Source organism: Zalophus californianus, chromosome 5 (genome assembly GCF_009762305.2).
Source record: "Zalophus californianus isolate mZalCal1 chromosome 5, mZalCal1.pri.v2, whole genome shotgun sequence".
NCBI classification, from domain to species: Eukaryota; Metazoa; Chordata; class Mammalia; order Carnivora; family Otariidae; genus Zalophus; species Zalophus californianus.
The window spans coordinates 23069264-23130211 of record NC_045599.1 but is presented as its reverse complement, the minus strand read 5'-3'; the positions used below and the strand labels follow the sequence as shown (position 1 = coordinate 23130211).

At 39.3% G+C, this 60948-nt stretch overlaps 1 protein-coding gene and 1 pseudogene across 2 annotated transcripts in view; one reads left to right on the top strand and one right to left on the bottom strand.

The window, feature by feature from the left end:
• The first annotated feature begins 24423 nt into the window (after positions 1 to 24423).
• LOC113928609 lies at positions 24424 to 29414 on the top strand (annotated as a pseudogene).
• A 30071-nt stretch (positions 29415 to 59485) lies between these two features.
• The window catches only part of ISOC1 (isochorismatase domain containing 1), a 15982-nt gene continuing 14519 nt past the window's right edge, over positions 59486 to 60948 (bottom strand). For both annotated transcript variants that reach the window (XM_027606959.2, XM_027606960.2), the window contains one exon: positions 59486 to 60623. In XM_027606959.2, the coding sequence (XP_027462760.1) occupies positions 60477 to 60623 (147 nt within the window). In that variant the 3' untranslated portion in view covers positions 59486 to 60476. The remainder of the gene's footprint in view (positions 60624 to 60948) is intronic.

Genomic DNA, 60948 nt, shown 5'->3' with positions numbered 1-60948 from the left:
TTAAACCAATCATATTTAGTCAATAATTACAAATCTCCTAAAACATTATGGTAGATTTTAACCATATAAATGTTCCTAACATTTTTATTTGCAATAATAAAATATTCAAGGCAACCTAAATATCCAAGAGTAGGAGATCTGGGTGTTTTGTATAATGGAAACATTAAAATATATTTATTTTTATAGACCACCATGAGGAAATGCTTATTCCTACCAGGAATTCCTAAACAGGAATTTTTAAACAGCAAGAAGGTAAGGATATTTTATTTCTATATGTGCACCCTTACGTAATTTCTAATATAACCATCTCTATCTTTCATGAGGCAGGAACCGCAGGTGGAAAAGAATGAGTCAGCCATCTCAATGCACAGGGCATTACTGCCATTCATCTGTTCAAAGTCCCCTCTCCTTCATGTGATTACTGATTCTCTTTTATCCCCATTCCCATGCCCTAGTCGTGCCTCATAGACAGTCGTTCTTGTGACCTTATGGTGTGTCTTTTAGTTATGGTATGTTCTTGTACAAACTGTTGTTCTTTGTATGTCTGTATTCTTTTTTTTTTTTTTTGACAGAGAGAGAGAGAGACAGTGAGAGCGGGAACACAAGCAGGGGGAGTGGAAGAGGGAGAAGCCGGCTCCCGGCTGAGCAGGGAGCCCGACGTGGGGCTCGATCCCAGGGCCCTGGGATCACGTGTATGTCTGTATTTTAATAAATAATATTGGGTTACATATACTGTTCTTCCTTTTTCCCCTGAGCATTATGCTTCAAGGTGGACCCATATTGCCGTGTGCGTGTGTGTGTGTGCGTGTGTTCCCCAAACACATATCATATGCATTATGTACGCAATACCACACTCCACTCTAGCAGAGTATTAAGCTTTTGTATTTTACCACCACTTTTTCTGTTTTTTAATTACTTGGTTTTCTAACACGACCAGGTATTAGTGGATAATAAGAAACATCAGCTTTAAAATAAATGGATCATGATGCTGAGCATTTTGATGACTCAAGTTCATCCTGAGTTTAAACACTTCAGTAAAAATAAATCAAGAGACCATCACTGCATGAGGTCAAGGTTCTTATCTACTGTAATAACACTTCTAATGTGTAGCATATAAGTCCTTAATAAATATGAGTTTAGTATATGAATGGAGGGATGAAAATTAGTGAATGAAGAGTCTGGAATAAAGGATGGGAAGTGTCTGAAGGTCAAACAGCAACACGAAAAAGAAGATTGAGATTTACGAATGTATTAAGCAAGCTTTTCTTTAACCTCTGATAATCAAGAACAAGTACTCCCTTAGCACTTAGGACGTAACATTACACAACAGATAAAAGCATAGGTTTTAGAGCTATATAACCAATATTTAAAAAGCAAGGATATTGGACAGAGTTCTGTTGACAAACTCTATCAAAATACCCTGGGAAAATGTAAAATCACTGTTTTTTATTTTTACAGTATTTTATTTGATAAATATTTCTGACCATTTCATCTCATAAAATCCATCCTAAATACTGGAAGCATTCACTTTCTTAATGAATTTCACTGTTTTGTGTAAGTTAAAAATGCATGCATTATCAGTTTAATCATTACAAAAAAATAAAGATATTTTAGGCTATTTAAAACAAGTTAGTCTTTGTTATCATTTATGCCCTAAAAATTGTGAAGATACTTAACTACATCAAATATAATTTCTATTTATCATTGAGGACACAAAGAGCTATTAACACTCCCATTGAGGATTTCTCATTCAATCTACAACACAGAATAAAAGATCCTGTTACACATCCCTGCTTCAGTAACTAAGATACAACTAATTTAATCAGGGTAGAATTACCAGGAAACAAAACAAATACATCCAGTCTAATAGAGAAGCCAAAAGCGGAGGTGTTTATTGTCAAGATTTCCAAATGCAAAACAAATTGCATTTGTCATAATCACTTTCTGTCAAGTGACAGAAACCGGACTCAAAGTAGTTAAATAAAAAGTCTAGTATCTTCTTCAATATTGACCGCAATTTCCAAAATGGCTCCCGTCTCTCCTGAGGGTATGAATACTAGGAAGTCCCATCACTGTTGTGGCTTGATCACACTGGCTCATGCTCTCACCCCTCTAGCTGGGGAAGTGGAGCCACATGATTGGCAGTCCAACCCGAATCAAGCGAAATTAGAAAAGCTAAACTCACAAAGGGAGAGGGGATGTGGATCAGGCAAAAGTTTCAAATGCCACCTACACAAATTAATTTTCATTATTAAGGAGATAAATCCATGTGTTTGAAATTAAATAAGTATGACCACTGAAATTAGGAAGAAACTCAGAATTTTAATGCTGATTTTCAAAACACAAGTTTTGAAAGTTCTGGCATCCAGAAGTTTGCTTCCAATGACTGATGGCTTTTTAAGGTATGAGCAAGTATAAAAATAACGTGACTCCTGCTTCTAAGTAGCTTCCCTGCCAAGTAATGTATAAAATCTAAGTAACTTGAGCCTCCCACTACCCAGACTCCCTTCTCTTCTCAGATTTCCAACTCAGAGGATAAGCAATAGGGTCAATTTTAAGGATGGAATGAGACTTAAAATTTCATTCCTTTCTCGCAAAGAACGTCTACAAGTGAAATCATTTGACTGTCTCACCAAAAATCTCCCGCTGCTGGCTTTGACTAATCAAGAAGCTATTCCATTAACTCTCCTACAAAAAAAAAAAAAAAAAAAAGCCCTGGAGGATGAAACTTAGGGTGGCTCTGTCCAATACGCAGCAAGAAACAGAGGTTTCTGGTCCAAGAGTCTGCAAGGATCTGAGTCCTAGCAAGAAAGATGTTAACATCTTTGGTTTTTTTTTTTAAGATTTTATTTATCTGAGAGAGAGAGAGAACGAGCAGAGGGGAGGAGCAGAGGGAGAAGAAGACTCCCCACCAAGCAGGGAGCCCCATGGGGAGCTCGATCCCAGGACGCCGAGAGCATAACCTGAACTGAAGGCAGACGCTTAACCGACTGAGCCACCCAGGTGTCCCAGGCATTAATATCGTATGTAATGTCGTCATGGAGGTAACATCCTATAACATTTGCTGTGTTCTGCTGGTTAGATACAAGTCAAAGGTCACGTCCATACTCAAAAAGAAGAATACACAAGGTCAAGAGTTCCAGGAGGTGGAGAGAAGCGGGATCCACTTTAAAATCTGTCCGCCACAGGCAGGGGGAAAAATAGGTTACGTATAGGAACACCTCAGCTTTCATAATCATGATTACATTAATATTGTCAAATTTGAAATATGGACTTGGAAAACTAATAACCCCAACCCGATCACTCTGATAATTTTTATAACCTTAAAACACTTTAAAAAAATAGCTTTCATGGTAAAGAAACACTTAGCAAACCTCAATATTCGCTTCAGTTTCCATTGTCTAGTTCCTGTCTATCACATTTAAGTGAAGAGAAATTTAAAATCTTGATTGAAAAATCTCATGTGCAACATAATTCCACTGTTACATTTTTATCTTTCTATCCAAATATATTTAATAGAGCAACATTTCAAATAACTTGTTTTGCTCTTTTTCTTTCATTTTAAATTTTTAATGAACACGCATCATTTTTATTTATTTTTTAAAGATTTATTTGTCTATTTGCGAGAGAGAAAGAGAGCACAAGTGAGAGGGGCAGAGGGAAAAGGAGAAAGAGCATCTCACACAGACTCTGTGCTGAGCGCAGACGCCGACAAAGGCCTCGATCTCAGGACCCTGAGATCACAACCTGAGCTGAAACCAAGAGTTGGATGCTTAACCAACTGCACCACCCAGGTGCCCCAAGTTATGTATCATTTTTATAAAAAATTCCTAAGTTATGTCTGTATCATCACATTTAGCCTTCTCATTGTTACGCTATGAGCTAACAGTATTATAAACAAATGTGTATTTACACATTTTATAGAGCATTCGACAGTAACCAAGACTTCCAAAGTTGTTATTACCCAGTATTACCCAGAATGAATACTTAATAGCACTTTATTATGAAATTCCTTGGTAAGAAACCTAAGAAAAACACAATGAGAATAGGAACGTATATGACCGTCTTGGGTTCATTAAAAACAGTCACTTTTATGACAAGTTACATAAATCCTAATTAAGTATTAATTCAATTATCGGAATTCCTTGACAAACTTTGGAAAACTAGTAACATGAAAATTCAGCAGCACTGCAATGGTCAAGGTGAATCTACAGGGAGTAAAAGTTTAAGAAATAGTTTACACACTATGAAAATACATGAATTATTACTTTCGAGTCTTTTCCAAACTCTAAGTGTTTATGTGATGGTTGGTAAATTTTAATAGATGGCTCACTATGAAACTGAACAGGACGCCTGGTATAAGCCTTGAGACACAAGTGACAGCTCTTAGTGACAGTGTGTAGAAATGCGCCTTGTATGTTTTTATGTATTTTGCTGACTGGGAAGGATGCTGAAGCCGAGATAGGTAATACCATCTCAACACATCTTAAAATATTATTTTCCAACTTTTAAAATATCTTCAGAAAATTATAATCTTTGGCATATATGTTTACATATGTACACTCAGGTACATACATGTATGCCATCATATATAATATACGTATGTACATATATGGATACACATAATGTTACGTGACAGACAGCTTTTGTGCTATTGAAATAATTAACAAAAATATTCACACTAGAATTCTTTAGTAAGGAGTAGGATTGTAAAGTCTCCTTGTCTCTTTCCATTGGTTTTGTATTTGGGCTATGCAAAATTACCATAAACTTGGTGGCTTCAAACAATACTATTTTACATTTCTGGAAGTCTAAAGTCTGACAGAGGTCTCAATGAGCTACAGTCAAGATGTCTGACCATATTCTTTTCTAGAAGCTCTAGCGGACAGTCGATCTCCTTTATTTTCTAATTTCTGGAGTCCCCCTACATTCCTTAGCATTTCGCACCTTCCCCCATCTTCAAGTCAACAGAGTCTTGAAATTTCTCCGGAGACACGGAATCTCTGACCTTCTCCTTTCCCTTACAAGGACTCTTGTGATTACACTGGGTCCATCTGGATAACCCAGGATTATCCCCCCCGAATCAAGGTCCTTTATCACATGTGCAAAATCTCCTTTGCCATGTAAACTAACATCCTTACAAGTTCCAGGGATTAGGCTATGGACGTGTCTGTGGGGACTTGATTCTGCCCACCGTAGGCTGCATTCAGGTTCATTTTTTTTGCGTGCATTTTCATGCAAATCTTACATTAAGGGTTTTGTTTCTAAGGCTGTTTTTAAAGAAAGAAGATAGGAGACCAAAGGCTGATTGCCTTAGGATACCTTAAGAACTGTCCTATCAAGTGCCAAGTTTTATCCATAATAATTCCTTCTATAGCTCTATAGGAATGAAGCTTCTAATTTGGATAATCAAGGGAAGGTTGTTGGAAGGGCCCTTGTGATAAAGTATTCTTTAAGAGGCCAGTCTTCTTGGGAGCATGGAGACGTCGTTTTAAATGAGGGGTCGAGCTAGGGAGACATGTCAAAGTTAGAGAGGCAACAGACATGTATGGGGATGATGAACCCAGCATCCACATAGCTACTGAGAAAATCTTTTCTGAGATTAAAATTTTATTAACTTCCCCATGAGAGACTGGAAAACACGATCTCAGAGGAGAGGCAGGTTTGGATTGGCTATAAGGGGACAAGGAACTGAATTAGTTTTAAAATTTTGCTTTTAAGAGCATGATCTATTACACATCAACATGGGGCCTGGATAAGGCTTGCAAGTCTGGAACTAGACTTAATTTGCATGTGCAAAAAGAGAGCCTGCATGGGAGACTATGATGAAGCTGGTTGGTAAGAGGATCTACCTCCACTTTACACCACCACTGTGGAAGGGCAGAGTCCGAAAATCTACAATAATCTAGAACACAGTTTCAAAGTCAGAAACCATAAAGACGGCTCAAAGCCTGGAGATGAGTGATAGTTCTATCATCTTAAATGGACTAGCCAATTAGTCTGCTTTCTGACCCTGCAGTCTACCATCAAGAAGAGTGTGTATTTTGATTATGTTAATATTTTTACCTGGCCAAAATTGAAGGGCTCATAACATGCTTTTTGTTAAAAGAGGAGTGCTTAACACTTTAAGATCAGAAAGAAACTTATTAAGAAGCTTTTAAAATGAGGTTAAAAATTTAGGATACAGTATTGACTTACCAGTACATGAGAAAAAGCCATTGAGTAAATGGAAATTCATCTACACATCCAACTATACATTAAACAAAGGTACTATGTCTAAGTTAGACTTAGGGAAATGTGTTATCCAAGACTGGCACATTCCTAGAGACACCACTGACACATACAGCAAACTGCAAACTTGTTTTAGCCTCTATGAAGTGGCAGGGAGGAAAATCATGCATCAGAGGTAGAAGGAAGGGGTGGGGTGAATTGCCTGTGAAGTTTGGTCAGCTGCCCAAGGGTCCCAGCTAGGTCTGTGTAGGGTCATTCTTTGCTGAGCCTGATCAAGTATCCCCTAGAAGGAACAGAGAAGCTTTTTATCAGGAGGTGAGGAGAAAAGGAAACATAAATGTCAGTCTTTTCAAATTCAGGGCAATCCTGTTTGTAGGGCACCCAGGTAGCATTCCACAGGCCACCCTCAGCTCATGCTTTCTTTCTCCTTTCCGTTATAAATAATTTGGCTCGATAGCTACACAAAGTTCCAAGAACGGTGAAAATGTTGCTTGTAGCCAAATCTTGTTTTCTGGGAGAAGAGACGACAGGCAGGCTGCCTCCTAGTTTATGAAAGGCCTGTAGTTTAAATGCTCCTTGGAATATAAATAGTTTAGTACTTGGAATTTATTCTCATAGAAATCCTGCTATAAATAAGATTTATTTCCCTTGAAAGGGTTCAAGAATCTATTTAACTTATATTGTTCTGCAAGCATGGTTTCAATCACCCTATCTGAGTTACCTATCAGTTCATTTTTTTTTTTTAATTAACAAGCTATTCTTTTCTTTCACATGGTTGTAGGTGTGTTTTGTGATATAAAGTTTATCATATCTGAAACTAACTTTCCCATACTGCGGAGAGACTGACACCGCTAAAGATGATCCCAAGTACAAGAGGCAACTCTATCTAGGATTTATGCCTTTTCTTAGATCTAGTTATCTCGATACTCAGTCTCAAGACTGTAGGAACACAAATGTTCTCAAGTGCATGTCCCACCTTCCATGATTCCTCCCAGCGACTACAAGCTTTGTAGGGCACTGTAACTTTACAATCACGTGACAGGAAGTAATTTGATCAAGCATCTTCTTCAGAGGGCCCATCAAGCAGGAAGCCAGAAGATTAAGTCCAACATGGTATTTTATTTGACCTACATAGAATGTTTAAATCTGGAATTAATGGACTGACATTTAAAAATTGGATAGATCTCACAAAGCAGTCTAGATTTCCAACTTCTCTTAATAAATTGGAAGACGGGCAAGACCAGGCTTACATTTTCAATATTCGTTAGTAGCCAAATGGTCGTTTCACAATTACTGAATGCCTGTTGTGGTTTATGCGGGGCAGTGCCCCTCCCTATGTTGTCACCTTCCCCACTGTGCCGCCTCATCAGACAGTAGGTGGTGCTCCCCGCATTTATATTAACAGACTTCTGTGGAAGCATTTGAATTCCGTTCTCAAAGGGTAAACAAGTGCTATTTCCTCTCTTACAGGTACTGGGAGAATGGCCTCAGAATTCTGTCCTTCTATACACAGGCATGGGCCTTTTTTTTTTTTTCTTTTTTTTTTTTAAGAAAGGGAGCGAGAGTGAGGGCTCACAGGAAAGGGAGAAAGAGAATCCCAAGCAGTTTCGTGCTGACTGCGGAGCCCAAGGAGAGTTAGATCTCATGATCCTGAGATCATGACCTAAGCCAAAATCAAGAGCTGGTTGCCTAACCAAGTGAGCTACCCAGGAGCCCCTGCATGGGCCAGTTTTGAAACCAGGAGTGTATGGATTTGGACTATCTTCTACTGCTTAACAGAAGATCAGTAGTAAAAAGTCACAACTTGCTCATTTATTAGCCTTCTAAGAAAATGGAAAAATGCCTTAGAAACTAACACACTGTATTAGTGTTTATTCCAGAAATAAGGACAGAGATCATTAAAAAACATTTTTCTTCGGTATCCAACATTCTGATTTGCGTACTTTGATATACTTCATATTTTCCTCTAAGCTTTAAAAAACTTACCTTCAAAAATGAAAGAAAAGATAAAAATGGTTATATCCAACCCAAAAAGTGGTTTCAAGTGGCCTTAGGCTCCCCATGGTGTAGATCACACTTTCTATGCCAACCCTCTGAACAAGTGTGTTGGCCATGCAAACACGTACTCAAAAGCAGCTTTCTGCGTGCCAATCTCCTTATCGGACCAGCACTGTAAAACTCTAGCACACACAAATTCTGGAGCCTCCCGTTAAATGTTATTCAAACAATCTAAAAAGTAAATTCTCCATTCAGTTAAATCCCCAGTCGTCCTCCCCTAAGGCAAACACTACCCATCTATAGCCGATATCTATCTATAGCTGACATAATACTCCCTGTATGTTTTCACCAGAGAAGTATTAGAAAAGAACACTTTTTTTTAAGATGTTTTGTTGTTGTTGTTTATTCATTTGAGACACACAGATACAGAGAGAAAGAGAGAGAGAGAGAATGAGCAGGGGGAGAGGCAGAGGGAGAGGGAGAAGCAGACTCCCTGCTGAGCCAGGAGCCTGATGCAGGGCTCGATCCCAGGACCCTGAGATCATGACCTGAGCCAAAGGCAGACGCTAAACCACCTGAGCCATCCCGGCGCCCCAGGAAAACAAACACTTTAATCCCAACAGGATTTTAGGTTAAATTCCCTAATTTGAACAGTCTTCCCAAATCTCAGACTACTGAATAAAATCTCGATTTTTCCACTGTCATGCCTTATGCCCTTGGCTTCCCCAAAATGCTTCCCAAGTGTTCTCGTGAATGTGAGGTAAAGCTGTCTTCCATGTGTATTCTCAAACTGCAGACATTGATACATGACCAGCTCTAGACCCAGGTGACTATTGCCATCTGCTGCTATGTGATTCTTCTCCCAGGATCTCATTTATCCCTTGTATATTCATTAGGAGCATCCAACACCCCAGACACTGTCACAGAGGTTGGGGATGAAGTGGTACACAACACTGAAAATTCTAACTTGCAAGGAGTGTACATTCTAATAAGCAGTGTCTAACAATAAATGAATAAAATATATAGTTCCTTTAATTAGAAGTTCAAGAGGGGAACAAAAAGAAGAGAAGGAGGCGGGGGAGGGTGCTGTTATTAAAAGGAAATCAACGAAGGCCTCTACTGAGAAGGTGACATTATCATAAAGATAGAAGGTAGTGAGTCGACAATTATTTAGAGAAGGGGTATCAAGAAAGGTACATAGGCCGATTATGGCCCATCGCCTATTTTTTCACATTCCTTGGGCTAAGAATAGTTTCCACATGTTTTAATGAAAGAGGGCCATTTTGTGCCACATCGAAGTTATATAAAATTCCAATTTCAGTGTCCATAAATACACTTTTCTTCAAATACAGACTATTTGTTTGTGTATTGTTGATGGCTGCTTTTACAACACAATGGCAAAGTTGAGTAGTTGCAACAAGACATCTGATCTACAAAGTTGAAAATATTTACTATTTATTGTTTGACTCTACAAAAATACGTCCTGCGTTATTTTAGGAGTGGAGCAAGATGGCGAAGGAGTAGGAGACCTGGACTTTGTCTGCTCTCAGGAATTCAGCTGGATAAGGACCAAACCATTCTGAACACCTACGAACTCAACAGGAGATCGAACAGGAGAGTAGCAACAACTCTCTGAACAGAAAAGCGACCACTTTCTGGAAGGTACGACGTGCGGAGAAGTGAATCCGAGGCGATATTCGGGAGGATAGACGGCGGGAGAGGGGGCCTCCGTCGGCCGCTTCTGGCAAGTGCTAGAGCCGCGGAGCAGAATATCAGAAATTTTAGAAGTCGGCTCCGCTGAGGGACGTCGCTCCAGTGGCTAAGCGGGGGTGGGTGGGGGGGGGGAACCCTCTCAGGACAGTGTGGTCTCAGGACCCTCGGGGTCACAAAAAGACCGGGGGTGCCTGAGTGCGGCAGAGCTCCCAGGTATCGGAGCGGGGAAGCCGGCTGCAGAGACGGAGCCGAGGTGCGGGCTCTCAGCTCGAGGTGGCCATACACCGTGATCCGCGGCCCAGTCGGGCCACTGCTCCTCCAGCAGGGACCCAACAAGCAGCAGATCCAGGGAGACTCACCTTCCTTCCTCGGGAGGAGCAGCACGGGAGCGCACCGCAGGGATCTGCTGGGTTTGGAGACTCCACATGGGGTCGTGTGCCAGAGATACAAACGCTCGGTCACAGGCCGGGTGAGCACAGAGTGTGGCCAGAGACCGGGGAGATGGGAGTAACTGACTGTTTTTGTCTGGGGGTACACTGAGGAGTGGGGCCCTGAGTTCTTGGCTCCTTCACAGACATATTCAGAACATTCCATCCCAAAGCAACAGAATACACATTCTTCTCTAGTGCCCATGGCACATTCTCCAGAATAGATCACATCCTAGGTCACAAATCAGGTCTCAACCGGTACCAAAACATTGGGATCATTCCCTGCATATTTTCAGACCACAGTGCTTTGAAACTAGAACTCAATCACAAGAGGAAAGTCGGAAGGAACTCAAATACATGGAGGCTAGAGAGCATCCTATTAAGAATGGATGGGTCAACCAGGAAATTAAAGAAGAATTAAAAAAATTCGTGGAAACCAATGAAAATGAAAACACAACTGTACAAAATCTTTGGGATGCAGCAAAGGCAGTCCTAAGAGGAAAGTATATAGCAATACAAGCCTTTCTCAAGAAACAAGAAAGGTCTCAAATACACAACCTAACCCTACACCTAAAGGAGCTGGAGAAAAAACAGCAAATAAAGCCTAAACCCAGCAGGAGAAGAGAAATAATAAAGATCAGAGCAGAAATCAATGAAATAGAAACCCAAAGAATAGTAGAACAGATCAACGAAACGAGGAGCTGGTTCTTTCAAAGAATTAACAAGATTGATAAACCCCTGGCCAGACTTATCAAAAAGAAAAGAGAAATGACCCAAATCAACAAAATCATGAATGAAAGAGGAGCGATCACAACCAACACCAAAGAAATACAAACAATTATGAGAACATACTATGAGCAACTCTATGCCAGCAAATTAGATAACCTGGAAGAAATGGGTGCACTCCTAGAGATGTATCACCTACCAAAATTGAACCAGGAAGAAATAGAAAACCTGAACAGACCTATAGCCACTAAGGAAATTGAAGCAGTCATCAAAAATCTCTGAAAAACAAAAGCCCAGGGCCAGATGGCTTCCCAGGGGGAGTTCTACCAAACATTTAAAGCAGAATTAATACCTATTCTTCTGAAACTTTTCCAAAAAATAGAAATGGAAGGAAATCTTTCAAACTCATTTCATGAGGCCACCATTACCTGGATCCCAAAACCAGACAAAGACCCCATCAAAAAGGAGACTTACAGACCAATATCCTTGATGAACATGGATGCAGAAATTCTCACCAAAATGCTAGCCAATAGGATCCAACAGGACATTAAAAGGATTATTCACCACGACCAAGTGGGATTTATCCCTGGGCTGCAAGTTTGGTTCAACATCCGCAAATCAATCAACGTGATACAATACATTAACAAAAGAAAGAACAAGAATCATATGATCCTCTCAATAGATGCAGAAAAAGCATTTGACAAAGTACAGCATCGTTTCTTGATCAAAACTCTTCAGAGTATAGGGATAGAGGGTACATACCTCAATATCATAAAAGCCATCTGTGAAAAACCCACAGCGAATATCATTCTCATGGGGAAAAACTGAGAGCTTTCCCCCTAAGGTCAGGAACATGACAGGGATGTCCACTATCACCACAGCTATTCAACATGGTATTAGAAGTCCTAGCCACAGCAATCAGACCACAAAAAGAAATAAAAGGCACCTGAATCAGCAAAGAAGTCAAACTCTGACTCTTTGCAGATGATAGGATACTGTGTGTGGAAAACCCAAAAGACTCCACCCCAAAACTGCTAGAACTCATACAGGAATTCAGTTAAGTGGCAGGATATAAAATCAATGCACAGAAATCAGTGGCATTCCTGTACACCAACAACAAGACAGAAGAAAGAGAAATTAAGGAGTCAATCCCTTTTACAATTGCACCCAAAACCATAAGATACCTGGGAATAAATCGAACCAAAGAGGCAAACGATCTGTACTCAGAAAACTATAAAATGCTCATGAAAGAAATTGAGGAAGACACAAAGAAATGGAAAAACGTTCCATGCTCATGGATTGGAAGAACAAATATTGTGAAGATGTCAATGCTACCTAGAGCAATCTACACATTCAATGCAGTCCCCATCAAAATACCATCCACTTTTTTCAAAGAAATGGAACAAATAATGCTAAAATTTGTATGGAACCAGAAAAGACCCCAAATAGCCAGAGGAATGTTGAAAAAGAAAAGCAAAGCTGGCGGCATCACAATTCTGGACTTCCAGCTCTATTACAAAGCTGTCATCATCAAGACAGTAGGGTACTGGCACAAAAACAGACACATAGATCAATGGAACAGAATCGAGAGCCCAGAAATGGACCCTCAACTCTATGGTCAACTAATCTTCGACAAAGCAGGAAAGAATGTCCAATGGAAAAAAGACAGTCTCTTCAACAAATGGTGTTGGGAAAATTGGACAGCCACATGCAGAAGAATGAAACTGGACCATTTTTTTACACCACACACAAAATAGACTCAAATTGGCTGAAAGACCTAAACGTGAGACAGGAGTCCATCAAAATCCTAAAGGAGATCACAGGCAGCAACCTCTTCAACCTCAGCCACAGCAACTTCTTCCTAGAAATATCACCAAAGGCAAAGGAAGCAAGGGCAAAAATGAACTATTGGGACTTCATCAAGATAAAAAGCTTTTGCCCAGGAAAAGAAACAAGTCAACAAAACCAAAATCAATCCACAGCATGGGAGAAGGTATTTGCAAATGACATATCAGATAAAGGGCTAGTATCCAAAATCTATAAAGAACTTCTTAAACTCAACACCCAAAGAACAAATGATCCAATCAAGAAATGGGCAGAAGACATGAACAGACATTTTTCCAAAGAAGACATCCAAACGGCCAGCAGACACATGAAAAAGTGCTCAACATCGCTCGGCATCAGGGAAATCCAAATCAAAACCTCCATGAGATACCACCTCACACTCGTCAGAATGGCTAAAATTAACAAGTCAGGAAACGACAGATGTTGGCGGGGATGCGGAGCAAGGGGCACCTTCCTACACTGTTGGTGGGCATGCAAGCTGGTGCAGCCACTCCGGCTGGAAAACAGTATGGAGATTCCTCAAACAGTTGAAAATAGAGCTACCATATGATCCAACAATTGCAGTACTGGGTATTTACCCCAAAGATACAAATGTAGGGATCAAAGGGGTACGTGAACCCCAATGTTTATAGCAGCAATGTCCACAATAGCCAAACTGTGGAAAGAGCTGAGATGTCCACTGACAGATGAATGGATAAAGAAGATGTGGTATACATATCCAATGGAATATCATGCAGCCATCAAAAGGAATGAGATCTTGCCATTGCAAGGACGTGGATGGAACAGGAGGGGGTTATGCTGAGTGAAATAAGTCAATCAGAGAAAGACATGTATCATATGACCTCACTGATAGGAGAAATTCGTAATCTCCTGAGGGTTGCTGGAGTGGTGGGAGGTGGGAGGGATGGGGTGGCTGGGTGATAGACATTGGGTAGGGTATGTGCTATGGTAAGCGCTGTGAATTGTGCAAGACTCTTGAATCACAGATCTGTACCTCTGAAACAAATAATACAATATATGTTAAAAAAAAAAAAAAGAAGAAGAAGATAGCAGAAGGGGAAAAATGAAGGGGGGGGAATCAGAGGGGGAGACGAACCATGAGAGACGATGGACTCTGAAAAACAAACTGAGGGTTCTAGAGGGGAAGGGGTTGGGGGGATGGGTTAGCCTGGTGATGGCTATTAAAGAGGGCACGTTCTGCGTGGAGCACTGGGTGTTATACACAAACAATGAATCATGGAACACTACATCAAAAACAAATGATGTAATGTATGGTGATCAACATAACAATAAAAAATTTTAAAAAATACTTCCTGACTGCTAATCTAGAGCAAGAATATTCCAAGAAGATCTTTCTTCATTTTTATGCCATTTTTCAGTATCTACAGACTTCCATGTTAGATCTTAATTATAAATTTTATCCTTTGTTATTTATCTGTATTAAGCTAATTTAAGGTTTTATCTTGAATTAAAACTTCCTAGTGTTAATATTCTGATCTAATATTTAGTTTTAGTTACAAGTAAGTGGTATGTCTTTCCCCGTCCTAAATTTCATCCTTGTTAATTCAGGTGTCGATGTAGTTCAGCCAAAGGGACCAGTAACTCACCTCCAGTTGAACAAAGTTGGGTTTATAACTTGTTAGAATGGGGAGACCACATACCATGGGGAACCATGGAGTGTCTCAGTAAGAGGGTGTTATAGAATTTCGGTGCTTTGGAAGAAGGCACAAGGAAGAAGTCTTGGCTAAGGATTAGATGATGCCACACAGTGGAGGCAATTTTATAATTTTATCTTAAAAATTCTTATCTGTTCAATAAAGAGAATGAAATGAAGCTAAACTGTAACTGATGAAACGGTAGGAGTCACTCATATTAATCATTTTAGTCACGTAAGGGAAAGGTCTGGATATTTCTGTGGTTTAGGCAATGTTCCCTTTTTTAAAAAAAATCTGTGTTCAGGCATGGCTATATAGTAGTTTTGTTTTGGTCTTCATTCATATGGTGACAAGCAGACTTTGTGATGCTTGTGTTCCATGCGATTGTTATGTTCAATAGAAGATTATTATAGACTACTTCTGAGAACAAGTCTAGATCTTCCTAGCAACACTATGGTCTAGATTTTATATATATATATATATATATAAATGTATATATATTTTTTAAAGGCAATTAAGAATATTTATGCAAACTATTCCTTAAAAATAGGTAAATACAGACATTTCCAAATAACGAAAGACTGAGAGAATTCATTGCTAGTAAACTTGACTTACAAGATATACTAATGGAAACCCTTTGGGTGAACAGGAAATGGTATCAGACAGTAAGTTAAATCCATGAAGAAATTAGGAACACCAGTAAACTATTACTTAGCTAGATATAAAACAAAGTCTGAATATATTTTTCTCTTCTTTTCACTGATAAGTAAATGTGCAATAAAAAAGGATAAAACTCTTTTATAACTTCTAATGTAATATTTAAAAATACAGTATTTATGAGAAGAATAACACAAAGGATAAGAGAGGGTAAGGAGCTATATTGGAACAAAGTTTATTTCATTTGAATTATATTAGTATTCATCTGAGGATTTTAAATTAACACGTGTATTATAATCCTCAAGAAACCATTGAAAAACTAACTGCTCCAAAACTATTTTTTAGGTGGTACCCTAAATAGATCTATTTAATTCAACATAAGGCAGTAAAGGAGGAATAGCAAATAACAAAATGGCTGACAAAATTCAAACGTATCAATAATTACACCAAATGTAAATGGAATTTTCCAATCAAAATGCATGGATTCACAAAACTGAGACCACATAAATATGACACATTTGTACCCTCTCCAAGAGAAATTCAGTTTCAATGACACAGAGACTGAAAGTGAAAATATGAGGAAAGCTCTATGAGGCTAACAGTAACCATAACAGAGCTGTAATGGCTGTACTGGTATCAGTAAGAAAATACAGTTTCAGATCCAAAAATGCTAACATGGTCAATTCAACAAAAATACAAAACATATAAACACAGTAATCTAACACACTATCCCCCCCCCGCAAAAAAAGTTAAAAAAGTGGCAGAATTGAAGGGAGAAATAGAGATTTCAATAATAATTGAAGATTTGAATACTACACTATCAATAATGAAGAGAGAAACTAGATAAGAAATCAGCAGAGATATAGTAGGTTTGAGCAACACTATCAACCAACTTTACCTATGGATATCTCTAGAACACTCCATCCACTACATGAAACATACATTGTTTTCAAATGCGGATGGCTCATTCTCCAAAATAAACTAAATACCATACCATAAGTCATGCATCAATAAATTTTTAAAAATCAAAATCATACAAAGCATGACTTCAAATCAACAATAGAAGGAAATTCAAGGAATTCACAAGTATTAGAAATTAAACCACATACTTCTAAATAACCCAGTATGTTTCTATTGATAGAAAATACCCACAAATGCCAATTCTATACAGATAAAATGTGGATTAGTGATTGCCAGGGGTTGGGAATGAGAACCAGTATCTAAGGCAAATGGACATTAGGAATCTTTTTAGACCACGGAAATGTGCTCAGAATAGATAATGGTGATGGTTGGGTACTTAGTAAACTTAAAAAGAAAAACCATTGATTTTTAAGCTTAAAATGGGAGAACTTTATGATATATAAGCCATATAGCATAGAACACTTCTAAATAATCGATAGTTCAGAGAAGAAATCAAAAGGGTGATTAGTATGTGTTTTTCTCTAAATGAAAATGTAAAGACAACATATCAAAATTTGTGACATGCTGCCCAAACTTACGGGAGTCTTTATAGCAATAAATGCCTACACTGGAAAAGAAGAAGGTATAAAATCAATGACTTAAGCTTCCAAATGAAAGTTAGAAAAGGAAGAGCCAACTAAACACAAATCAGGAAGATTGAGGAAAATAATATCAGAAGGAAAAAAGAATCAATAAAATGGAAAAAAAAATAGCAAAAAATAAACCAAGAACTGGTTCTTCGAAAAGTTCAATAAAACTGATAAGCATTTGGCCAGATTGAAAAAGAAAAGAAGGATAGCTACCATATCAGAAATGAGGTAGCATCGATACATATTGTAAAGACATTGAAAGGATGAGAAAACATGAAAAACTTAATGGAAAACTCAAAAACGTATGAAATAAATTGCTTGAAATACATACACCAAAGCTCACCAAAGAGGAAATAGACACCCTGAGTAGCCTCATATCTGTTAAGGTAATTTAATTTATAATTGAAAAGGAAAATTCCACATCCAGGTTGCTTCAATGGTGAATACTACTAAACACTTAAGGAAGAATTAATACCAATTCTACACAAAAATCTTTGAAAAAATTGAAAAGGCGGGAATACTTTCTAACTTATTCTATGAGGCCTCAAAACATCAAAGACATTGCCAGAAAACAACAGACTACTATTTCTCCTGAACATAGATTTTCAACAAATTAAGCTATATTAAAAAGATTAAAAATCATAACCAATGGGGGTTTTCCCAGTAATGTCAGGCTGAGTTAATGCTCCAGTGAGAAAAAATAAAATCTATAAATATAATTCGCAGTATTTGATAACGAAAAAGACAGAAACCATATGATCATCTCAATTGTTAGAGGAATATTTGACAAACTACAAGATCTATTCCAAATTTTTAAAATCTCAGCAAATTAGGGATAGAAGTGAACTTTCACCAAATGGCAAAGCATATCTACAGAATATCTACAGCTAAAATCATAATGAATGGTTAAATACTGTATTGTTCTCATCAGGAAAAAGAGCTCTTAATTGCCAAAGCTGGAACAATTTGAACAATTAAATACATAATATTGGATGATTAACCAAAGAGTAAAAAAGTTATGTGAGTCCATAGTAATAAATGATTACTTAAATCAATACATACAGAATAAAAAGATAACTCTCCTGCACAGACTTCCAAGTGATTACCATAGATATCTCCTTAAAGAGGCGGGACACAATACACTGTGCATAATTACAGGCTACACTTGGTGACTTGCTTCTACACCTCAGTATGTAAAGGAGGGAAAAAGTGACTTTTCGGAGGCAAAAACTGAGAAATACTTTGATGATATGGTAGACTCAGAACCACTTCACCTCTGTGGTTTCTATTCTAGAGATCCTCAACTATAGTGTAACCATGAGAAAACCATCACACAAATCAAAATGAGGCACTGTCTAAAATACCTGAGAAGCACTTCTCAAAAATATCAAGGTCATCATAGGGGTGCCTGGGTGGCTCAGTTGGTTGAGCGTCTGCCTTCGGCTGAGGTCATGATCCCAGGGTCCTGGGATCGAGACCCACATTGGGCTCCTGGCTCAGCAGAGAGCCTGCTTCTCCCTCTCCCTCTCTCTCTCTCTCTCTCTCTGTATCTCTGTGTTGCAAATGAATAAATAAAAAAAAATCTAAAAAAAAATATTAAGGTCAGCAAAAACAAGGCAAGTTTGAGCAATAGTTATAGTTCGAAGGAATTGAAAGAGATATAACAACTAAATGTAATATGATATTCTGGGTTGGATCCCAGAAAAAGACATTAGGGAAAAACTAGCAAATTTTAAAACTATGGAGTTTAGTCAATAAACAAAAACAAATTTCAAGGAACAAATTTCTGATACATGCAACAACGTAAGCATGATGCTAAGTGAAACATATAAGACACAGAAAAGTACACGTCGCCTCACGCCATTTGTATGAAATTCTAGCAAAGTTATAACCACAGTGACAGCAGAACGATTGCCAACGGCCAGACGTGGAGGGATAGGGCTGAGAGCACAGGGACACTAGGGAATTCTCAGTCATGGAAGTGTTCTACATGATGAACCACTGCCATAGTCGTTACTAGAATATATACATTTGGCAAAATCGGTGACTTTTTATACATTAGATTTTTTTAATAGGACTGTTTAATAGCTTTTTTGTTACCTTTAATGCTCTTAACACTTAGTCAATTTCACAGCTTCAAGTAAAAAGCTAATACCAAAGGATAATACCAGCATGGTGTAAGCATGCTGATTGAAGTAAGGTGGCATATTATCTCAATATTCAGGATAGCTGCCTGACACCATAGTGTGCATAGGATCTTAGGGAAGTCTTGCCAGAGTCCCTGAAAGAGATTTTACTATTCCATCTTTTTGCATGTTTTATGGGTGATCAGTTTGTTCCAGAAAGACATTCCATTTTCTTTACATGGCAAACCCAGGGAAACTAAGTTTTTCTGAAGAACACAATGATTTAATAGAATATGAGGTACTTGCTATGTGACCTCTATACACGCCTCAGCCAGATGCTAAATTAGCTATTATGTGTTAGTATCAGGAATTCTAATTCAATTCAACTCAATGACATTGTTAAAGGAGGGTGAAACTTGAAGGATTTGGGGGAAAACCCTGCAAATGAAGGGGCAATTACTTTTCCAAGTTCATGTAAACAGAGTTTGGCTTGCTGTGAAGCTTTTAAGTTTATCACTTTCTCGATTGTTCTGTCAGCACCAGAAATAGTCTTTCTTGGCATATACTTATGTGATTTTTTTTTCCTTTTCCTCCTACTACCTTGAACCACTCTATAGCAGCTGGTTTCAATGAACAATTTGAAAGTCAGCAGATTATTTTCAAAAGAAAGTTTCAGCATTGATCTTGAACCCTCTGCCTGGTGCTTTGTGTCTTCTTACTGCTCCTGTCCCTTAAGAATAAATGTATTCGCTTTCTTCGCACATATAAAAAAAAAAAATCACCTCTTATTTTTGCTGAAGATACAACCATCCCCCCAGTTGCCCAGGCTCACATTATTGGAGTAACTTTTTACTCCTTTCTCCCACTTGATCTCATATACAATTCATCAAGTATCTCCAACTCCTTACCCAAATTTAAGCTCTTGTTTACCACATATCCTCCATCCTTGAGATGACCATCCTTCTACTGCCTCCATCTCTTCTGGTCTAAAACACCCTTATATACACTGATATAAGTCCTTTTAAGTATCTTTACACTGATACCTCTTTCTATACAAGAATCTATATTTCCCATTGCCTGCTCTAATAGAGCCAAACTTCAGTTCCAGCCTGCAGTGCCTCATATAAACTATTCTCTTAAGTATTTTGTGCACCTCAAGAAAATTGGTTTGGTTTCTCCATTTGGAGTTTAATGTTCGCTAATTTTAACATGTGATTCTCACAATAAACCCATACAGTAGATAGTCTGATCATCCCTTTTTTACACATGAGGATACCAAGAAGAAAAAATCAAAGTAACTTGCCAAAGGTCACTCACTTTGGAAGTGGTAGAGTTATTACTCTATTCTAGGTCGTTCTGACTCCAAAGCCTATAGCCGTAACTATTTATACGCTACTGCCTCCAAATCAAATACCTGATTTTTAGGGGTCATTTTGTCCACCTAAAATCTCTCTTCTCCTCCAATCTTGTCCAAGTTGGCCTTAATCTAAATACCCACCTGGCTGTGCATTCCTTTTCCCTACTCTTGTCTCTGGGTTAATGTACTTTATCTGTTTGCTCTTGTTTATAGGTAGTCTATAACTCACCTGCAGAAGACGCAACTTTGAGAATTGTGGAGATCTTGTACAGACTATAGCCCCAGCATCTAGTAAGGTGCCTGGTCTACTGAACATGATCAATAAATATCTGTCACCAAAAAAAGAAAAAGGGGGGGTGGCTCAGTTGGTGAAGTGTCTGCCTTCAACTCAGGTCAGGATCTCAGGGTCCCAGGATCAAGCCCCATCTCAGGCTCCCTGTTCAGCGGGGAGTCTGCTTCTCCCTTTCCCTCTGCCCCTTCCCCTGGTCGTGCTTGCTTGCTCTGTCTCAGATAAATAAATAAAGTCTTTTTTTAAAAAAGTATCAAAGTTCTGAATTTTTAGGAGCCTCTGAATTCTGTATCTCTGAAACCCTTCAGTGGTTAGTACACTTCTCAGCACACAGTAAATAGCCAGTAAAGGTAAATGCTGGCTCACTATGTAGCTATTACTTTAAATAGGGCCATACTTGTAGATACCATTTCTTTAGAAAAATACCTTCCAGTTCTTTGGGTTCTCTTGGACTTCAGCGCTTCATTTCATTCATGTGTAAATGGTAGGTAAGCAAAGGTGGTACCTGAAAAAGACTTCAGAGGCTAGAGCTACTCTAAAATCCAACAAATATGTGGCTTTGGCAACTTATACCTCATGGAAATGAAACAGAATTCAAAAATGGCCAAAAATAGTTGAACATATAACCAATAGGAAAATCATTTAACATTTATGAGTACCATCCTTTTAAGATCCAACACGATGACCACCATTGTCGTTCATAAGGAGACATCTTAACATAAAGGGCTGTGGAACAAAAAAATTTTAAAGTAAGGAGAAGTATTTGCAATTACATAGCATTTTATCCTTCTCACAATGATGTCACTGTCATTTTATGTTTTCACCCTTAAAACATCACAAGCCAGGGACACCTGGGTGGCTCAGTTGGTTAAGCATCTGCCTTCGGCTCAGGTCATGATCCCAGGGTCCTGGGATCGAGTCCCGCATTGGGCTGTCTGCTCCGTGGGGAGCCTGCTTCTCCCTCTGTCTCTCATGAATAAATAAATATATATCACAAGCCCGACAGGTATTATTACCTCTGTTTTACTTATGTTTTTTAAACATAAGAGATTAAATTATTTTTCCAAAGTGATGAGGCCAATAAGTCACACATCTGGGACTCAGAATCAGGTTTTCTGAATCACAATTCAATATTCTGACATGTTTAAATATTGCTGCGCTTACAGGCAGTAATTCATTCACAATTGCTTGTTTTGTGATCAGGGATATATTTGTTAAACAGCACTACCACCTGCTGGTAAGTTTTCCAATGATGCACACAATAGCAAATTTTAAAAAGGCCAAGAAGTAAAAGGATAACCAATACCATTTATTATTACAACTCCATTTATCTACGACATTTTGTAACTGTACTTCCTATTGTGCTATCGTATCCGCTTAGGTACTGCTTTGTAAAGTAGCCGGATGGATCCTCCAAGATTAAGCATCCCAACATGTCTTTTCTCAAGAACTTCTAATTGGATTGACTTCACCTACTTGTTGAGAGGGTTCAGAAGACACACCTTCCACCAGTACAGTGAGAAATCACCTTGGAAGGTGAGTCTCAGCACCCTTGAAGAGCTCTGTGATCGCTCTTCTCTGTAGACCAGAACGCACAGTGGGAAGTTTAGTCACTGAAATGGGAAATCTAAATGCAGCGGGAGTAATGTGATCATGGGAAGGCAAGGGCCAAGTGGCAGTGCTCAACCACCCAGGATACGGTGGAATGGTTACAGTCATGGGTTTGAGAGTCAAACAGCACTCACAATAGTCTGACTTCTGTAAACCTAGGATACTGGCTAGCTACTTTAAGTGCTCTTACAAGTAAAATCGACTGGAAACCTATTAAATTCTTATTGAATCTGTGCAACCAAAGAAGTTGTGGTGGAATGAACAAGAGTCTAAACTGAATCAGAGAATTATGGCTCCTCATTCACAGAGGTAAACCAGTTTATAGACCTAAACCCATTGATGAGGGGAGGCCAGGTCCGCCACAGCAAGGACCCCATTATACTACCAAAAATTTATACTGTGTTAATATTTCATCCAGCCTTCATTAAAGGGACCTTTAGCCTTTTACCAGGGTAACCATACATTCGAGGGAAAGAAATAATCAGAACTTTCGGTAACTACTAGACACTGGCTCTGAAATGGCACTAATTCAGGAGACCTAAAATGTTACTGTGGCTCACCAAAATAAGGACTTAAGAGGTCAGGTGATTAATGGAGTTTCCCCTTTGGTCCATCTCTCAGCGGACCAGTGGTCCTGAACCAATCCTGTGAGTATTTCCCTGGGTTTTAGAATGTGTAATTGCAATAGGCCTACTTAGCAACTGGGAGAAACCCCAGGCCCCAGAAATGCCTGACCTATGGAGTGAGGGCTATTACGGTAGGAAAGTCCAAGTGAAAGCCATTAGAACTGCCTCTACATAGGAAAATAAGGCAAGAGAAATACAACATTCCTGGAAGGATGGTAGAGACTTGTGCCATCATCAGGGACTTGAAAGATACAGATTCCCACACCACATGCTGACTCAACTTTCCCATTTGCCCTGGGCAGAAGACAAATGGTTCTTAGAGAATGACAGTGGGCTATTCTAAGATTAACTAGGTGGTGCCTCCCTGCAGCTGCTGTACCAGATGTCATTTCATTACTTGAGCAAATTAACACATCCCCTGGTACCAGATATTCAGCCATTCATCTGGAAAACAGCTTTTTCTCCATCTCTGCCCTTTATGTCCACCAGAAACCTTTTTTTTTTTTCAAGTGGCAAGGCTAGTAACACACCTTCACTTACGTAAACCTATGATGTTGGCTAGTTAATCTTGGTCCCGCCTCAGGTGCATATCACAACTCTCCAGTCATTTGTCATAATTTAGTTCAGAGATAGTGACCACTTTTACGTTCTATAAGGTAGCACATTGGTCTATTATATTGATGAGACAAGATGCATATTACACCTAGGAGCAAGAAATAGCAACTAGTTTAGAACGGTGATATCCGATCACCATGCCATAAAGTTGGGCGTGCACAGCAGGACTATATAATCAGGTGGAAGTGGTACACGCATGACCACCCTGGGCAGATGCTGAAGGTACAAGTTCCAAAAAGTGGCTCAAAAGCCCCTGATCAGTACTCCTGCTACACCGCCTTCTCTCTCCCAGCCTGTATCTAGGGCCTCATAGGTATTTCCTTACAATCACTGATACAAGACTAGAGTCTAGTTTAAAATGGTTCTGCACAGGGGCACCTGGGTGGCTCAGTCGGTTAAGCATCTGCCCTCTGCTCAAGTCACGATCATGGGGTCCCAGGATCAAGCCCCACATTGGGCTCTCTGCTCAGTCGGGAGCCTGCTTCTCCCTCTCCCTCTGCCCCTAGCTCATGATCTCTATCTCAAATTAATTAATTAATTAATTAATTAAAATAAATAAATAAATAAAATCTTTAAAATGGTTCTGCACAAAATGCAGGTCCTCCCTTAAAGTTGACAGCTGTAACACTATAGATGTCTAGAAAGATCTAGCAAATAGCTAGATAGAATAGCTCTCTGGGGGATATCCCTGAAGGAAAATGGTGAAGAGAATCCTCTCCATGGACAGTGCACATGGTTTTTCACTTTGCTCGAAAGGAGAAAGGGACAGGTAGGTAATTATATACCAATTCATGGGTTGTAGCAGTAGTTTGGCTGAATGGTCAGGGATTTGGAAGGAATAGAATTAGAAAATTCAAGACAAGAAAATTTGGGGACGAAGTATGGGGCTAGACTTCTTTGGGAGGAAAAAAAGGTATTTGTGTCCCATGTAAACTCTCACGAAAGGGTGACCTGAGAAGCAAAGTATTTCAATAATCAAGTGGCTAGGAGGACCTGATGACCTGTTCTGTAGATACCAGTCAGCCTCTTTCCCCAGTCACACCATCAACACCCAATGGGCTCATGAACAAAGTGGCCATGATGGCAGTAGTGGTAGGTATGAACAGGATCGCGCATATGGATTTCCACTCACTGAGACCAACCTGGCTATGACCAGCACTGAATGCCCCATCTGCAGCAGAGACAAATTCCAGGTCACCCATACAGCACCATGCCTTTAGGTGATCAGCCATTAGCAGGTTGACTACACTGGACCACTTTCATCATGAAAGGGCTATGTCTTGTCCTTACTAGAATAGACCGTCACTCTGGACATGGACTTGCCTTTCCGCCATTCAATGCTTCTAGCAAAACTACCTGCCATAGATTTACAGAATGCCTTATCCATCATCATAGTATTCCACACAGCAATGCTTTAGATCAAGGAACCCATTTTACAGCAAAAGAAGTGCAGCGATGGGCCTTCTGGCCTTACCATGGTCCTCATCATCCCAATGCCGCTGGCCAGATAGAACGGAGTAATGGCTTTTTGAAGACTCAGTTATAGTGCCACTTTACTAGCAATTGCTTGCAGGTCTGTAACAAGGCTCTCTAGAAGGCTGTATATGCTCTGAATCAATATATGGTACTATTTTTCCAAAAGCCAGGGTAAACAGGTCCAAAAATCAAGTAGTAGAAACAGCAGTGGGACCATTCAGTATTACTCCTGATACCTACTAGCAAGACTTTTGCTCTGTGTTCTTGAGGTAATATGCTCTGCTGGCCTAGCCATGTTATTTCCCCAGGAAGAAAATCCCCCAGGAGACATAACAATGAGTCCATTTAACTGGAAGTTAAGACTGCCACTGGCTAGCCACCTTGGGCTCTTCACATTTCTGAATCAACAGGCCAAGAAGGGAGTTTCACTGTCAACTGGGGTAATTGATCTAATACCAAGAAAAAAACTGGATTACCACTCTCTAATGGAGGCAAGACAGAGAGTATGTGTGGAATACAGGCACTTCCTTAGGGCATCACTGAGTAGTACAATGTCCTGTGATTAAGGTCGATAGGGAACTACACCAACCCAATCCAAGCAGGAGTTCTAACTGCCCAAATACTTCCAACATGCAAAACTGGGTCACCTCACCAAGACCAACTGAGGTGCTTCCTGAAAACAAAGAGAATACCATCTGATGAGGGCCTGAATAGAATAAAAGGCAAAGGAAGGAGGGATGTGCCTCTTTTTTCCTGCCTCGTTAGCTGAGCAGAGACATCCCATCCCATCTCTTTTAGTCTCACACCAGACTCATTGCATTGGCACCTCTGCTTCTCCAGCCTTCGGACCTGGAGTGAATTACACCACCAGCCTTGCTGGCTCTCTAGCTTGCAGATGGCAGACTGGGAGACTTCTTAGCTTACATAACCAAGTGAGCTAATTTCTAGTAATAAACTTCCACATAGAGACACCCACATGCATATGGACACATATATACATATCCCAGGAACTAGGGTTTCTTGTCCAAGAAACTAGGTTTCTTGTCCAGACATTCTAATTTTGTCGTTTCTTGTCTGGACATTCTAATTTTGTTGTTTCTTAAAGGGAATCAGAAAAAAGTATTCTTTTAAGTAAGCACCCCAACTGATTCTTAAGATGAAAAAAGTTGCAAAGCTCAGACTTAAGCAAACGATTTATACTGGCTCTACCCATAGTTGATTTAGCCAGTCTGACCAAGTCTAAGAATCCTTCCAAAATTCAGTTCTTCTGAAGAGAAATATGGGGGCTATAGCAGAATCCAATAACTAAATTTCTCAAAGAACCTTCCATTGTGGACATAATCTTTCCAACATAAAAATTTTTCAATAGTCATAACATTTATCTATGGAAGACAAGCCAATGTAGTCACTGAATTTTCACAAATGAAAATATTGGGAAAATCTCGTTTTATTTAGTCAGCATGTTGGTATTCCAATTAGTTATCCCACCGTACCATAGAAGAATTGTAAAAAAAAAAAAATTAACCTTAATAAAGAAAAAAAAACTGTCAACATCAATGGATTTAGCAAAGTAATATTTAAAGTGTCTTGAAGTAGATTTTTTTTATCATAATCCTTTAACTTACCCACTTACAGAGTCTAACTGAACAATGTGAGCACAGAAGGATAACAACCAGGAGAAACTGAAGAGCTTCCCAGCTGTTAGTAACAGTTCCCTGGGCACATCATACCAAATTCAGGGGAGTTCATTTTATTGACCGGTCCCAAGTATTAAAATTCAAGAAAAAAAGTTAGTATTGCATTAGTAACAGTTGCCTGGGCACATCATACCAAACTCAGGGGAGTTCATTTTATTGACCGGTCCCAAGTATTAAAATTCAAGAAAAAAAGTCTCCATTTGAACCACACAAGAAAGAGAAAAACTCTTGATCTTTGATTCCATATTCCTGCCAGATATATTAGATCTTTAAATTCACAGATGATAAGCAGTTATTTCATAATAAAAAAATAGCATCTTTTCATATTGCTTGCCTGTTTTAAATTCTTCCCACAGAACCCTTAGGTCACATTGAATAGCAATAAATTTGGCCAAAGGAGAAACCTAGTCATCTTTATTTTCTGTTCGCTCCCTCGTTTTCAAAATCCAACCTATTTCCAACATTCTCATGCTTACCTCCTAAGCACCTTGGAGTCTGCGTAGTACTCTCCATCCCCACTGCTATGCAGCATCCAAATCCCCATTCTATCTGACCAGAATAACTAACACACCCTGCTACGAAAAATTCCTGTGTGTCATCTTGTTCCTGTCCCATTAATTCTCTCTTCTGAAATCACATCTCTCTTTTCAGAACACAAAAAATATTGATCATATTTTATGCTCTGCTTGAGATTCCTCAAACCCTTACTATTTCCCTCGGGAGACCGCTGTTCAAAGTGTGGTCCGAGAACCTGCAGCATCAGCAACACCTAGGAGCTTACTAGAAATGCAGGAGAACGAGCTCCACTTGAAAGCTAGGGAGTAAGACTCCCTATTATATTATAGTAACTATATATATTATAGTAACATTCCCAGGTGGTCTGAATGCACATTAAAGTTTAAGAGCCACTGCATCAAGATCTAATCCAAACTTCTTCACAAGGCCAGCAAGGGTCCTCATGAAGTAGCCCCCACTTACCTTTCCTTCTGTTGCTCCTCACAGTCCCCATCCACCCAATGAAGACGGTATGAGGTCCCCGCCATCTTTTCCATACCATCCTAATTCCTTGACTGCTGACCTTTTTAATCTTTTAAAAATTATTCCAAAGAAAATTACCTGGTAGACAGATAGATGTTTGAACTAGGTACTGTAATGACTCTTTCTACATCCTTATTGTAGAACGTCTCTCAGTATGATAATGGTCTGTGTTCTCCAGACTACCCTAAGTACCCCAGAAATAGAGACCTAGTTTAAATCATTTGCTGTTGTGTACATGACACCAGAAAATAGCATCTATTCATGTACAATAGATATGTGTTCAAAAGTTGAAAGGGGAAAAAAGCTTATCTCATAGCCTACTTGGGTGTGTTTTTTTTCCCTGCCAAACTATGCACAAGAGCAATTTTGTGGGTTGTTTTTGTTTTTAACTTAAAGGAAACCTAATTCTGGAAACCAAGGCTAAATGTAGTAGGACGTGCTCAGACAGGCGTTTGGGGACAGTTAGGGAAGAGGAGGCAATCCAAAAGGCAGTATTTCAGAAGAAAGATGAAGTCAAAGCCAGGTAAATGGTCTAGGAAGTTGTTAATCTCAATGTGGCAGTTAACATAGGCATTTACAGGTACATAAAAGGGAAAGACACTGAGTAAATCATATGGGAGCAAGTGGGTTCTCAGTGGGACAGAGAACATGCAAAAATTCACCGAGTCAAAAAATTGAGCTTATAAAGAGAAGTCTGCAACCTTAAGGATGGATCGTTCAAGGAGTAAAGAACCCAACAGTTCAGAATGTTATGTTTTCTGTTCTCAAGGATCTTTTCTCTTCCTCCCCATCTCATTTATTTCATCTACAAATAGTTTCCTTTGTCGGCAGAGGAGGATTTCACGCTCCAAGTGGCCTGTATTTTTAAGATGCTATATATTCTGCAGAGCTATGTGGATAAGGAATTACTGGATTTACAGAATGGATGCTAGGAAATCAGTGACAATAAACCAAGCTAGTTATGATCAAAGCCTGGACAGTGATTGTGGCAGTGAAGGTGGAGAGCATGAGATACATTTGAGTGACAGTAAAGAGGCAGGGTTGATGAAGGAGATTATGAACTGAAATAGAGCCTCATTGGTGATCTTGTTTAATACCATAATATCTGATAGATCTAATACATTGCTGAGGGAATTCTAAAAATAAAGTATTCTCTTCCTAGGCCAGTGCTCAACAAGGAGGACGTAATTCAGGTAGAGTATAAAGATTGTGAAGCCTAATGGTGAAAAGCCAGGCAACTTCTAGTCCACCATCTCTCAGGCTCTCCTTGGGCTAGAGATTAATCCCCAAGCTAAGGCCCAGCCAGGGGAGCTGAATAGAATACCAACAAAGGAAATTGAAATTGATGGTAATCAAAAAGGTATTATAATCTTTTTTTTTTCTTTCTATTCCTCAAATGAAATATTTCTAGGAAAAAAAAAGTCTGGTAAGTATGTGACTTAGACAAAAAGTTGAGTGGGGAGCACATTGTCTTCAATGCTCAGAGGAGAATTCTGCCTAAGCCAGCTTGAAAAAGCTATAATAAAAGAAAGTAAAAGCATTCCAGAAACCACACTCTGACAGCTGTGCACATGTGATCCTGGAGACTTAGTCTTCCCAAATCAAACTGTGAGAAAGAAAATTCAGGTGAAATTGGATGCCAGTCAGCTCATTAAGGTTTATTTAGATAATGCATGGCAGAACAATGTGGAACATCAAGTTGCAACTGTTTCTCCTGTTTGTAAGAAGGTCATGCCTTAGGATGGTCATTTGAAATCCCCAGAGTTTCAGCTGTAAACAAGGATGACAGGATATCCTTCACCTAAACAAAACAGAAAACAAACCCCACAAACATTTTATATAAAGGCAATTTCACAGCCCAATTTTAAAGACATAACAGAAATTAAAGGAGCTTTCTTCCAGATTGATAAAGGCCCAGACAAGCTAACACATATTCATCCTGTATAGACTCTTATCCCAGAAGGTATCACTAAGGTATGGTTACCTGTAACTACTTAGTACCTAAGAGAGTGACTTGCAAATATTTAGGTTAGCATTTACATCATTTTGCTTGCCTCTTTTTATATTGCCAAGAAAACAGCAGCAGAGAGATCTTATTAACACCTCTCTAACACTCCATTAATATGCACACTCTGCACAGACCGAAAGCCAACTCTGGAAATAAGGACCCAGCAAGCCCTAAGGTAAGGTCTACTTTAAACGTAACCTAAAACAAATTAAAACCAAGTCCTGAAAGATCACCAAGGAATATTTTGAAGATTTACTTCCCAAGTAAGAAGGGCTTGAGAAACACCTTGAGCTTTTCGGAGATTCTAAGAAAGCATTAAATCAAGCCTATACAAGTCCTAAGTGTTCAATTAATAATTAACTGCATGCTCACAGAAAAAAAACCTAGAGTTTACACAAAATGTTTTCTCAGTAATGTGCTTTACACACACACAAAAATAATGCTTAGAACTACAAAAACTGAAGTATTGTTAAACATAGTTAAAAAAATTGTTATTAGACACCTAATCTAAACTGGCCAAGATGGTAAATTTAGCAGACGATATTTTACACAGGAAGTATAAATATGCTCAAACAACTAGAGAAAAGGATGTTCAAAGAAAAAGAGGAAAATATAGCCTTGATGAATGAACAGATAGGAAACAGGAGCTGAAAAATGAAAATTATCAAAACTAACCAGGAAATCTCTAGTTCTCTCCAGGAATGGGTAATTTTGAGAGGATTTCACTTTCTCTATAAGTAGAAAACTTAACAAAATGCATAAAACAACTGATATATTTTCATTATACATATTTTACTTTAACATTACATTCTTTACCTTCATTGTATTTCTAAGACCACCATTTCAGGCAGCCCTTATTAAAACAGTTTGTGTTAAGAATTTTAGATTTAAAATATAAATATCGGCTAGAAAGCTTCAGTTCTATAAGTAATAAAAATTTTCTCATTTTTCTCTAGAGCAGTATACTTTACAGGTAATGAAATTTCTTTTTAGCCTGTCCAATATAACCTTCTACTTCCAGAGAAATATAATTGGCGTCTTTGAGAGAAATACTCTGGGGCCTTAAAGCAGGAAACAAAGAAGTTGATTGAGATCAATAAAAACAGCAATTGTTGATTTTAAAGCAATGACAAATTCATAATTTGTCAGTTGTATGTCCGAAATCCATTTTCCTTAAAAGGTTAGCATGAAATACAAAGAAGCCAAGATTATCTCATCAAAAAAGTACAGAATATTTGAACAATATTAGTATTAGCACAGTAAAATATGATTTGAAATAAGTATTTTAGTAACTTAAGCTCCCATAATGTACTCTAAATACCGATTCCTAAGAAAACTTTAAATAAAAATTATATCACAGATAAAAATGATGCTTTTAAGAAAAAAAATCTCATGGATCTTATTAATTTATTCAGTCAACAGATATCTATTACTGAATACTTACAATGCTCTTGGCATAGTTGTAGATGCTTGTAGACAAAAAAGATAGAGAAAGATCTCTTCCTGCATGTAGCTTTTATTGTACCGTGGAGAGAAAGCAATGATTAGTAAGTATGATAGTCAAATAACATGTTAGTAGTTAATAAGTGATTTAGGGAAAAAGAATAAAGAAAATGTAAACCAGAATAAGGATGATAAAGAGTGCCAGGGTTTTGTGTTAGTAAAATTCTCTTACCAAATGAACCGTAGCTATTTTTTCCAACATACTAGTTATTTTAATAAAACATTTTATAGTGCAAAACAGATCCTGTGTTAAGAATGCAATATCCGTGGGCGCCTGGGTGGCTCAGTTGTTTGAGCGTCTGCCTTCGGCTCAGGTCATGTTCCCAGGGTCCTGGGATCGAGTCCCACATTGGGCTCCTTGCTCAGCAGGGAGTCTGCTTCTCCCTCCTCCACTCCCCCTGCTTATGTTCCTGCTGTCACTATCTCTCTCTCTCTCTCAAATAAATAAAATCTGAAAAAAAAAGAATGCAATATCCATACATAACCTCTGACCCAAGGTTTATTACAGAATAAACTAATATTCCTTTGAATTGCCATCTCTTTTGGAATTTCAGTTAAACAAAGTTCAATTCTTCATACCTTATTTATCATGTGACATAATTTTAAGAAGAATTAAAACGTTACAGGAAATGTGTTACTTTTCTGTGTATCTTTTTCCAGTAGAACAGAATTTTCATGTAAAGCTAGAATTCTATCACCATTTATTTTTTTTTAAAGATTTTATTTATTTATTTGAGAGAGAGAGAATGAGAGAAAGAGAGCATGAGAGGGAAGAGGGTCAGAGGGAGAAGCAGACTCCCCGCCGAGCAGGGAGCCCGATGCGGGACTCGATCCCAGGACTCCAGGATCATGACCTGAGCCGAAGGCAGTTGCTTAACCAACTGAGCCACCCAGGTGCCCTCTATCACCATTTATTTCTCTATGCAGGAAACCAGAGAATCCTAAGACATTATCCACTTAAAGGTTAAAAGTAAAAGATTAACCTTTTACTGAAGAATATCTTGTGATTATTATTTATAGTCATACAGTTTATTTGTATAAATCCCCCAGATTTATTATTATGATTTGTCTTATAACCCAATAGTTAATGCTGAAATTTAAAAAATGGTCAATAGCTATCGTTTACTACCTTAATTTTAATAATTTTTTGTTATTTTTAATTTTTAATACTGCTTAATTGCAAAACTGAGTAGACTTTGAAGCAGCTCAGCATATAGGTCCCTGCCCCAAGGTTAGTATAGTTCACTGATCCAAAATAGCCAAGAAGAGGGGTATAGATCAATGTACCCTGGGAATAGTCATCTGCCTGTCGAAAGTCAGCTTCAGTTACCAGAGAAGAACCCAGTCCTTGTGAGAAGCAGCTGTTGTACCCAGAACAGTGACGGTTCAGTGGAATGTTCACACTCTAATAACTTTTGACCCAGAGGGCACCTAATCCAAAGCCACTCCTCTCTCTGCACAGGTTCCACAAGTCAGAGACCAGCATTGTCTGCTCTCCACAGCCCAGAGTGGTCAGATGGTTTCAAGGTAGCATTGGTCACTAAAATTTTTTTAAAAAACAGTTTTAGCTCAACATAAAAGGACTGATGGACAAAACAACATTATTCTTGAGCACGTGGTCACAGAAACACACCCATGTTCCTTATTCTTCCGTCCCTTTTAACTTCACTGTAAATAGGTGTGAGGTTAACTTGTCAACTCAAGTTAAACCTCTAAATGCTTCTGCCAAAATCATGAATTTTAATCCCCCTCATGTTTATCTCCTTTAAAGACAGGAAAAACTCTTGAGTAACCGGCAAGGCATTCAGTGTGTTGTCCACAAAGTACAAAAAGTTCAAGACCTATTTTATCTTCTCCATCCCATGTCCAATTTAGTAAGGAATGCCACGTGGACAAAATTAGCTCCTTAAAATGAATTGAACGGGGCCAGAAACATAGGCTGCAAGCAAGACTAGAAGCTGGTTGGGTGAGATCATATACCTGTTCACCCCTCCAAGCAAGAGATGACTGCTAAAAGAGGCACCGACAAATTTAGGTTCAAATGCGGGCTTCTGGTATCTTTGGCCATCACTCCAAATGGAATCAATAGCACCTCTCTCACTGTCTTCATGGAAATTTGTACCTCCAGAGAGTCTTTGTTTTACCCCATACTTAGGTCTTCTTGTTTCTTCTACTAAATTGTAATCAGCTTTAGTTCAGGGATAATATTTAATTATCTCTGTAACTCTTGCAGTCAATATAGTCCTTTTCACACAGAAGACAGTAAATAAGTGTTCACTGAATAAAAAAAAAAAACGGGGGGTTAGAGGACCCTGGCCTGAGGAGTCCCCCAGGCACCAAATGTTCCCACATTGCTTTTTAAAAAGGCTGATTCTTATCTTCTGAAGAAACAAAATACCAGTTGTTTTATGGTAAAAAAAAAAAAATAGTTTCAGCACCTTGCCTAGGAATCATAAGACTAAGCAACATACAGCACTTGGATGTTATAAAACTACATGAAATATGCCTGGCTCTCTCTGCCTAAGAACATAGTCTGCATAGCTCATTCCAAACACGTATTAATCACTAGTCGTATTCTAAAGGTACTTTTCTCAAAATGTGTGTTTATAACTCATTCTAGTTTTAAAAGACTTACACATACAGACTACAAAATGTACATAGACAAGTTTTATGTTTAATCACAACTTAAATGAAGGTAAATTTAAAATATAGGTATTAGAAATTAAAGTATATAGCTTTTACTCTCTATCAACAAAATCCCAGGCACTGGGTTGAATTGCTTAGGTATGTAAGAGCATATGTTCTCTAAGTTGGAGCTTGCGGGGCACATGGGCAGCCCAGTTAGTTGAGCGTCTGACTCTTGATTTTGTCTGGGGTCATGATCTCCGGGTCGTGAGATAGGGCCCTTCGTGGGGCTCCTGGCTCTGTGCCTGCCCAGTCGGCTCGGGATTCTCTCCTCTGCCTCTCCGCCGTCCCCCCCATGTGCACTCACGCTCTGTCTTTCTAAAAAAGAAAAACAAGTTGGCATTTGCTTTACCCAAAGTCGAGAAAATATTTAAATGACAATCTAAGGTTCCTCGCCTTTGAGGGATAATGAGAAACTAAGTTCGTAAAGGAAAACAATTCCTTCTTAAAGTAGTTTTGATGAATTAATCAATGAAGAAATTAAACGGTTTTGGTAAATGTAACTTACCAGGAAGACAATTTCTTTTATAAATTAGTTAAACACAATCTTTGGCAGGTGGGGGAGAGAGGCAATGTGAAGAAGGAGGGGTGGTAATCTGTTTTCAGAAGTAACAAGTTTCTTTTTTTTTAAGATTTTATTTATTTGACAGAGAGAGAGAGAGCACAAGCAGGGGGAGTGGGAGAGGGAGAAGCAGGCTCCCCGCCGAGCAGGGAGCCCGATGCAGGGCTCGATCCCAGGACCCTGGGATCATGACCTGAGCCAAAGGCAGACATTTAACCAACTGAGCCACCCAGGTGAGCCTAGTCACAAGTTTCTATCCATAAGTGCTCTTATAAACTCAAAGCGGAGAAGGAGAAGACATTTTTGTTATGAATAACTGGCATAAAGAAAAATATTTTGTTAAAATACAACAGAAAAGGAAGAACGGTCACTTACAGAAGACCTGATCTGTGCCTTATAAAATACGCTGAAAAAGAAGTATTTTATAAGCAGTAATATCATTAGTTTTTTTTATTATAGTTTTTTTTTAACCTAAAAAAGTTAACTGTTGAGAAAATACTCAAGTTTAGAGACAGGCATATATGTTGGTATCCCTGTGAACTATTAAAGGAATCAGTATATTTTGGCTCTTCTACTTATCTCCTGACACTTTTAGGAAGGACAATAACCACGCCCTCCCACAATAGTGCTTTGGTGTCTCTACCAGAGACAAGAGCCCAGGGCGAGAAGATCATGGGACAGACCCCAAACCTGGACAGACATAAAGCACAGTTTAAAGGCTGTACCTCTTCTTTAGTTAATAGTGTGTAAAAGTTTATACAATTAATAAAAGTCTTGATGTGTGTGAGGTGAGTCCTTTCTTTATCCCTATATACACACATTTTATAGGTTAAAAAAAAAAATGTAGTAGGAAAAAAAAAATTCCCCAAGAGTTCACCTTTCCTCTATCAACCCAATGAAGTGAAAACAGGTCCTGCCTGTTTGTGAGTGCCCGGAGCATACATCCTTTGGTTTCATGGTTATTTAATTATGCAGTGACTCATCAAGTTCTCATTCAGTCAGAGAATTATAAAAAAGCAATCATCATGAAATCAACACTGAGGATAAGTTATACCAAGGGGCAGGATTTAGAAAAGTTATATTGCTGTTTTTCTTCTTTGTTGGCCCCTCAGCCTCACATTCTGGATGGTGGTCAGGAATCACTCACCAGTGAGAATGATGAAGAATTTTCAAGATGTGTTGATGGAACATTGGAATATTCTCAGTTTACCTCTGCCTGCTGGCATTTTTCTGCGTCTGCTTATGGTCTTTATGACAAAGGAGGTTATTTTAAAATCAGAAGTCAGTTTTAGAAACGCTGTGGCAGGGGCGCCTGGGTGGCTCAGATGGTTAAGCGTCTGCCTTCGGCTCAGGTCATGGTCCCAGGGTCCTAGGATCGAGCCCCGCATCAGGCTCCCTGCTCGGGGGGGGGCCTGCTTCTCCCTCTCCCACTCCCCCTGCTTGTGTTCCCTCTCTCGCTGTCTCTCTGTCAGATAAGTAAATAAAATATTTAAAAAAAAAAAAGAAAGAAAGAAACGCTGTGGCAATGAAAACCAAGTCCTATTCAGAGGAATGTATGGAGTAGACAGCAGTCCTAATCTTGATTGTGTCCTGGCTGAGGTACAAATTAAGCAATTCTCCTAAAGTGGGGCATTAGGCAGCATTGGGAGCCAAGCGTGAAGCCCAAGAATCTCAACTACTACTTTTAAGAAGCCCACGTGCCCAAAAACGTTGGCTACCGGGCAGGTAACCAGAACGACAGCTATGGAGACATGTAACTAATGAGCAGCCCAAGATGGGCAGTGGAAGGCGGGCAGGAAAGGGGAGGCCCTTGAGGCTGGGCCAAGCGCCTGGCACTGAGGCTTCCCTCCTCCTCCTTCCCGCAACAGTCGAGGAACACAAAAATAAATGAACGTGTAAGCATAAAAAGAATTGTAGGTGGTCACCGGGATGTTAGGGACCACTCATTTCCTGCAACTGTCAAAGCACATGGCAATACGCTAATGAAAATAAAGTCCACGAGAGAGTTAAAATGGAGATGAAAGGGGCGCCTGGGGGGCTCAGTCAGTTAAGCGTCTGCCTTTGGCCGGGTCATGATCCCAGGTCCTGGGATCGAGTCCCACATTTGGCTCCTTGCTGGGCGGGGAAACTGCTTCTTGCTGCTCTCCCTGCTCATTCTCTCTCTCTCTCTCTGACAAATAAAATCTTGAAAAATAAATAAAAAATAAATAGAATGGAGATGAAAGCCAAACTCCCCGGTGGGACCCCAGACTAGCCAAAGCTCAGTGCATACAGCAGAGAGAGCAGGAAAGAGAAGAGCAAAATAAAACACAAGTTTTCATTTTGTGTCTTTCTACGGAGCAAATACACCACCAAGTACACACAGCTTACCTCCCTCTTTCATCCTAAGACTATTTAGCTTCTTGTAAAGATCTGTAAAAAGCTGCCTGGAAAAAGCTATAGTCCTTTTGTGAGCGCAGATATCCCAAAAGAAGTCCTCGTTCTGGCATTTGGGGAACTCCTCATTTATAAGGCCGTTCTCTGGCTCTGACCACACAATCTATTAGTCAACAAGACTTAGAGCAAGACAGACAGACATTACACTCAGCCTTCTCATTCAGGGGAGAGTCCAAATGAGTAAAGCACATGTACATGTAGAAGAGAAGCTCATACCAGATACTTGCTATCATCACAGTTTTGGGTTTTATAAGATTTTATTATTTTTACATAAAAAACACACTTAATGTGGAGCTCGAACTCACAACCCCCAGATCAAGAGGCGCGTGCTCTCCCAACGGAGCCAGCCAGTTGCCCCAGTTTTTGGGTTTTGTGTGTGTGTGTGTGTGTGTGTGTGTTTAAGATTTTGTTATCACGGATTTTAATTCTTTTATTTGAGCAAACAGCCACTGATTATCGGCCATTTGAAAATACCCAGCAACAAAGAAGAGTAAGAAAAACAAAAGTGATTTTGATAAACAAATAATTTAACAATGAAAAGAGATCTTTTTTAAAATAGAGTAAGCTGCCCAGATTCTGATTTATCTTAGCATATATTGCACCTCACAACTGAAATCTGTTCATCAGGCCTAGAATTGAAATGGTCCAAATTAGAAAAGGAATCAATGCACTCAAAATGTCTGCCTTCCAATGAGAATGTCATGATTATATTCAATAAATAGAAATGACTGAAAGTTTGGACAGATTTAGGTATTTTTTTAAGAAAAATCAAGGGTTTTAAATAACATTTTTACCGATTTTTTTTTTTACCAAATTTAAAGGGAATTACACTATGCTCTGATTTTTGAGGAGAGTAAGAGAAAGTAAAATTCCCCTGACTTGTACGCTTAGAACATAAGAAATGGAATCCTAGCACATAGAGAAGTTTTGCAGTAGAGTATACATGACAACAGTGTCCAGTACTTACCACTTTTCTACATTTAGCTTCAATCCACAGACAAGGCATAGAAGCCTATGTTGGTAGCAAAAAGAAAATGTATATAATATATACATTTTATATAATAAAATTTATATTAATTACCTAGAATTTGGGGCATTTATTGTCTATTGCTCTATAACAAAAATCTCTCAGCTCTTGGAGACCACTCATAGGTCTTAACGATTTGTTGTTCTCCAAACACAGGGCTTACTTTTTCAAATCCACCATGAAAATCTCCCTTCTGTCTCAGATAGCAAAGTGCTGTCACAGGAAAGGTCACTGTGCCATCACCTTCATTGCTGTCCCCTTATATTCACAAGCCCTGCTCTCACTCAAGGCGAAGAGATGATACACAATACATACACTAGGGGGTGGGAACCTTGGGGTCATCTTATAACCCTGCCCACCTCATTATTAAAAAGTGTGTACCAGGGGGCGCCTCGGTAGCTCAGTTGGTGAAGCATCTGCCTTTGGCTCAGGTCATGATCTTGGGGTCCTGGAACTGAACCCCACATTGGGCTCCGAGTTCAGTGGGAAGCCTGCTTCTCCCTCGCCCTCTGCCCTGCTCCGCCTGCTTGTGCTCTCTCACTCTGTCAAATAAGTAAATAAATAACATCTATAAAATCTATAAAATAAAATAAATATAAGCAAACTGTGACAAACCAAAGGACAGTAAAGAAACATGAAGAGTCAATTCAATTGTAGTAACCTGTCCTGGAAGCTCAAACAGGAAAGGGACAGAAGCACAGAAATCAGTGTAATACAAATAAAGTCTGGGGTTTAGTTATTAGAAATGTACCGATGTTGGTTTCTCATTTGTGACAAGTAGACACTGATAATGTAAGACGGTAAGAGTAGTGAGAACTGTACAGTCTTTGCCATATTTCTGTAAATCTAAAACCAAAATTTGTTCAAATAAAAGATCTGATGTTAGCCACTAGTATTTACATCTGACATAGTAGAGAGGCAAGGGAAATTGCTTAAAGCTGACAGTAGATATGCATAAGAATATTAAGAATATTAATAGGTAATATAAATATATAATCAATAGAAGAGGTAACCATCATTTGGGGAGGAAGGCGAACAGGGGGTGGGTGCAGTTAAGTGCATATACAAGGTTGTCTGTAGTCATTTGTAAAGGGATGGAACTGCTTTGGAAATCAGTCTGGCAGTTTCTACTACATCTCTGTGAATGGACTACTTAAGACCTAGTAATTCCATTCATACTAATCTGCCTCATGGAAATCTGTGCTCATGTTCACCTAAAAAGATATGTTTGAAGCAACCCTATTCATCACAGCCCAAAGTGGAAACCACACAAATGCCCATTGATTAAATTAGAGTGGATAAAAAATTGTATCAACTTCAAAAACAGACAAAAGTCACCTATTGAAGGCTAAGTCAGAACAGAATAGAGTTTAAAAAAAAAAAAAGAACAGAATTGACTTTCAAAGGGAGGGAGAAGGGAGGAAAGCAAAATACAAAAAGTGCTCCTCAAGAATGGGTAATGTTGTGTTTCTTAACTGGCTGGTTACAGGAGTTCGGTCACTCTGTGAATTCACTTAGATGTTCAGGTAGGATATGCATACTTTTCTGGACAAAAAAAGTTGTTTGATTTTTTTTTTAATTTTTTTATTGTTATGTTAATCACCATATATTACATAATTTGTTTTGGTGCAGTGTTCCATGATTCATTGTTTGTGCATAACACCCAGTGCTCCATGCAGAATGTGCCCTCCTCAATACCCATCACCGGGCTAACCCATCCTCCCACCCTCCTCCCCTCCAGAACCCTCAGTTTGTTTTTCAGAGTCCATCATCTCTCCTGGTTCGTCTCCCCCTCTGACTTACTCCCCTTCATTCTTCCTCTCCTGCTATCTTCTTCTTTTTCTTTTTTCTTAACATATGTTGCGTTATTTGTTTCAGAAGTACAGATCTGTGATTCAACAGTCTTACACAATTCACAGCGCTCACCGTAGCACATATCTTCCCCAATGTCCATCACCCAGCCACCCCATCCCTCCCACCCCCCAACCACTCCAGCAACCAGAGAAAGACATGTATCATATGACCTCACTGATATGAGGAATTCTTAATCTCAGGAAGTTGTTTGATTTTTTTAAGGGGTTGGGGTCAGGAATTGGGGTGGGAAAGAAAGGAGCACACGTGTTATTGTTTTAACAGACATGTTCAACTATTTCATTTTTCAAACCTGCGTTTTAAAATTTGCATTTTAAATAGAGGCCAGGGATTATCTGATTTACCTTTTTCTCTCTAGCATAAAACCTGCTGCCTACCGGATACTAGGTTTTCACTAAACATAGAGCAGATGAGGGCGTGAATGCAGGAAAAGAGTAAGTAGCAACTTCAGAGCTACAGGAGATGACAAACCAAGACCTTTAAGAACATCAAGTGGTTTCCAAAGAGAACCAAAAATCACAGGCATATCTAATTAACCTGGAAAAGAAACATCCGTTTGTATTTGACTTGAAGGGAACCATTATACACCTATTAGAATGACCCGAAAACCAAAACAGAGACACCACGGCGTGGGGCCAACGGCATGCATCCGCACAAACTCTTACTCACTGCTGGTAGGAATGTGAAATGTGAGAGCCACTTTGGCAAACAGTTTGCCAGGTTTTTACAGAACTAAACAAATTCTCACATATGATCCAGCAAATGCACACCTTTATGGTCACCGTAAGGAGCTGAAAATTCATGTCTACACAAAACCACACATAGTGTTTACAGCACCTTTATTCGTACTTGCCAGACCTTGGAAGCAACCATGTGTCCTTCAGTAGGTGAATGAACAAAAAACTGCCACTTCCAGACAATACAATGTCATTTGGTGCTTAAAAAGAAAAAGGAAAAAGCTATCCTGGCCTGTTTAGACATGGAGGAAACTTCAACGCTTATTACTAAGTACAAGAAGCTGATCGGAAAAGCCAATCACACACACTGTAGGATGCCATCTCTACTACAATCTGGAAAAGGCAAAACTATGCAAGCAGAAACATCAGTGGTTGCCACAGGGTGGTGAATGTGCAGGAGGAGGCAGGGGTGGGGGCAGGCAATAATGAAGCAGACCACAGATGGTTTTTAGGGCTGAGAAAATATTCTGTATGATACTATAATGATGTATCTACAAAATTTAACATCTGTCCAAAGCCAGGGAATGTAGAGCACCAAGAGGGAACCCTAAGGTAAACGATAGACTTTGGGTAATGATGATGCATGTAGATTCATCCTGGATAAAAAGTAAGGAAATCAATACCACGCTGGCAAGTGAGATTAGTAATGGGGAACAGGCTGTGCATAAGTGTGGGCAGGGGGTATATGGGAAATCTCCATCTCTGGTTCAATTTTGTTGTAAACCAAAAACTGCTCTAAAAAAAAAAAATCACATCTTGAATAACTTTTCTAGGAAATAGGGCAAAAAAAGAGTATGAAGGAAGACTTAGGAAAGGCACTAAAGCTAAAGATGAACAGAATCAATGAGTCCAAAGTACCTGGATTTTACAAATCAAACAGGCTTAAACGTCATCGTGTGATATTTAGGGTTTAAAAAATTCCTAATATACATGAGGTCAAACACCAGAACAAGCTATCAAAGGTAACTTCTCTCTAGCATCTTTGAAAGAATACAACTTCTTTGCCTTCAGGGGTTTAAAAGTGGCTCTATTTTATTGAGTAAATGGGCCAAGGAGACTCTATTTTGTGTGTAAGCCTGTCTCTCAGATTTGTGCCATTTGGTTCAAAAACCAAAAAAATCTACTTGCTGGCATTTTGCTAACTATATCCTAAAACACTCTATCATACTGTTGGTTCACCCATTGTTCCCCATACACAGAGGTTAAGGAGAGACCAAAGAAGAAAAGGGGAGTATGTCAGAGGGGGAGATGAACCATGAGAGATGATGGACTCTGAAAAACAAACTGAGGGTTCTAGAGGGGAGGGGGGTAGGGGGATGGGTTAGCCTGGTGATGGGTATTGAGGAGGGCACGTTCTGCATGGAGCACTGGGTGTTATGAACAAACAATGAATCATGGAACACTGCACCAAAAACTAATGATGTAATATATGGTGATTAACATAACAATAAAAAAATTAAAAAAAAAAAAAAGAAAGAGTCAGACCATCTCCGATTGATAGATGGCAGTTCTAATAAGCAAGGGAAGGAACAAGGCTTACCTTGGGCAGCTCCAAGTTGAGGAGGTATCCGCATCCACTTGCCCAATCTTAACAGTTTGTATGTATGTATGTATGTATGTATGCATGTACACACACACACGCACACGTCAGGTATACCATCAGGGTCTCAATACCTTACTCTCTCAAGGTTACATCCCTGCAAGGGCTCTCACTATGACAACAGTGCTGGAACTCCATTCCAAGGACAGGGAGGGGACGAGGGGCTTCCGATTGTCCAGATCCAGCTGTAGAGTCAGGCATGTCCTCTTGATGACCTCCTCCAACACGTACTTGCTAGTCCCAAAGCTGGGCTGCTACTGGTCTTGACTGAAAAATCCCAACTTTGTTTCACATGTTTCTATCACAGCTCATCTCATTCTGCCAACTGTGAATGGCTCCTACGACCTGTGTGATTATACATTCTTGATCTTGGACAGAGAAATGCCACCTTGTCGATTGTGCAAATGTCCCATGTACAACTATCCCAGAAATCTATTTACTGTCTACTGATTACTTTACCAATGAACACAGTTTATTTTAGTAATAGAGGCTCAGGAAGGGAGGGTTTGGGGTCTGACTTGGCACCTGTGTGTGAAAGCGTGGACAAGTCCATTCATCTCCCTAAACCTTGGTTTCCTCAACAGTAAAATCAGAGTATTAACTCAACACTCTGTTTCTTAGTCTAAATGCCATGGATGCATTTTCATTTTCAAGGGTGAAATATCATCTGTTCTGGTACATATGGCTGGGATCACAAGGAAACTAGCTCCACCCGTATTATTCAAGTAAATCAGTTCCCAAGCATGGTTATGAAAGCATGTCTGTTCTGCCTCACAGTGGTTCCAAGTCTTCATCATTTGGAAGCAAAACTTCAGTGTCTTTTTTCCCTTCCCAAGGCCTCTTGCTACATCTGGACTTTTTTTCCCCCCAGTGAGATCTGTGGTTCAACAGAGTATCTTTTGGAGGAAAAGAGAAATTATCACATGAAGGTGAGAATGAGCCTCACTTAACAACTTACTACCTTTCAACACCCTGGCTTCTTGAACTTTGGACTTTAATTTGCAAACTTTCCTATTCATTCTCCTAAGCCATTATTTTAAATTTAGAATATTATGTCAACTTACCAGCTTTTTGTTCCCAAGTAAAAACCCCCACTGATGGACAGTTTCAGATTATATTCACAAACTGTAATGTCAGGTTAAAAATAAATCCAGAATGGTAAAGCCTATTAATTTTAGCTACTAGGAATGCATGTATTTTTTTAATCCTTTTTGTTTCCTACTTGATGTGTCTAGTTAAATAACTCTCCTCAAGTTTCACAATCAGATGGAAGTTCACTATTTCCAAAAGATTAAAAAGGGAAAACCAAAACATCTTCAATAAAAGCAACTGTATCCATGATTCTGATAGAGACCTAGGAAAACTGAATATCCCCAAGAAGCAACATCATGATGAGCAAAAAGGAAAGTGCTTCTACTCCTACAAAATATAGGTCCTTGAGACAGTCACTTCTCTAATCCTCAGTGTCCCCATCTGTTAAATGGGTATTATTAAATTCCATCCACACAGAGTCATGGAGGGGTTAAAATGTCAGCTCTGAAATATCGGCATCCTGCTACACTTTATAGACCTCTAAGGGCTGTTAAGCCTAAGTATATACTTAAGAGCTGGGATGAGAATCAGTAAGTTTTGCTCCCAGTTACTTAAAGCCAATCCGCCGACCCATCCGGGCCCCCGATCCTCCATCTGTGAAAGGGCAATGTGATTTCTCCATCAACTATGGAATTTTAGAACTGAGTAATTGCGAGCTGGGTAAATTTATGATTTGATGAGAATCTCAGTCTGGGGGAAACGAATGTCTTGGTCTCACAGAGCCTGCCAGGGACAAGACTTAACCCAGTGTACTTTCCACTCGGCCATTGTAGAGTCTGTAGGATACCTAACACTTCCTGAATCAATCAACAAACACCTATGAGGCCCTACTTCAAGCCAGGCAACACATTAAGCTCTGAATTAAGAAGTTTTAATTACATCTGTTTTTTTAAAAAAAGTGGCCTATCTCTTCCATCACCTTCTCATCTATAGACACTCAAAATGAAACAAAAACAAAACTCTTTCAAGACTAAAAATCCACTAACTACACTTAAGTGCTCCAATACCTGATGAGTTGACAAAACACATCTGCACTGTTTCATTAGCTAGTACAGCTGTTTTCTTGCTCTTTGTACAGTAGCACATATTCTCAACACGATACGTACAACTCCATTGTCCTAAGTCTCCAGGATACAAGACAACACACGCCAGTCTTGCACAGTATAGCCAGTTCATGGAAAAGCCATTACTTGAAAGTAATTTCCATTTTTATGGCCATTTATAGGAAATATGGGTAAATGTCCAGGCACACGTTATCTATTCATAGGATTTTATATAGATGCATCTTCCTGTGTTTATTTTGCTTTAGGAAACTGTAAAAGGAAAATAGAAGTAACAAACATTTATTTGGAGGCACATTTTAGTTCTATGATTAGGAAGATATTTTTGTAACAATCATATTATCACAATACTGAGGATGAAATATCAAAGGTGGGTGGGGTGGTTTCACAGGGGGAAAGAATAATCTCAGGGATTTTTATCTCAGAGAAAACCCCAAAGCCCCCAACCAATGTTTTCTGAACTGTTGCTCAGGTTTAACATCCTTCCTGAACAGTGTAATACCCATCTACAAAATGCCAAAAATTACAGGAAGAAGTAAAACATGCGCTTCTGTTTGGAAGTTACTGTTAGCAGCTGAGACAGGCTGGTGTGGGGCACCTGCCTGGCTCAGTTCCGCAGAGCAGGAGACTCTTAAACTCAAGGTCCTGAGTTCAGGCCCCACGTTGGGTGTAGAGCTTACTTTAAAAAAAAAAAAAAAAAAGACAAGCTGGTTTGAGCTCACATAGCAAAGAACTGGAGGCCCTGTTTCCAGCAGAAGGTAATAAAATCAACACTTTACCAGGTAAAGCATTATCAGCAAGCCAGAGGTAGGGACCACCTAAATCTACTTCATAGATTTTATCCAGTGTTAGGGCATGACCATGCACGAAGTATCACCATTTAAGTTGATTTAAAAATACACCTTAAACTGGCAGAAGATCCCCAGGATGTACATACACATTTAAGAATCCCTAAGCTCTATGTGAGTGTTTAATTTTCATGTGTTCATTCTGATGTTGAATCCAATGGAAATGTGTTCTGCTAACCGGAAAGCGAAAAATCCCCTTTTGCTGTGAAACTTCCAACTGGAAAACATTCTCCTAGAACTAGCTATTCATTTCTCAGGTTAGTATTTGCCCTACAAAAGTATCTGGAAAACTCTTCAGCCTGAAAGAGGCCTCCCCTGGAGGACGGCTAGCTCCAGGTTGAGACACCACTACTAAATAGGAAAACCTGCCAAGAAAACAACTGTTCATGCTCAAGGTGACCCAGCCCTTTCCATCGACAGGAAAGCAGAGCTCCTCAAACTGACCTGTAAGAAACGCTAGGCATTTAATTGTGCAGACTTTGCAAGCTACTGCGAGCCAGGCTGGAGGCAGAGAAGCTTGGAGACAATTTCTTTTGTTTTGTTTTGTTTTTTTTATTTTTTTATTTTTATTGTTATGTTAATCACCATACATTACATCATTAGTTTTGGATGTAGTGTTCCATGATTCATTGTTTGTGCATAACACCCAGTGCTCCATGCAGAACGTGCCCTCTTTAATAGCCATCACCAGGCTAACCCATCCCCCTGCCCCCCTCCCCTCTAGAACCCTCAGTTTGTTTCTCAGAGTCCATAGTCTTTCATGGTTCGTCTCCCCCTCCAATTTCCCCCCCTTCATTCTTTCCCTCCTACTATCTTCTTTTTCCTTTTTTTTTTTTTTTTAACATATATTGGAGACAATTTCACCCCTTCACGTTTCCTGGTACATATGCTTCAAGCCCCAGGGTGCTTATTCTCAGTGTTTTTATGATGTAGCCACTGCCATCAGAACCACTTCAGACAGCCTGATAAAAATCAAGGTTTGGCCCAATTCCAAGCTTACAGAATCACAATCTCTTGGGCCTGAAAATCTGCTTCACATGAACCGCCCCAGGTCATTCCGATGCCCAGACCAACAACGACCAATCAGGTGGAACGGGTAATCATGCAACCACGCAGCACCTACCCCTGAAGAAACCCATTTCTTCCTCCCCACTACCCAGAAGATGGAGCGTCAGTTCAGAGTGGTAGAAATGTCAGGCACAGCTCAGGATTCTGTTAGAATCCAGGGGCATCCGTGGTGGAAAGAAAGCCTCTTCACAGGTGTTCTCATTCCCCACATTCTCACAGTATTTCCTTGTCAGGAGACATTTGGAAAAATGATGTTCAGAAAGTCTATTACTAGCTCGACAGGATGATGGCTATGCATAAAAGAGTTAAGAGACAGGCATACATTTTTGTATACAGCCGGGGGCTTTCAATATGTAACATATCCAAACTCTTAATGGGACAAGGCGGAGAACTATCTTAGTCAAACTATCGCAGACTGATAATACTTAAAAAGAACAGATGTTCATTTTTTTTTTTCAAGAGAGTAAGCTAAATAACCTGATCTCTGATCACGTAAGAAAGCATGTGCTCTGGAGAAAAAAAAAAAAGGGTAAATAATGAAAACCATATGGAATAAAACACAAGACACTAAATATCAGCCTCAACTAGAATGTAAGTGCTAAAAGCAGGGATTTTTGCTTGAGGCAATGCTGTATATACAGGACTTTGGCAATAGTCAAACTGGCTAGTCAATAAATACTTGTTTAATGTGACTCAAAAGTCAATGATAACTAATGGCTATTCTGACAAATTTCCTCTCAACCATTTATATCCATCCATGTTTCTTCCCTAATAAATAACAGGAATGAGAAATTGTTCTTTTGAATTTCAAGAACATGTATTAACTAGTATTAATGTGTATTTTTTATTTTACCATCTGCCCTCTGGAAATTTGTACCAATTTACACTCAAAACTGTAGGAAATGGCCACTTTATTTGTTTGCTTTTGGAAGTATTGTGAACAGTGGTAGCTTCCTGTATTTTACTTGTAATTTCTGAGGATTAATTTCTGAACTTTCTTTTTCATGACCCCGTCATTTGCATTCTTTGTTGGTACATGCCTGATAATTTCCTATTTGCCTCAATTTCTAATGGAAAAGTCTTCACCTAAGAATATTAAGTTTCTTAATTAAATGTTGTAGAATTTTCCCTAGTTGTTTGCCTTTTTATATTACAGGGTTTTGTCCAATAAAAGATTTTAATTATGTTGTGGTCACATTCCTTCAACCTTGAGATAAGCCTAAAGTCATCAAAGGTGTATTTGGTCATTATGTATGGGGGAGGGGGAGTCATTAGTTTAAATGAGAGTGAAAAATATAGTTGCTGTGTAAGTTAATACATTTGATGAAAGAAATACACATTCTAAGCATGAGTATTTGGAATATTTTTTCATTATGTGACCCTTAAATATACTTTATTATCATTCTCGCTTCTATAAGATTAACTCAGGTAGGCTTAGAAAATGACCATTTTGTGGTCTGAGTAGTGCCTGTTTCAAGTGCACCTTGTTTAGATGTATTCTGTCTCCTTTCTGAGTCCTTCTTCGGCTGTCGATGAACTTTCAACCACACCCAGTCGTCTTCGTCAGCTAACTTCTAAGTGTGATTCCTTGACAGAAAACACACACACTATTTAGAGATATACATCACCTTGTTTTTCCCTGAACTTACCAGTTCACCTCTGTCTGTCCTTATTGTAGGGTGAACAAAATCAGCCATCTTGAGAAGGCAACTGCATTCATTTAAAATTCTCTTTTAAAGGATAAAAGTTATGTAACACTGTGAACTCTACTGGAACTAAAACACTTAATAAAAATGGGGGCGGGGAGAAATAAACTACTGAAAAATAAAGGACAAGCCATCAGCCCATCTTGCCTTTAAAATGACCTAGAGAGCACCTGGGTGGCTCAGTAGGTTAAGCATCCGACTCTCGGTTTCCACTCAGGTTGTGATCTCACAGTTGCGTCAGATTTTTTCTCCTTCTCCGTCTCCCCCTCTCCCCCAAATAAATAAGTAAAATCTTCAAAAAATTAGGGCACCTGGGTGGCTCAGTTGGTTAAGCGACTGCCTTCGGCTCAGGTCATGATCCTGGAGTCCCAGGATCGAGTCCCGCATCGGGCTCCCTGCTCAGTGGGGAGTCTGCTTCTCCCTCTGACCCTCCCCCCTCTCATGTGCTCTCTCTCTCTCTCTCATTCTCTCAAATAAATAAATAAAATCTTTAAAAAAATCTTCAAAAAAATTAAAAATAAAATGACCTAGAAAGTAGGTCCAATGGTCAAAATTCACTTGTTTTACTATTTAAGTGAAATAATACATACAAACTTATTTGTCATAAAACTTAAACAATTATTTCAGAGTATACTCCTCAATTTTGTATAGAAAGGTTTTGTGTTTGTATTTAACAATCTGGGGTCATAGAACTACACACAAATTCACTGTGGAAAAATATATTGTTGGATTATGGCTTTGCCAAAAGTCTTTATCTCATTAAATTAGGTTTCCTAGCATTTCCTCTACTGATGTAGTTTCTAGTTCCATTACAAAAGAAAAATTCTAACACTCCAAATACCTGAACGAATTTAGTTTCACTAAATGTTTTGAGTGACAAACTAAGCTTTTATTATATATGGTATTACTGATTACTTAGAGCAATTAACGGTTAAGTTTCACTTCTGCATTCTTAGAGGAAGTAGACTTTCCCTTAAGAATATCTAAGTGCCTTAAGGTGAGATCATTCCTTGTTAGTGTCTTTTGATCAGAATTCATCTCACAAGTAGAAAACACAAAAATCAAAGTTGGAGATAAAACAGAGCTGAGAGAAGGAGTAATGATCCCTGTCCAGTTCAGTGTTAGTCACGTTTCTGACTACTTATTTGTAATAAAAGGAATAAACAGTCAGAATGGACAACACTACCAAATCCAACAATTCGAGCTGATTGGCCTGACACTCAGCAGGGCGATGGGGTTTTCCTGCATTTTCTCATTTTCTCGCCCCTGCGTGGCTTTTTAGGTACCCACAGTGCAGAGGAAACACTGAATACAAATGTTCATCGCATCGAGGCATTCAAAAACAACACAAATGAGTAGGTTAAAAGCCTCTCAGGAATTTGCATCAAACAGTATAGGATTCTAATTAGCTAAAAATAGTAAGCATACTTATTCAAAAATAATTTTCCAATTTATCAATTCACATTAATAAATGATAAATCCCTATTTTTCATATCTTGATGCAGGTTTTCTCTGTCTGAAGCTACAAGGCCTTAAAAGCTTTGCTAACCAAGTAAACATTCGCCCCTCAAAGCCGCAGGGGAATCTCAGAGGCCTGGATGGGGCTGGGTGGGAAGACAGGGAAGCCCACTGAACACACTGATGACTGAGAATGGACGTCTGCACCTCAATCTCATCCATGAAAGATGGAGGGAATTTCTCAGGTTGCATTTACTGGAAAATTCTTCAATTTCTAATTAAGCATTCACTCTCAATGTAAGCTCACTATGGAGATTTATTAATATCATCACAAAAGATACATGCCTTTCCACAAACAAGAACAGACAACCGGGGGGGGGGGGGACCTAGGAACCTGTTACTAAAAGACAATACGAAAGTACTGTTGGAGATACCACAATAAGAGGAGATTCATGATTTTCCTTTTCTTCAAGTGGTTTCTAGGTGATCTGACCCATTTTTATAAAATGAAAGTTGAGCTACTTCCAGAATGTAAGCTCCGCAAAGCCAAGGACTCTTACTTTTCTATAACTGATGATGTCTTTGGAACATGAAAATACTTAACATTAAGAGTCAAACTACTCTGGGGCTCCTGGGTGGCTCAGTTGGTTAAGCGACTGCCTTCGGCTTGGGTCATGATCCTGGAGTCCCGGGATCGAGTCCCACATCGGGCTTCCTGCTCGGCAGGGAGTCTGCTTCTCCCTCTGACCCTCTTCCGTCTCGTGCTTTCTATCTCTCATTCTCTCTCTCTCTCAAATAAATAAAATCTTTAAAAAAAAAAAAAGAGTCAAACTACTCTGGATGAAGGCGGTGTTAAAGCCTTATTTCCACAGTGTGCCCCCCAGGAGGCGCCATAGAGCTGGCGCAGGTAATTCGTGACTAGGATTCAAGTCTGCTTGTACTGTGATAAGGATCTTCCCAGCCCTCTGAACAGCCAGAGCATTTGAGTATGTTGCCTCTCCTGGACAAATGTTACCAGTTTACCCCAAAGTGTCTTACAGCTGTTAACTTTTCATTTCTATTCCTTTTAGGATACAAAGATTGTAAACCACTGTGGTACATGACCAAGATAAATGAGCCTGTTACTCAAGATCAACAGGTGTGATCTTTTGGCCCCTGTGACCTTCCCGTACATTGGATCGCAGGCTCATCACATGCATTAGCTTTCCAGCATGCCCCACAAGGCTAAATTGAACTGCTCAGCTGAACTGATTAATTTGTCTTGGGGGAGAAACAACTTCATTTTCACATTTAATAAGGATCATTTGGCTTCTCAGGGATATCTCTTGCTTCATTATGGGGAGCCATGCCATCTGCATAAACAGAAGTAATTATTCGTTTATGTGATTAGAAGGCATACAACTAGTTCATTTAAAAAAACTGCTTTCATTCGGGTCTAAGTTAAAGGGTAGCCAAGTTCCTTGATGCACACCGTTGAAAGTATCTTCTGTCAAGAGAAGACATTCTGCCTGGTTGGATTAGGCTCTGAGAGATATAGAGACTTGATACTGTGTCAACTGCTTTATAAACATTTTATGGAGTTTGATAACACAAAACCATATCTTTTTTACAGCTGCACAGTGATATAATTTGTTTTATTCCAGGTGATCTCCAAGTCCCCTCAGGTAAGACACCTGGCTGACTCATTCTGTACCATATTATGGGCCTTTACGTGACTGCAGGTTTTAGACTGAGTCTTCTCTCTACCCCATCAGAATCAACTCTTTGGATTCTTTGCGAAAGCACAGTAAATGTGCATGCTTTCTTATTTTTTTGAACACTTTTCCTATGTACACAGATGAAAAACCACAGAGTGAAGACCTGCCTGTTTACAAACTAAGGCAGAACAGGATGAAATACGTAACCAAGGATCATTTATTAAAGGACATGCAAAGAATATTGTCTTCAGAAGAAAACACCTTAACTAAAAGACTAACTCTTCAATCCACCTTCAAGAGTGGCAAGTGAAGAGTTAATTAGTATAAGTAATTACAAAACATTCACACCTAGATGTAAGAGCTAACAGTTTTGGTAACACACAAAATTCTCCTAGTGTCTTTCTGAGGTATCAGAGGACAACACCGTGAACAAAACTGAACTAAGGCAGTGATCTTCAACCCTGGCAACACATCAACCTCGCTTTGGAAAGTTTTTAAAATACTGATGCCCGGGACTTACCACTGAACAATTAAATTAGAATCTCCCATGACAGGCTATGCATACAGGTTCATTTTTACTCTGTGGTGATGATAATGTGGGGCCACGGTTAAGAACCACTGTGCTAAGGATTAAAAATGATGTCCAACTCGTCCCTTGATAATTATTAGGCAATGATTCTCAAACTTTGATCCACCGAAGAATTACCTAGGAAGCACAAGGTCGGGCTTGCGATTCCGTATTTGCCACCAGCAAGATGGTGATGATCTGAGGGGCACACCGAATAGCCAAGTCTTCAAGCATGCGTTCTTAAACTTGGCTGCACATTGCAAATAACCTGGGGAGTTAACACTCCAAAAGTATCTGGGTCCTTCCATGGAGATGCTGATTTCCTTCATATGGGGTATGCTCTGGGTATTGGGGTTTTAAGAACGCGCCAGGTGATTCTAATAGGCAACAAAATCTGAGGCCACTGCCTTAGCTTATATGGAGTGAAACAGCAAGGACTAACTAGTAAACCATGAATGAAGAGGAATTAGAGTAGCATCATGTTTAAGTGATGGGTTGCACATACAGGTCTCATGGCCAATGGACCAACATCTGACAAGTCATGCTTTTCTTGTCTACAGGATTTGGAAGCTCTGCCACCACTGGACCTGCATTCCCCCACGGGAGTGAGCAGGTGGGACCACGTAGAGTCGGCCCCTTTAGATCGTCCATGCGCTTTCCCACGTGCCAGCCTACCTGCCCCATTCCCTCCATTTGTATTCCCTGCCTTGCCCTGTGGGCAGTCGAGTTTGAGAACTTTGGGTTCAGCAAAGCCTACTGCACACTGACTCCAGGTCGCTTGGCTCAACAAACAAGCTCACTTTAAGTAAGAGTGACTGATACAAAATGAAAAATTAGCTTCTTTAGTTTTTAGACACTGTATATGCACTGATGAGCTGTCCTTCCCCATACTTGGTAATTAGGAATATTCAAGACCACACAGTTGGGGATAAAGCCCATGAAAGAGGTCACACATTCCATCCCTGGGCTCTCCAGGTTCTTACCCTCTATGTGTAAGGATAATAATAATCCTGTCAAGGTTTTGAGAAGTATAGACAGACATAAAGCACCTATTAAAGTGCTGGACTCCTAAATTAAGTGTTCAATCGATGTCAAGCTGCCCATTTTGAATCTCTGCCCTTCATCTGTGCACAGAAGCTGGGTAGGCCCTGTGCACGCTGTGAGCTTGGTGCAGAATTTCCTATTCTTTTCAAGTAAAGGCCAGAAAATATTTGACCAAATCAAACCAAACTAATCACCCACTAAGCACTAACAAAATTAAAATGAAAATAGGTTTTGGACTTACAAAGCTCTAATCCATCTGGAGAGCACAGTCATCTGGCATTCCCTAGTGATGTCCAGTATGTCATCTTTGTACAGACCATGCCATGTGGCCTTTGTTTATCTATCACTAGACGGAGTCTCTTCGGAAAGAATCGCTCTCTCTTCTCTCAACTAACCCCAGTGGGGAGGCTTTCGCAAGGCAGGTAATCAATAAAGCAGTACTCAAAGAATGAACAAATAAACCTACATATACTCATTCCAGAGAACCCTTGGTAGCTGAAGTCGGCTGGCATTATTTTTCTTAGATGTTAAAATATTTCAGAATCTCTGCTGCCCGTCTACCAGTGACCGAACAGCTGATGTTGGAGAATGTTAATAGAAACAAACCCCTGTGCACCTGGACTTCACGTTTTCCACATCCCAATTAGCTAAAACTGTTAAAATCTGGATTATACACCCACTATCAATAATGATAGGTTGTTCATTTTTCCAGAACAGTGCTTCATTTTTTTGCGAGTTAGTATGGCTTGAAATCATTGAATGCTTTCCCACATACCTTTCATTTTTATCTTTGTTAGATCTTTCAGTAAGTACAAGAGGTAAAGAGGAGACGCTAAACCTACCTCCAGATGTTTCAACTCACCAAACTGTACAATACTATTCAGCAAAAGTGCTGCAGTCACAGAATTTATTCCTGTCAATTTATTTAAAGTAAACACCTATCAAATGTGTTTCAAAAAAGCAAGCAATGAACTCATCCATTTGGTCTTGAAAAACAATTTTCCTACAACGCAGTCACTCTAAAATTTCTCTAAGCTAGTTCAGCCATTCCATAAAGATGATCATTTTTTAAATGCTCCTAACACCATTATGCTTTACCCCATCACTGCATTTATGATTACCCAAAGAAAATGAGATAGTATTTCTTAGTCATGTATTTGTAATTGTGTTTGCATTTTCTAAGATATATTTCTCTTGAAATTATGAAGGGCATCCTTGATTGAACAATTACAGTGATTCATTTTCTCTTCTAAGAACCCATTTAACACATGAGGGCAATCAGCCGTACTATGTTTGCACTGCTTGGTTATGTGAAAACTCTCTAAGGCTCATTTTTTAGCCTTAGGCAAACCGTGTTATTTTAAATGAAGGTTTTCAGAAAATTCTAACACCCAGTAAGCAGATGAAGGGGTAGACCCTTTTTGGCATCTCACCCCACTCCACTTCCTTTGTGAGAGAACCCAGAGATCGCTCAGAAAGTCTTGAGGGCCACTACAGAGAGCGAGCTAGCCCAAGAACCAGAACCCTACAGACTCTGCCCTTCACACTGCAGCACGCCCAATCCACTGTGGGCAGGTACAGTCCTTCTTGGGCTCCATCTGGGTGATGTGCCATGTCTTCTAGACCCTTAATGCTTCTACCCAGGTCATTTCTCAATGTTGTTTCAGCAGCTGGTCACCTTGAGAAAGGACCTTCTGGATGAAGGGCAGCCTTGCTTACGTAGCTTGCTATAGAAGCTCAGTTGTGTACCCAATGAGTGCAAGCCTTCCAGCCAGCACACACTTCATCACCCCTGAGGATGCCTTAGCTTGTAAGTATAGTAGCATCAAAGCCGAAGCCTGGCTATGACTTTAGCTTGAAAATTCATGTTTACAGTTTATTATAGCAAATGATTTGATTAGAATTACTCAGAATACAGGATTGGCAAACAGTATGGCAAACAAAAACATTCAAGGACTCTAGTATATGGGTGTTCCCATTACTCATATTCCAGTAAGTTCTTATGCTATTTTTGGTCTTCATCATTCAGGTCTCAAAAGACTTTCTATTTCACTGACCTTCAAGCCAACTAAAATATTCAAGTGTTTAAGAGATAGCCTCAGTCTTAGGTGGGTATATTTTGTTACTGAAATAAGCAGAAATTAATTTGTCAAAGGCAATGAGTATTCACCATAGCCAAGGTATTTACCTCTGAAAGCTTTGAACACATAGGGTGGGTGAGTTGGTAAAACAACTTCCAGCTAAGAAAACTGCATTTTGGAATGCAAATCTAAGCAATTTAATGAACGTTTCAAGGAAGTTTAAAGAGAGCGAGAGTTGACATTTAGTGAAATTTTTATGTTTCTCAAGGAGCTCTCTAAAGAAATTAAATATTTAAAGTAAAAAGTGAAGTCTTCAAAACAAAAATCAAGCTATTTATAGCAAATCTCAAGAGTGCAGAGAAGGTTATCTATACAAAGCACAAACTTGGGCCTAAAGAACTCCCCTTTGCAACCCATGCTTTAAGCGGCATTGTGGCTTGCTCTTAGGTTTCCCTGGTGCCTAGAGGGGGCTGTCTGGCTCACAGCATAGCAGGAGGGAGCACAGCAGAAAGGTTACTGCACAGTCTCTAAATTCCAGTCTCAAATCTGCGGTCAGAATCTGTCTCACCACTTCCAAGGAGCTCAATGACCTTGGGCAAGTTACTTATTCACTCAGATCTTCATTTACATAATAGGGTTATGAGGACTCAGTTCATATAAAGTACTTTGGTACCTGGCACATTTCCTAAAATGACGGGCCCTCAAACAAATGTTCGACTTAATTCACTTTCAAAATCTGAAGCACAGGATTTACAACTGCAATGAACCTTACTCCTGAGGCAGTGTAGACCGATCTCTTCGTTGTGCAGATGAGAAATCTGCTCCAGGGACCAAAGCTAGTAAGACTGAAGCCAAGTGTGCCATCTCCATAATTACATGAGCAGGGGCTACTTTGCCAGTAAGAAAATCTCCCGTTCTTCTCTTTTCTGCCAACTCCATTCACCAACAACCCCAACCATTTTTTTTTTTTTTAATTTGAGCAGAAAGGTATGGGAGACGCATCCACACACAGTGGTGTATTGAAACCATGCTATCTGCAGGAATAAATTGCTGAAATACAACACTGATATCATAAGATGCTTAGTTTTGCCAAATTCGCTAAAATAATAAAGCTCTTACTTATTGGCGAAAGAACAATACAACCACGAAGCTACTAACATCTGGGTGGCAGCCAACAATTTTCACTTGTGTTCTTTGTGGGTATCACGCATTCTTTCTAGGGTCTTCATTTCTTTAAAAAAAAAAAGAAAAGAAAAACTCCACATTTCCAACTTGTAATTTACAAAGCATTCCACATTTTCAGCCGAGGCTGCCAAACAGGCTATTCTGAAAGCACACAGGCATTTTCCAAAAGCCCAATTCAAAGCTGCATGTATTCAATATACGTCAACAAGGAGTACTTGTGTATTAACTGTACGTCCTGAGACACACCCCCTTTCATTTCTTGCATTTGGTGCCTGAAGTGGGAGGAACAATTTAACAAGGAAGCAGCTGCAAGAACAACGAACAAATCTAAAGCCTAGTGACTTTTAGACTTCTGTAGTAAAATACACTGCGCAACTAACAATTGCTGCATTGAAAAATACAAAGAGCCAAGAGGACAAGGAAAAATGCAGTATTAACATAGTAGACCAGGGGACATCCATTTTCCCTCCCTGGTCCACTCTTCTGGAAACAAATTAATAAGAGCTCGTTGGAATGTAAAACACAGACATTAATTTATTCTCTTGACAGCATCCCACTTACTTCCTTCCTCCTTTTCTTCATGTAAACATGATTACAAATTACAAAAATAAATAAAAGCAGAATATATTAGTTCTCCATTGCTGTGTAACCAATTCTCACAAGTATAGTGACTTAAAACAAAAGAAACGTATTACCTCCCAGTTCTGTAGGTAGAAGTCTGGGTACATTGTGGTCGCATTACCTGCTCAGGATCTCTCAAGGCAGAAATCAAGATGTCAGCCAGACCGCGTTCTTCTCTGCAGCTTCTGGAGAATATTCTTCCAAACTCTACTCATGTTGTTCGCTGAATTCAGCTCTTTGTGCTTGTACAACTGAGGTCCTCGTTTCTTTGCCAACCGCCTGCATTCTGAGGCTTGCCATCCCCTCCATCTTCAAAGTCAGCAGCAGAGGACCCCCCCCCGCCCTCCCCAGGGAGTGGGGGATCTCTTTGCTCAGGAATCCCGGTCCCTTTTAAAATCTCCCCTCATTACATACAAGCCACCAAGCCAGTCTATGTTAAGGTGCACTGATTTGAAACTTGAATCACCTGAGCAAAAACCCCTTTCCTGCTTTATTGACACCGGGGGTTTAATTGCCTACCTGGGAGCCAGGGACTGCGCACGTTCCCACACCACAGTGGGAACTTTAGGAGCCATTTCAGAATTGTGTTTCCTATGGCCGGCAAATCGGGATTATAGTCTATTCCCATTTTGGATTTTAATCTCTTCTAAAAATACAAACTTTCTCGATATCTGTTCAGACCTAACTGATAAAGAAAAGCAATGTGGAAATAAGCATTCTTAAAGCCAATTGCAATTCTTTTCAAAATCCATTTCCATCTCATCTAAGTAACTGATAATTCTCATTATGGTATCCTAATGATTTTTAAATTCTTTTTAATCAAAGGTTAGTCGTTGACAATTAGGCTCCGTGGAGGATTAAGGAAGCATTAATGATGTGAAAATACTGATTTGGAGTTGACAATGTAAATAATTTCCATATTACCAGCCATCCTCCCGAATTAGTTAGAAAGCCATCCCGAGAGAAAGAAGACTAGATTGTAGACTGCGGGCCCAGGGAGAGCCAGGAGCACAGGGAGTACCCGTCGGTTTTGCTGACGTCAACGGCTGTGCTGTTCTACAGACTCTACCAAGCTTTTTCATTGTTTTCTCCTTTCCTTCGGATCATCTTCACAGCATGAACCACCAGTGTCAGGAAGTACAAGACAACGCGTCAAGAAACCTGGCCCTCGTTCTGCTACAACTTTAACCATACGTGCATGTTTAGAAAAGGCATTTATCTCAGGGTCTTGCTGGCCACATTTGTAACATAAAACCATGACAGAAAAAAGAAAAAAAAATGTTAGAATTTTAGAGCTGAATCGCACCTTTGAGATCATGATCTTTCAAGTTCCAGCCAGCTCGAGTCATATTTATCCAAACATCAACTTGTCAAAAGGGAAAATATTCCGATTAGAGAAATGTGATATTTAAATGGATATTAACAGGGTATTTGGTTTCCTGCTTGGAGTAAGTTATCACTTTTATTTAATTTTAAAGTTCTACACGTTTTTACATTTCAATAAATGAAGCATCTTAATCCTGTTCCTAACCCCTCAACACGGAACTACTCTTCTGCTTCTTGCTTAACTTCATTTCCAACAGTTAAAAGAATACTGTAATCCTACAAAATTGTAGGCACTTCCCAACTCAAAGCCTAATGGATTAAAATCAATTCAGTCTTCTCATAGTAACAAGGCCATGTCACCTTGCTTTGCATGATCTGTGCAAAAGAAGGGAGAAGCCAGAATTCCCAATCATATTCTTCTGAACTTTGGTATATTGACATTCCTGAACTTTTGACATAACCTATTTCAATTTACATTTGCTGAGAGGTTATGATATATCTGACTTTGTACCAGACCAGAAGTTTCCTAGGAGCATCTTTTTATCCTCAGCACACAGCACAATGTTTAGAACTTAGCAGGTTCTCAAAATGTTTCCAGAATGAGTGTAGAAACTGCACAGGTCCTGCTTTCAAAGAGCTGACAATCTAGTGGGAAAGATGGGTTTTAGCCCGGTGATACCCATTTCAGGTTTCTAACCTACAAAACTGTAAGATACTAAGTTTGTATTGTGTCGAGCCACTAAGTTTGTGGTAATTTCTTATGGTAGTCATAGGAAGCTAACTTGGGGGTCAGGGAATGAGTTTCAGCTCTGACAAGGCTTCACTGTTGTGGTATGAAGGGCATAGATGCAGGGGAGGGAAACAGATGTTGTTACTTAAATCCTTGCTATTCCAAAATGTGGTCCCTTCTGAGCAGTCCCAGTGCAGAATGGCCTTTTTATTTGGACACAAAAAATGTCAGGCCCTTCAGCACACCTACTGAACCAGAGCCAGCATTTTAACGAGATCCCCAGATGAACTGCATTCATATTAAAGTTTGAGGAGCACTAGGTTGAAGTTCTTAAAAACTATTTTAAAACGTTGAGAAATCTCTGATTCTTTTTTTTTTTTTTGACGCCAAGTTTGCTGGGGAAGAAAATACTCAACTGCACACACAAGATCACTGGCTGCTGTCGGTTACCGCCAACCAAAGAAATAAACATTTCTACTGCTCTTAAGTAATGAGGGGCGCCTGGGTGGCTCAGTCGTTAAGCGTCTGCCTTCAGCTCAGGTCATGGCATCCAGCTCCCTGCTCCGCGGGAAGCCTGCTTCTCCCTCTCCCACTCCCCCTGCTTGTGTTCCCTCTCTGGCTATCTTTCGCTCTGTCAAATAAATAAAACCTTTAAAAAAAATAATAATAATGACAAGGCCCTTCAGTAAAATCCATTTGCCCCACCTGCAAAGGAGTTTCCTTTGACAATTCCCTTTGGTTGAGAGATTTTACATGTCAAAAGTTTTACACCTTGAAATAAGTATTAGAATTCCTGGCATAGTACTTACAGAGCCATGTTGTGGCGGACAAAATAATTTCCTTCACAGAATACATTTTCTTTAATTACTTTAATATAAAAGACAGCAATGTTCCATATTTCACATAATATAAAAAAAAGTTTTAGAACCGTCTTATAAGTTTTTAAAGAAAATAAATTTATTGAAGGGTAGCAATGACTACAAAATTAACACAACCAAATCATGACTCAAGCCTTTGCATTAACTATAATATTTGGAGGATAGGTAGAGAAAACACCAAATAAGAATATGGACTTTGAAAACTCCATTTTATCCAACCTGTAACTCTTTGCTAAATCTGGTGCATACTAGAAGATGTATTCAAACACTGTTGCAAACACATTCGGCCAAAGTCAAAAACTTATAACAGCTCTCCACTAATTTTATAACATTGCAAACCATTCTGTTTGCAAAATTAAAACAAAGAATGGCCCAATGAGTATTTCTAAGTAAAAGATTCTGCTAAAAAAAGAGAGAGAGAACATTAACAGAGAATGAGTGATTGCAACTAGAATAAGAAAATTAGCAACATCGATAAAGACATAATTATTCAATATACATTTGTTTGGTTAGATCAATGCAACTCACTCAAGTAGTTGACTGCACTGTGAAGCAAAAGGTAGCATGATCCATAGGCCTGTTTGAAATTCTCACCTAATAATCCTATTTCAATCTACTCATAAAGTAAAAGCACTGAGTCCATACTACAACAGGCATCTTAACAATACTATGAAAGTCAAACCGTTACCGGTACATTTTTTTTTTTACAGTGCACAATTTATAAGAAAACATCACGAGAGTATTCACTTTAAAAAATGACCAGTGGGTACAGTACACACAAAACAAACACCTCCATTATAATTTTTTTTAATAAATAAAAGCACATTAACAAAAAAAAAAAGAAGATAGGCAGCACCTGAAGCCTTTGACATCTGTAACTAAATGCTGGTACCCAAATGGTCTAACTGGTTATGTTTGACTAAGAGGCGCAAAAAAGGAGCCAAGTTTTGAGTTTAACATTTTAATTCTAGTAGAGACAAGAGCTTGTCTGGGCTTACAGTCCTGTCACCTGATGGTGAGTACCATACCAGTCCTTCAAATGTCCTTATACTTTGGAAAGCAGGCCTGACTCTGGAGCACTCGCCTTAATTAAATTCTGAATCTCCTTGAATTTTGGATGGTCTTTATCTGCCACCAGCTGTAGCAGAACAGCCTCACTCGTGGTCACTATGATCCCGGTTCGAGCAAGACGCTTAAAAAAAAAAAAAAGGACAAATCAAGAAATGAGCATGACAAGGAACACTGTGTTATAACAGCAAAAGCTATGGCGGGTCACAATAAGTAGTGTCCTCTATTAAAACCACAGTCCAATCGCTTCTTAGCCTTGTGGTTAAGATCATGTGTAAAAACCGTGGTCCTTAGCCAGAACATCAAATTCAGTGATGGGGACAGATTTCAAACTAGTCACACCACAAACCCATTTATGATTATTCTCGATATTAGTAATACGGACTAGAAATAAGCAAAAACATGAAGCTAATATTATGACTTCTAAGTGCCAGGGACAGAAGAAGGGA